Source organism: Tuber melanosporum, assembly GCF_000151645.1.
Source record: "Tuber melanosporum whole genome shotgun sequence assembly, scaffold_105, strain Mel28".
NCBI lineage: Eukaryota > Fungi > Ascomycota > Pezizomycetes > Pezizales > Tuberaceae > Tuber > Tuber melanosporum.
Window position 1 is genome coordinate 1 of NW_003298761.1, and position 64,583 is coordinate 64,583.

At 43.7% G+C, this 64,583-nt stretch overlaps 5 protein-coding genes; 3 read left to right on the top strand and 2 right to left on the bottom strand.

The window, feature by feature from the left end:
• Window positions 1-9,218: 9,218 nt before the first annotated feature.
• GSTUM_00000138001 (uncharacterized protein) lies at window positions 9,219-11,789 on the bottom strand (the record flags this gene model as incomplete). XM_002835364.2 has 9 exons in its annotated part: window positions 11,506-11,789; window positions 11,304-11,452; window positions 11,214-11,240; window positions 11,027-11,152; window positions 10,809-10,968; window positions 10,513-10,757; window positions 9,980-10,462; window positions 9,785-9,928; window positions 9,219-9,727 (listed from the first exon to the last, which is right to left on the bottom strand). The coding sequence occupies exons 1-9, from the start codon at window positions 11,541-11,543 to the stop codon at window positions 9,219-9,221; spliced, it is 1,881 nt and encodes a 626-aa protein (XP_002835410.1). The 5' UTR covers window positions 11,544-11,789.
• Window positions 11,790-15,808: 4,019 nt separating this feature from the next.
• On the top strand, window positions 15,809-17,323 carry GSTUM_00000139001 (uncharacterized protein). XM_002835365.2 has 3 exons: window positions 15,809-16,326; window positions 16,412-16,501; window positions 16,579-17,323. The coding sequence occupies exons 1-3, from the start codon at window positions 16,277-16,279 to the stop codon at window positions 16,961-16,963; spliced, it is 525 nt and encodes a 174-aa protein (XP_002835411.1). The 5' UTR covers window positions 15,809-16,276; the 3' UTR covers window positions 16,964-17,323.
• Window positions 17,324-18,287: 964 nt separating this feature from the next.
• Window positions 18,288-19,996, top strand: GSTUM_00000140001 (60S ribosomal protein L5; the record flags this gene model as incomplete). XM_002835366.2 has 5 exons in its annotated part: window positions 18,288-18,509; window positions 18,580-18,753; window positions 18,922-19,347; window positions 19,389-19,503; window positions 19,556-19,996. 5 exons carry the CDS (start codon window positions 18,288-18,290, stop codon window positions 19,747-19,749), a joined length of 1,131 nt encoding a protein of 376 aa, XP_002835412.1. The 3' UTR covers window positions 19,750-19,996.
• A 199-nt stretch (window positions 19,997-20,195) lies between these two features.
• Window positions 20,196-21,796, bottom strand: GSTUM_00000141001 (uncharacterized protein). XM_002835367.2 has 2 exons: window positions 21,303-21,796; window positions 20,196-21,238 (listed from the first exon to the last, which is right to left on the bottom strand). Exons 1-2 carry the CDS (start codon window positions 21,734-21,736, stop codon window positions 20,986-20,988), a joined length of 687 nt encoding a protein of 228 aa, XP_002835413.1. The 5' UTR covers window positions 21,737-21,796; the 3' UTR covers window positions 20,196-20,985.
• Window positions 21,797-56,960: 35,164 nt separating this feature from the next.
• On the top strand, window positions 56,961-59,128 carry GSTUM_00000143001 (uncharacterized protein; the record flags this gene model as incomplete). The annotated part of the gene is made up of 8 exons (XM_002835368.1): window positions 56,961-57,140; window positions 57,220-57,280; window positions 57,337-57,596; window positions 57,685-57,744; window positions 57,797-58,372; window positions 58,432-58,758; window positions 58,819-58,899; window positions 58,955-59,128. 8 exons carry the CDS (start codon window positions 56,961-56,963, stop codon window positions 59,126-59,128), a joined length of 1,719 nt encoding a protein of 572 aa, XP_002835414.1.
• Between the last annotated feature and the right edge of the window lie 5,455 nt (window positions 59,129-64,583).

The window sequence follows — 64,583 nt, forward strand, 5'->3', positions numbered from 1 at the left end:
CACTCCCGACCATCGAACGCCAGTTGCTGTCTGCACTGGAAGACGATTGGAAAGCCCTGGAAAGGGCCATCGGGAGCAAGGTCGAAGGACCCCTGGAAATAAACATCCGCGGGGTTCCCGACATCTTCAAAGACGAGCTCCAGCTCGCCAAAGACCTTTGCCCGGTTTGGGCCGCCAAGGTCTGGGACTTTATGAGAATAAAGACCCAACGGCACTCCAGGGAACTGGATGCCAAAAAGGAAAAGGTTGCGGATGCAACCACAACCCCGATGGAAGTTGATTCTGGGCCTTCCACCCAGACCATCAGGGAAGTCATCCGCGAGGAACTTCGGCACCAGAAACGGGCCGACAAACCTCGAAACACCGGCAATCAGGTAAGTTCATCCTCCTCGGATAAACTTCACGCCACTAATTCTTCACTAGGGAAAAGGAAAAGCCCCGAAGAAACGATTGTCGGGCTCCGGCCAGCAGGCCCGTACCAAACCAAAAGGTATCGGCGCCAAAGGGATTCAGAAGCGGAAACGCATCGTGAGCAATCCCAAAGCTGGTCCTGCTCCGAAGAAGGGCAAGAAGAATTAGAAAATAAGATTCGTTCTTCAAATTGGTCAGTAGAAAACCCTTCTTCCATTCCGCGAGAAATCCTCGATATCCCCCATGAAAAAGCCTTAGAAATAATTCGATCACGCATCCCGTTTACCACGGTTGTCAATGCTGATTTTCGAGTAAAACTAGGACCTGGGGTATCGTCAATCCCTTCAGAAATTGATAACTTTCTTTCTTTGGGTCATAGGTTTCTTGCGCCTCCTGTTTTCGGTTTTGATTTTCCTGTAACTGCTTTCGATTCTTTAGCTAGAAGAATTAAATGGAAAGTTTTCTTTGCACAAAACCGTAAAGTATCTAATGCCATAAAAGAGGATCCGAGATGGCGAATTCGTAAAGAAGAGAACAACTCGATCCCACCATTCACACCGACATGGGTTGAAGACATGCTGCAAAGAGGAAAGAGTGAGTTGGTTCGCCAACTTACGTCTATACCCACTGCAGTACGATCCTCGCGTAGACATCCTTGCTACAAAAGAGAATTGATTGCGCTTCAAACTTGGAGAAAAAACAATAACCTGCTGGTACTCCAAGCTGACAAAAACCTCGGTACCACTATCGTGAGACAAGAATGGTACTTGGAAAAATTAGATCGTCTGGTACATAGCAATAAGGATTTTGACATGATCGGGGATAGCAGATATGCTGTCTGGTCACGACTCAAACCAGTCCTTACCCAGATTAAAGAGTATAAGAACCCCGAGATGCCTAAGGAAATCTTGGACTACATTATGCATCCGATAGAAAAGTTTGACTTTAAGGTCGAAGAACTACCACGTTTTCACGGGCTCCCAAAGATTCACAAAGAACCCTGGGCCCTTCGACCAATTGTGCCTTGTCACTCCTATCCACTTGCTAATGCGAGTAAAGTCTTATCTCAATGCCTCAAACCGTACATCAAGGAAAGTAGGTGGATCCTTCAATCCACGCAAGATCTTGCCAAAATCCTTAAAGATTACCGAACAGACTCCACTGAAAAGTACTGGCTCTGCACCGGCGACGTTGTCGCCATGTACCCAAACATCCCTCGGGACCGTGCTCACCAGATCATTGGTGAAACAGTGGACGTTGGTTACGACGATAATTATAAAAACATGTATATGGACCTCGCAAGATGGTCAGATAATTATCTTCTGTTCGAATACCAAGACCAAGTTTTCTACCAAAAAGAGGGCCTTGCTATGGGTATCCCTTCGGCACCTGATGTTGCCAACCTATACATGGCCCACTTTGAAAACTCTTTCGCGGACCGCTTTCCGCTATACAAAAGATACATCGATGATGTATTCGTCTTGGTTTGCGCGCCTACTAAAAAGGCAGCATACAAACAATTGGAATGTGTCAAAGCAGACGGCCTCCAATTGACATGGTCGGTACAGGAAAAAACTTGCAATTTCCTCGATCTTTCTATCAGCCTCGAACAAGGATATATTTCGTTCAGGCCGTACCGAAAACCATGCAACTCCTATGAACGTCTCCCGTTTATTTCATTTCACCCACTACACGTTAAACGTGCTGCTTTCGTGGGAGAAATATGTAGGATGGCTCGCCTTTGCTGGAACAGCAATGTCTATCATGAAGAGGTATATCACGTGAGAGATATATACCTTCAGCGAGGTTATCCTAGACGTCTTTTACAAACTTGGATTTCACAAGAATCCAGCAAAAGATGGGCTCAAAGGTACGATGACACACCCGAGGCCCTTGGAGGAAATCCCATCTTCCTGAAATCTGTTTATAATGACGTATGGGAACACATAGAACTTCGTAAGGTATGGACAGCCATGGAAAATGGCCTCGACAGGACTGATACTCCCCTCGAGGACGTCTCCCATATCATGTTATCACTCCGAAAATTTAGGAATCTCGGAGAAATCAACAATAAGTATAACGCTGACATAATTCGCGGTTATAGGATCTCGGAAGAGACCGATAAAAAGGACAAGCCGGCCCCGAAGGTCCCTGTCCCCGCGCCTACGAAGACAACGGCTTTGAAACCCGTTGAACAAAGTGGAATGGTAAGGAGAAATCCCTTCGCCCAATCTGCAAGTAGACTTGATCGATACGATGTTGACGGATGGCATCCCCAGGGATCCCGCCGCCATTAAGGTGGTTAACTACGTCCATAAGACGGTTCAGCCCGCCTAATTATAAGCCCGTTTTTCCTCATTGGAGGCGAATCATTAGGTTGGTTCGGACGGCAGCTTTAGGTATGATGGAGACGACACCAATCGTTACATCATCATGTATCAGTCACTACTACCCATCTCTGGTAAGAGAACAGCTCGGCCACGGAGTGAAATCCTGACCCCAGCCTAACCCTAACCCGAACCCTAACCCTGACCCGAACACTAACCCGAACCCCTAACCCTAACCGGCTAGTGTGGCTAGGCGGTGTGGCGCTGTGGCGTTGTGGCGCAGTCACGTGAGTGGCTGGGCTGTGGCGTTATGGCGGCGTGGCGGTGGCGTGTGGCGGTGGCTCATGGGCACGTGATGGCGTCACGTGGTGGCTGGTACATGGGGCTGAAATCTCTTGGCGCGCCACTTCCGTAATAGGAAGGTCGTACCCACTTTCCGAATTAGGAAATTTTCCGTAATAGGAAATATTTCCGCTTCAGGTAAGTGTCCCGATTTGGAAGTTGTCTAGACTAATCCGGTACACACCTCGGCTATGCACGGATGAGCTCGTGCATATGCGCATGCAGGCATGCATGCACGTTGCCCTAGTAGGGATAATCTTAGTACGCACATATGCGGAACGATGACTACCTATTTTGGCAAGCCTTCTGGTTCCGGCTTACTTGCAGGATGCATGCATGACGGCATGCATATCGATAACGATATGCGACACCTCGCATGGAATACGAGGTCGCCGACGCATAAAAATTCCCTCACACCCACTTACGTGCGGCGAGGAAAGATTTTTTCGCATCACACCTACCAGCGATTTAACGACTTCACTGCGTTTCTCGCGACGAGCGCTCAGGGTCAAACCCACGCCCTCGCCTTCCACACCTGATGGACTTTCATCCACCATCACCTACGGGGAAAGGTATAAGTATCACCCTTCTCCCCCCGTCCTGACGAGTTGATCATAGGTCAACGAAACAAACGATCAATCTACTTTGATTATTGTCGACACTTTGTTTCTCACGATTACAACAACTCTCACGTCCTCTTCCCATCAGCACAGCTGTCCGCCCGGCTAGAGAATCGCCTCGCTCGCTTCGCTCGCTCGGCTCACCCTAACCCTAACCCGAACCCGAACCCCTAACCGGCTAGGTAGCTAGGCTGTGTGGCGCTGTGGCGTTGTGGCGCAGTCACGTGAGTGGCTGAGCTGTGGCGTTGTGGCGGCATGGCGGTGGCGTGTGGCGGTGGCTTATGGGCACGTGATGGCGTCACGTGGTGGCTGGTACATGGGGCTGAAATCTCTTGGCGCGCCACTTCCGTAATAGGAAGGTCGTACCCACTTGCCGAATTAGGAAGTTTTCCATAATAGGAAATATTTCCGTTTCAGGTAAGTGTCCCGTTTTGGAAGTTGTCTAGACTAATCCGGTACACACCTCGGCTATGCACGGATGAGCTCGTGCATATGCACATGCAGGCATGCATGTGCGTTGCCCCAGTAGGGATGATCCTAGTACGCGCATATGCGGAACGATGAATACCTATTCTGGCAAGCCTTCCGGTTCCGGCTTACTTGCAGGATGCATGCATGACGGCACGCACACCGATAAATCGGTGTGTCACACCTCGCTTGGAAATACGAGGTCGCCGACGCACAACTATTTGCCTCACACCCTCCCACGAGCGGCGAGCGCAAATTTTCGCATCACACCACTAGCGATTTTACGACTTAAATGCGTTTCTCGCGACGGGCGCTCAGGGTCAAACCCACGCCCCCGTCTTCCACACCCGATGGACTTTCATCCGCCATCATCTACGGGGAAAGGTATAAGTATCACCCTTCTCCCCCCGTCCTGACGAGTTGATCATAGGTCAACGAAACAAACGATCAATCTCTTTTGATTATTGTCGACACTTTGTTTCCCACGATACCACAACTCTCACGTCCCCTTCCCATCAGCTCAGCTGTCCGCCCGGCTAGAGAATCGCCTCGCTCGCTTCGCTCGCTCGGCTCACCCGTCCTGACCAGTGGATCATAGGTCAACGAAACAAACAATCAATCTCTTTTGATTATTGTCGACACTTTGTTTCTCACGATACCACAACTCTCACGTCCCCTTCCCATCAGCACCGCTGTCCGCCCAGCGAGTGAATCGCCTCGCTCGCTTCGCTCGCTCGGCTCACCCTGAAAAAAATTTAAAATTCTTCTCAGGAAAGAAATTTAAAACTATTCTCAGGAAAAAGGTTTCTTACCTGTATCCTGATCACCGCTTGCATTGTTGACTTCCTGCAATCTCAGCTCTGGTAATTCGCAATATTCTATAGTAATCAGTACTGTAATTCCTTGAACTATGATTGCTATTCACATACCACTTATATGTGACAATCGAATCACTATAAAAATATATCTCTTAGTCTATTGATCTTTGAAAATATACTGAATCAACTTACCATTTTTCCCTTTCTTGCCACAAATATCTAGCTCTTGCTCCTCTGAAGAACTATAATCCTGAACCTGTTTCAATCCTTCTGTAATAAATGTTTCTTCTTAGTAGACAACCAATAAGTTTATCCTATCTAGAAGTACCTTGAACTGTTCTTGGAACATCTATTCCTGTTAGAAAACTACTGCAGCCAAATCACTAGAATATTAACACTTACTTAATTTCCTTCCTATGTTATTCTCCACTGCTACTCTTTCAATCTCTATATCATGTAGTATCTGCTCCAATCCTGAAAGCTTAGGCCAGTCAGAAGACCTTTTCTCAACCTGAATGTCTTCCTGTTTATCTGAGGTTTCCATAATACATAATTAGTCCAATACCCTTTCATATTTCTAGTTAAACTTAATTCATACCTTGTTTAAAACTGAATGAACTTTCTTCAGTTTCCTCTCTTTTCTGGTGGTCTTCTTGTATGGACTGAAAAGCTTCCTCTTCAGTTATTTCCATATTATGCAACATATGCTCAAATCCAATCAGCTGTGGCCACCTTCTTGATTTCTGCTGCAACCATTCTGCTAACTCATTCTTCTCCAAATTGTCCAAGCTATCTTCTTTAGTCATATCTACTGTATCTTCTGTTAAGGCAACCTGAGATGTTGTCAGCTAATGTTGTATTGCAATTAAGAATAGAATTCTACTTACAGAAGGATGCCTGACTTTGGTAAAGGTTGGTGATAGATTCTTCTGTAGGTTGTTAGTACTCTCTGGTACTACTAACTGTAAGTAATTTGACAGTCAGCTTACAGGATAATAGGACCCAATCAAGAGGATAATATCACACTTACCTGATAATCAGCTGCTTGGTGGAGCAACTCATCATGTATAGTATTGAGATTATCAGATTTGGTCAGGGGTTGGGGTTTTGATTTTGTTTGCAAATATCTTCTTTTATCAGAAGCTTGTTTGACAGATTTTTTTTCCTCCACTGACTTTGTTGGTCTTCCTCTCTGATGGTGAGACATGACTGTATTTCAAAAAAGAAAGTAGTAGTAGATATTTTGTGCGAAAAATGAAAACAACAGGAGATAAAATAGACAGGAGGAGTAGTGTTGTGTTTAGGTAGAGGAGGAATATCTTAGAAGGAATGGGAAAGGCAGAGTTACTTAGATAACAGAAATTTTTCTAGCTTGTGAAAAAATATAAAATTCTTCTAGTGTGAGAAAAAATTTTAAATGTTTCAAGGATGTGAAAAAATTTTAAATTTTTCTAGTATGAGAAAAAATTTAAAATTCTTCTAGCGTGAGAAAATTTTAAATTTTTCTCGTATGAGAAAAAGTTTTTAAATTTTTCTAGTCTGTGAAAAAGTTTTAAATTTTTCTAGTCTGTGAAAAAGTTTTAAATTTTTCTAGTATGAGAAAAAAAAATTAAAATTTTTCTAGTATGTGAAAAAATTTAAAATGTTTCCTCACGCTCAGATATTCATATCTGAGAATATTTCTCCATACATTTTTAAACTTTTCACCATAAAAAGTATAAGAAATACACAACAACCAATGCCACAGTGTGAATGCTGTGACTCAACTTTGAATCCACAACAACTTTTTCATTTTTTATTCAATTAAGACAGCTTTTTTTTTATTAATCTTGTAACTTTATAAAGATCTTGGAAATGTAAAAAACATTTAAAATAGTGTTGGGTAAATTTTCTGTATATGTTTTTGTTGTGGTTTTTCCTCTGAGTTTCGTGTTACAATAGAGAATTTCTGACCCTGAGTTTGGCTATAGAGTCATATATGTGAAACAATAACATAGCTGTGACTCATAACCATGTGTCACCTGAAAACCTTTTCCTCGCCAAGCCGCATTCGTGACATTGCTGGACGGGGGCAGGGGCACCACATGGAGCGATATGCTAGACAGCTTAGCATTAAGGTAGGAGTTGGGTACTCATGAACGCAGAGTTGTTATAGGAAGCTTTGACAGTATATGAAATCTACTTAAGTATAGGGAAGTTCTCATCTGCTCTGGCAATTAACTATCTCTCGAAATCAGGACTTAACTGAGTAAAGCTGTTGCTTAACAATATTAAGTTTTACCGTTTTGTTTCTTCAAACTCTGCTGCTGAGACTTTGAAATTTTATTATATTTGTTCCCAGAAGAATTCATCTCAGCGCAGTTGCAACCTCAGGGTCCATCTTCCTAGAGGGAGCCCCCGTTATGTCTACCGTAGCCACCCGTAATAATTGAATCTTTCCCTAAAACCTCCAAAATTCCCTTTCTGGTCATGACGGCCAAGCGTAGAGAGAACGCTAATTCTTACGGCTTGGACCTCAGATGCTCAATTCCACCAACCTATCAACAATCAACCTCCCTAGCCAAAATTATTGCAACAGAGGAATCCGGCAATGCAGAGTTAAGGATCGCCGAATCCATGGGAATCTCCTACGGTAGCAACCAGGAAGCTTAAAAAAACAGACGTCTTGCAGATTCGTGGGAGAATTTACCATCCTCTGATCTTTCCGTACTCTGTCATGGGCTAGGGTTAGATAAACTACTACGGTTCCTAGCAGCCACCAAGAGAACCCTTCATCACTGCGCACGATATCATAACTCGATTAGCGAATTTGAGCGTATAATACGTAAGCTATCTTGTCTCTTAAGAGAGTTTATACCCCTGGCCTGCAAAAAGTTGCCCTTGAAACAAGCCGGAATTCGGCAAATAGCTGTATGATACCTGCTCCGACATCCCACCCTTACTGTGATCTCCCAGGCTGCACCTGAACTTCTCCTAGCAGAAAACACCGCACCGCCAGAGTACTTGGGTGGAGAAAATAACAACGGCAAAAAAGGGTAAACACAATATTGAAGAAAATTGCGAGGAAATTCAAATCGAGGAAGTGGAGAAGAAGCGGGACAAAGCTCCCGGTAGGATTGAGACCAGATTGCATGAGCAAGATCGAGTATCGGCAAGCCTGGGGAAATACAGAGTTACAAAAGCAGCAGGAAATATATGTCACAACATCACAGAGTAATGTCCATGTCGCGACACCCCCCGCAGACCTCTAAACTCTCGGGGTTCGTCCGGGGACCCCTATGGCCTTACCAGGCTGACTCCCCAACAAGCCAGTATGGCGCCGATCGCCCTGTACATCCACCGCCTCATGCCCTAACTACGGCTTCGCAAGCGTGACGAGGCAAAATAATAGCTCCTCTCCCCCCGCTAACATCAATGTATCCCGCCCTGGAAGCCCCAGATGGGTGCCCATATCAGATAGGAGTGAAATATCTCTCTTGATATCTCGCTCTCTCCTCCCGTCCCCCCCTCTCATACCCATATCCAACCAGCCGCGTATCTGCTGTACCTTTGACTCCTCCATATTCGCTCCCGGTTTGTGCCAATTCTTTTGTATCATAATTATAAAAATGGTGTCGAGAACATTTGAGAGATGTCTGGATGCTTGCAACTCTATAATATTATGAGAGCTCCCAACAAAATATTCGTTCATACAAAACCAGTTTGGTGTAATTATACCCGCAATAATTTTGGACCATTGCAACTTAGGAGCGCTTGAAGGCTACCGAATGGCATTTCACCGAAAGTACCTGCTATTAGTAAGAACTATCCCCAATAACCACCCACAAAACACGTTCATCAATTATGTTAATTGGGATACTTTTGGTGCAAAGTGGGAGGGTGCAAGGATCCCCCACCTCCTAGTGGCACTGTACTAGTACTGTGCGCTCACTCGGATAAAACGCTATCTATAATTAACTAAGCAAAATATATCGCCGGCCATAAACAGCTAAGCAGTTTCCACCGGATAATGCAATAATATTATGATACAAGAAGCCCAGCCTGCACCTTTACCCAATCGAGAATAATAACAAAAATCAAACCCATCCACCCCGCGCCAGACTGGGAGAAATGTAGAAAGTACAAAGGAAATGCAAACCACGTCGGTGGTGTATGCGACAATAGTACCAAACCGATAATATACATGAGACAACCTGATGAGATATCTCCCAACAAGATTATAGACAAATTAATCAAAACATCCTCCCCATCACCGGCAAAGACGTCCGTGCTCCAGACTCTTCCATATTTCGTAGCGCGCGTTTGAGCGTTGCCGAGCGAGCGCTGTATATCGACTCTGTATACGCCGCTGAGCAGGGAGTAGAAGCTCGCGGGTGTTGGTGTTGAGAACTGGCGTATGTATCCCCACTACGGGTAGACCTGTACGAAGGAACCGACGGCGGAGCGGGTGCTGGGGCCATCAAGTATTCGCCCGACGATGATGCCTCATCAATTGTAGATAGGTCCTCGACCGAGGCATGGACCGACGGGGGACCAGCCCATTCAAAAACTCTACTTTGGGGGCGTCGGAAGGAGGATAACATCCGCGGTGGTGATTGCGGAGGAGTTAGTAATCGATGGCCCCGCCCCTGTGGGAAGCGTGGGGAGGACTGGGCGGAACGGGCGGTAGTTGGTGGGGATGTTTGGTAGGTGTGGAGTTTCTCCATTATGGAAACCACTTTTTCGACGATGCTTGCTGCGTCTTGGGGAAATGTTAGTTGGTTGGGCAGAAGAGTTGGGGAGGTGTTGCCAGGCTTACCGGTTTCCCCGTTCTCAAACAGGTATGTTATCCGGCCGTTGCCTTCTCGTTCTATGTTCTCTCCCATCCTGCGCAGCATGCTGACGCTTGGGCCGGTGAACGAACTTGCTGTGATGGAACTTATGAATTGGATGGGGCTTGGGACTGTGCGAAAAACGTCAGGACAAACTAATGATTCCGTGGGGGGTACCCTACTGTATTGACGCAAGACATATTCCCCATCCACGCTCTGCAAAACCAAGTGTACACCATTGGACGGGAAGCAAGGCACTAACAATAACTTAGATCCCTTAAACACTCCGTTGATATTCTTCTTTTCAGATGTGATATCCCCCTTCAGCCGCACCGAGAAGTTCTTGCTCACAACATCCGCAATGTTCATCTCAAATATCGCATCGTCTTCAAGGTTATCCTCCAGTGCCAACGTATTATCCCCTGACAATTCCACCGATTTCTTGAATAATAACAGCGCCTTCTCCGCCTCAACCACAGCCGCACTCTTAGCCTGCGATCGCAGGAAGCTACTCCGGTTCTTCCCCTTGTCCGTAAATACCAGCCGCACTTTAGTCTGAATCGGCTCCGTTGATTGATTGTCGTCACAGATCCTCACTCGTACACTCGACAATGTTATTGATGCACACTGTTTACGGGATGAAAATACCGGACTAAAGCTCTTCCCTGTTGCATGTAAGTAATGGAAACAGGATTCGGAGCCGATGAGTCAATACCCATGTCCAGGATAGTCCTTTCCTTCTGCCTTCCGAACCGCAACGTTACTCGAGCGAACCTCAAAAAGGGGTCATCCTTAAAGGGGATTGTCTCGGGAGAGCTGGATGCCCAAATAGCGGACTTTGGTGCTGATTTATACGTGGCGAAGCCAATTCGGTCAACGTCTCCGTCTGAACGCCTCCATGATCCGTCTGTATTAACCTCTAACTTTACGGATACCCGGCGGAGGTAAGGGGTTTGCTTTCTGGGCCGCCTTAGCTTTTCTTCCCTTCTTCATATGGGTGAGGGGGCTCACGAGCAATTCGAAATGAGATATAGGCGCTCCTTTGATGCGACACCGCGGTCGAAACCTATACCAAAGGGTCTGGCACGTTCTTCCTTAGGGCCTTGAAGAAAACGCTTTGCCGCAACACCATTAAGGGCGGTAACGTATGACGCGAAGTAAACATCCTTCGCTATACATTGTTAGACCCTAGAGGGGGCTTGTTGGACCGAGATTGGGTCGATAGATACCTTCATCGGAGAATTTAATCCGAACATAGTGAGCATCAGCTCCTGTCTCGGGATTGCAGCAAACATTGTAGATCTTCCAAGAGTATTCCCTTTTAATATCCCGTACACACCTAGTGGATATTGTGCCTGAATTAAAAAGGTCAGCACTTGTCCCCCAAAATAAAAACTCTCCGCTGAGCAAACTGACTTCGGAAATTTGCACAACGTTTCTTCCCTGCCATCGTTGTAAGCAAGCGAGCAACCTTCCGCATCATTTCCCACGACTTGACCAACTCACCCCACAAGCCCTCTAAGCTTCCAATTGGCTTTACAAAAATCGCACCCGGAGTGAACAATTCTTCTGGCGCAATCTTAACTTTTGTTGTCCTTCCCCGACATTCGCCTTGCTCGCTCCTCGGCAGACTCCATGCTATGTAATCCAGATCACTGCATCCGCTCCAGTTAACCGAAGAACGAAATCTGTAAAAAGAACACCATACATTTCGTCCATTGAATCCCACCCCACTGGTAGCACCATACCCCCAACCCTATCCGTAAAAAGCGTCAAGCCGAGAATTGAAATTTTAACAAAGGTAAAAAGGGAAAGAAAGAAAAAAAGATTGAATGAATTCCAGATCCAAGTCCTCTCAGAGGAAATCCCGCCCTAATGCCGATGTTGAACGAGAAATGAAAACGAAAAAGGGAAAGTAATGAACGTGAACAGCAGTCCGGAACAGTTAAAAGCAAAAGTGAGATGGAAAAAAAACGGCAGCCAAGGGTAGATATATAAGAAAAAAAGAAAGGAGGGTCCTGACGGGAAGGAACACAGGTATCACGGACTCAGGATATCGAAGATGGTAGCTACCTGTAACTGCGCCTTGGAGAGGGAGAGGATCAAAAAAGAAAAAAGAAAAAAAAGGGTGGATCTATACAGAGGTCAGATATACCTGCTTAAGGAAGGCCAGCCCGTTAAATTCTCATCTTTCGACGATGAATGGTTCCGAGCTTATTGCCCGACAGATTGTCCTGGCCGCCACTTATACAAATACTTGTGCTAGTATAACACCCGAAATAAGTATCGCGAGTAGATTGGCGAATCAGACGCCGTTTCGAAACCCTACTTTTATCGTCACACCTTATCCTTCCAAACCGCCACTGATACTATTCCCCAGCCAGTGTCCGTATTTCTGGTACCGCGGACGGGAGACAAGGCATGCACGAGCACTTGTCCGAACTGTCTGGACACATCTTTGTTTCTATGTAAAGGCCTTGAAACCGCCAGGACCGAAGATGGATCCGGGGGATTGTTCCCTTTTCCCCTTCTTCCCCATTCTGTCCTTCCGAGAGAGGACTAACTACCGTCACTCGCTAGGTGTGACAACCATTCTTAGTTGTGCGCCGCGGAAAATACCCCCCTTGGGCGCTTCAACTCACGGCGTCAACTGGCTCCAAAGCAGAGAGTCAAGGATCACTATCGATAAGGACGTTTCATCCAGAGACCTGTGGCATCGCTGTGTGGGCTGTGGCGACGGGTTCCCTCTCTCCCTTTTCCTGTCATCGGCGCCAGGGGAATAGAATAGGCTACCAATACCAGAGTAGAGCTCAACAAATAAGCCTAGTCGTGCCCCCATTTAGGATGAAACCAATGAACAAGAGATGGCAGCAAACTGTAGAACTACTTGTACAGTACTGTGCCAGTACGAGTACAGTACCGTACAGTACACACCACCTCCAGTCATGCGCGATCGAAATCAGAAGCACATTGATGACTGAGGCATCCTAGTTCCTTACTCGAGTACGGTAGCTCACGTAAACCTGAAACCAACCATCGCACGGATCCGGCATGAGAATTTGTTCATCAAGCCAAGCCGCATGGAGTCGGCTATGGAAGCAGGAATTTGTTGAAAGCTTGATTCGTGTGCTGTGCCGGTACTGTACTAGATAAAAGAAGCTTTCCCCAGATTTTGCGATGCGGCCGCTGCAAGCTATGCGAGACAGCCAAATCAATGCCTTTGCTAAGGCCACGCCAGAACCAGAGGATGATCCGACACCATTGGCATTGAAGCCGGCCATGAGTGTTTGATACTGCAGCGCGTGCCGGAAAGTGCAAGGAAACGAAGGCCGGGGCGACCAGGAGGAGGAGACTTCGAAACGAGTGGATATGCATCGGACGCATCGTATTTGTCAGTACCGATCCATCTCACCATACAAGTATAATAGATGCCTGCGGATTCCTAAACAGCCCGATGAAAGCGATATCCGCCCAGCGATTTCCTATCACTCCTCCGAGGCAGCAGCGCCGGAAACAAATATGTCAGCGCAGCGCACTATTTCTACTACCCTGAGGTTTCAAGCCCACATACGGATGTCCACCTTGGAGGGTTAGGGTTACAACTTACCCTTTCGGGCGAGGGCATCAGGGAAGAAACAGTGACTATCGCATGATGCAATAATACAAGTAATAATATGATATTCTGCTCGAGCAGATTTTTCACGTCGGGGCCGCAGGATTTGGAATAAGGGGTTCTTGCCGAGACGAGGATCACAGCTATTACTCCGCACAAAGGCGAGCAATATGGACCACCAACATCGACATAATAAATCACAGTTCGAACATGAACAACTGCCAATACACGGCACGAGCACAGCACAGTACCATCGAAGCCAAATCACCAAACAAACCAACAGCCCCCAATATCTTCCATAGAGCTCTTAGTAATATATTATTAACAAGGAGTAACAGCGCGCATCAGTCCACAGTGGACACCAACAATCAACGTTAAGTCCCGGTACCGTACAAGTACGGCACTCGGGTAATAACTGGAATTCCTTCTCCTGTCACACGGGTCCTGAGCAGCTCCTTTCCTCCTCCCGTTTTGGTTGGTTACACTTAGGACTGATACCTTTACTGTACGATACCCCCATTCATACCTCAACCCCTTGTGTGATGGAGGGAGGAGAAAGGTCGAATAAATTCTGATTCCTAAAAGGAAAAAGGGTATGATACCCCATAATCTTAAACCTCACTGACAGTATTCATGCCAATATATCGTATATCGGCAGTATCTTGGCAGATTGCCGGGACCTTCAACCCAGCTCAAGATCCGCTTAACGCATAAAGTTCAATTTCTCTGAACACGTCATTGTTATGCGTTAGTAATCCCAACCAACGGTGAGAAGAGGGCCCAAGGCAACTGCTCCTGCGAGCATCAAAACGTGGTAGCACTTGTACGACGATTTCCACGAGTTAACCCCCAGTACTAGTAAAGTACGAGCACAGTTGGGCGCCGGCCAGTCCTGCGGACGGGTATTCCGAGGTCTACTAGCAGAAGGGTAACCGTAGCCTCTACTTTCCACTATGACAGTACTCGTAGCTTCTACTTGCTCCTTTACACAGGTGCTCACTCGACCCGTCTGCCGTCTTTTGTCCCTAAGTCAGCCGTCAGCTGACTAGCTGCTAACTGGAGAGGCTCATGAGCAACCGATAACCATGGTACAAGTACTCGAGTACTCGTACGGGGAGGCCTACCGGTGCTCGAGTTATCCGTGACCCCGCCGTAACCCATGATAGAGTAACTGTACCTCCACTACTGACCCCTGTAGCCATTACAGACAATCATATGATCACCGTAAGCTTCGGTTTTCGTACATATAGCTGACCATCCCCTCCGTCCCCAATGCCATCGCATCTTTCACATCACAAGTTCATTGTTCCTCACTCGTGATCCGCATCGAAAGTTTTACTGCTCTTGGCAACGGGTCAGATCTTTATCTGGCCGCAATTGATCGGCCAGCGGAGGTAAACCACTCGGTCGGGCAAGTCGTCGAAATCATAATACGCTTCCCACCCCCTCGCCAAAACCAGTGTTGTCCCCGCACGCAGTCCCCTCTTCCCCCCCGCATTCAGTGTGCTTTAAAGTTTGGTGGAGAAACAGAGCCTGTGTCACTTTGCAAGGCGCCTCACCAGGGCCTTATTTACGAGATGACAATGGGGCGATGGTACTGTGCCAGCACAGTACGATACGAGCACGGTATCGTACAAGTGTACTGTCTGTAGCACTTCTACCGGTATCATGGCTCTTTTCTCCGACCCTTCCAGGGGAACCAAACCAAACCGGGTTGAGAACATTGTGGTCTACTTGTACGAGTACATGTACGAGTACCCGTACATTACTCGAAGTATTGCGCACCAAATTACTCGTGTAGATCTGCGTCCGAGCGCGAACCTCACACGGCACGGCCACCCCCTTGGACCGTACCAGAGTACAAAATGCCGGCAACCCAACTTGTCGGACCAGTCCTTTTATTATTGCCTTACACTCCCATTGAACAAATATCTCTCCCACAGAAAGTGTAGATGCCAGGGGCTCACGATAACAATCTCTTACCGGTACTTGCACTGTGCCTTATACTTGTACCTTGGGACCAGCGCCAGTAGTTAGACCTGTGGTCACCTCGGTCGACTTTTTAATTTCCGGCAACGAATGATACTATATACGAGCGACAACAGATTATCTTATCGTGCGGATCTCGCTCGACTGGCTCATCTCTGATTCATGGGTGCAACTTGTACTCGAGTAACTCTCCCCTATTACTGGCCATGGCTGAATCATAGTTTGGTGCTCTGCCCTCCACATCGGCCGAATCGTACTTGTAGTTACTCTGAGAGCATTGAAGAGTCTAGCACCCATAGTACTTTTTACCAGGAACCCCTTTTCCCAGGGGTCCCTTCCTCTTGTCCTTCTTCCCCTCCTTTTTTCTCCTGGCCCCCCCCTCCGAGAAAATTTCTACCCCATTTCCAACGTCGAAGAGAAGAGGGGAAGAAGGTAAAAAAAAAAAAACCGTGAGAGAAAGGCCTGAGACCAATCTCCTCCTGACTGAACAGAAAGACTGACCTCGGAGTCAGTCGCGAACGTGACAACTTGGTAGGTGACTCCCTATTCCATGCTTTCAACTATTTCTTCCATCCATCCTCCACTCGTTTGCGGAGGATAATTTTCCTCTCTTCCCATTTCACACCTTTCTTGCCTTTCCCCCTACCCTACGTATCATAGTTCTGAGCCTTTTTTACCGCAAGCAGCCGCGGGTACGAGTACAGTACCGTTGACAGCAACCAAAGCGGGGCGCAGGACAACATTCTGACGTTTTCAGCTCGCTTCCTCTTATCCGTCTTTTGGGGTAACGTCTTTGTATAAGACCTGCACTGTCTTCCCAACCCACGATTCAACTGTCTCCATTCCAGAACAACTCCAAAACGTCCACTAATTCAATATGTCGGATAACGAAGACTCCAAACAGTTTGCCAAGGAAAGGCCGATATCGTACGTATACTGTTCCATTGGGCGGGGAGGGAGAGAAAGCGAGAGAAGAAAAGCGAGGATTGGATTCTAACAGATAATGTTATAGGACCATCGCGCGGTCCTTCTCCGCGCAACTGAACGACGCGTTCCTGATTGATGATACATTGGACCAGTTGTCCTCTACCGTCGAGCAAAAGTATTTCTCCCCATCCAATCCACCATTCAACACCCCTGCATATCACAAACATTCTAATCTCGCTCCCCACAAAAAAGAAAGCTCTCGGTAACCTTCCACTCGAAAGAACTGGAAGAGTTGGAAGCGCGGATTCGCCGCGCTGAAGCTCTCCTGGAGGAGAAGAAGAAACGCTTCTCCGAGCAGCTCCCCGGCGAGCAACCCTCCGATCTATCAGCCCCCAGCACTCGCCCCGCTAGGCAGTCAATGCCCGACCACGACCAACCGGAAAGCTCGCAGGCTGCGGCTGCTCCACCAAACAGACCTGCTCCTGCCCCGCCAGTTGCCAATGGTGGCAGCGCTAAGGGTGAGTTCGTGGTGATTGAGAAATCGGCCAGCATGCCTGGCGAGTCGGGGAATGGCCCCCCTGCTGCGGTGTTTGGTGAGCAATATTCTGCGAGACCGCCACCGCCTGTTCCGACTTGACTATTCTTTATCATTGCTATTCCATGTCGTGAGGAGCTTCCGTTGGGCTGTATAGGGTGGGGTGGTAGGGCTTGTCATGGTTTCGGGTGTTATTGCTTGTTTTTTTTATATTTTACTCACTATTATTTTCTAATATCTCTCTCCTTTCACCTCATCCTGTTCAAATGCTCTGCGAATCTATGGCGGTTGCCTCGTTCCCGGGAACGGATGGGGGAACTCTTTTTTCGAACAAATCTCTAGGGAGCGTACCAATAACGTGACGCATGTGATGTGTTGTTCTAGATTCTATACCTTTTCCATAACTAGCTTTAGCGTTGCTTTTCTTTTTTCTTCTTTTCTTCTTTTCCTTCGAGGATGGTTATTCATTTCCCGATCCTCTACCTGATACTGGCACAGCACCTATAGGCTTGGCGTAATGAACAATATCACGAAATTTAAATATTGAGGATAACTTCTAAAGGAGGCTTCAGATTACATCTATTATCTATATGTAGGACAAGTGAAATTTCCCACCGATCAACCCCAGAGAAAGGAAGTGTCGGAACTATGCATAAAATGTCCACTCTCTCTTCTCCCTCTGTTGTAAAAGAAAAAACTCACGCAGCTTCCATCAAAGGGAAAAGCATGGAGGACGGGGAGAATATAAATGCAAAACACAAAACACGGAAAATAAGTGTGGAGAGAAAGAACATGCACACGTATACTTCTACACTTCGCTCGAACACATGACATGTTCTCGTTCGGACCCAGGTCAGCGCGCTTCCCACAGCATCATGAGATGCCGTAGACCATTACATGTTCTTTGAGGTTTCTTTCGCCCGCACCCCGGGAGTCCACTGTTTTCCAAGACAAAAAAACGGTCTAAGGATACCTTATTCTTTCATCTTCCCCCCCAACATCAAAAACATTTTTCAAGAAAAACCTTTTGCGAGAGGGAGAAGGGAAAGAGGGGCAGCGATAGTCGGTGCGGTGGGTCTTAGCGAGTGGGCGCTGACCTGGGTCCGAGCGAACATGTAGAGGCCAGAACGGTGTTTGACAATTCATGATAAGCAGGAGGGAGGGAGGGAGGGAGATGGAGATTGTGTGGTGTTATGGTTTGCTGATGAGAAGAAAAGGGGAACCCAATAGTGTGGACTGGGAAAAGATATGAAGGGTCAAGATGAGGGGACGATAGTAGGGAATACCAGTAAGCGAGTTGATATCATAAGAGAGGGGAAGTGAAGGAAGTTTGTGAAACAATGACCGAGGAGGGGTGGAGGGGAAGGAGGGAACAGATACTACCGGCGTGAGGAGGGGAAAGAAAAGGGCATGGAAACGATGCAGAATGTTGATCTGTCATCCGCCATTTTTTCAGAACCCAAGCCCTGGATTGAGCGCTGACATCGAGCGTTTAGATTCAACAGTCACTCCTCCATGGCTTGGCATTCCCACACACCCACTCGATAATTCTCATCACCAATATCCCCTCCCAGCCGGAGGAAACTTTTCACTCAACGACAATTTCGACAACCAGCCATCGACAGCTACCGGTACCTCAGCAAAAATGGTGAGTTATATCAGCTTCAGCCCTCGAACTCCTCCATCCCTCAAGATCGCCAAACTGACGATTTCCCTAGCCTTTCACCAAAACCGTCAAGTCTAGCGCCTACTACTCTCGCTACCAGACCAAGTACCGTCGTAGACGTGAGGGAAAGACCGATTACTATGCTCGCAAGAGATTGATCACCCAGGCGAAGAACAAGTACAATGCGCCCAAGTACCGTCTCGTTGTCCGCTTCACCAACCGTGATGTACGTCCCCGACCTTTTTTCGTGTGAAAAGCCCTGAACCTCGATCATTCGTTTTACTTCCGGTGTTGTTGGAGTAGACAGAAACGTCTTCCCTCCACGCACCGAGCGCGTTGATAACGTGATGAAAAATGAATGGAGGTGGGCTAATTGCTTCGCTTTGCGCTACAGATCATCACCCAGATCATCTACTCTGAGATTGCCGGAGACAAAGTCTTCTGCTCCGCCTACGCTCATGAGCTCCCCCGCTACGGAATCAAGCACGGTCTTACCAACTGGGCTGCTGCATACGCTACTGGTCTTCTCTTGGCTCGCCGCACCCTTACTAAGCTTGGTCTTGACGAGCATTTTGAGGGTGTCGCCACGCCCGACGGTGCATTCCAGTTGACCGAGGACGCCGATGTCGAGGGAGAGTCCAGACGTCCATTCAAGGCTTACTTAGATGTTGGTTTGAAGAAGACTACCACTGGTGCCAGGGTTTTCGGTGCCATGAAGGGTGCTTCCGACGGCGGTCTTTACATTCCCCACTCTGAGAGCAGATTCCCTGGCTATGATATCGAAACCAAGGAATTGGATGCCGATACTCTAAGGAGGCAAGTTCTAAGCCAGCATGAAGGGCACAACACACAACTGACAAGCTATTCAGATACATTTTTGGCGGCCACGTCGCTGATTACATGGAGACTCTCGCTGATGACGATGAGGAACGTTACAAATCCCAGTTCCAGCAATACCTTGATGACGGTGTTGAGGGTATTTTCTTCTTATTCTACCATTCTCTGTGGACATTCTAACAACCCAATAGCCGATGGTCTCGAGGAGCTGTATGCCGAAGCTCACGCCATGATCCGTGAGAACCCCAACCTTGAGAACCCCGAGAAGGACACCAGGGGCAAGGACTACTGGAAGGCCGAGAGTGAGAAGTACCGTCTTAAGAAGATCTCGCGCGAGGAGAAGAGGGCCAATGTCCAGAAGAGGATTGCGGAATTACGAAAGTAATTCTTTGGGATTCTGTCTTTCCTCTTCTGTCGTTTTGTTACAGGCGCTCGTTGTACTCATCTCAAGTTTCTGGAATGGGGTTGAGGCAAAGGTTATCAATGTCACGACTAAATTAAACAAAAAAAAAGGGTTCCGGTATCATTTCTTCTGGGAGTTTCTTGTATTTTCTCTTGGGCGTGGATGTGAATTATTTGTATCTGGCTACTGGGGTGTCGGTGATATTGATTGAAATTGCCATTTAAAACGACCCGGTGAGATGAGAGGTCTGAGAATGTGACGCCATGTGCTAAGGCCACCGGAGATATAGCTTGGTGGCCCGTGTGGAAGGAAGAGCCGTTATACTCGTGGTATGGTCTAATATTAAAGTGGGATTCAAGCGATTAAGTACACGGTACAAAAATCGGGTGTTTTACTGTCACGGAATTATACCGCACTTCTTTCGACAGTCTTACAATAACTCGCTTCCAGCAGTGATTACACACAACATTGATACTAACAAATGACTTGGCCTAACCCACGATTCGCACAGGGGTCCGGCACGAACCGCCCTGCTGCCAAATAGCCCTCAGCAGGATATAGATAGAAGGTTCTGCGTAGCAGAAACCTCTATCCAGGAAAACGAATAACCCGTCCAAATCCCCTGACTATGTCCCGCGGGGCGGAGGTCATTCCCAAGGACTCTTCAGTCGAAGGCAATAACGCTAGGCGTGAACTAGTACGATACAGCACAGCACAGTACAGTACAGGCAACGAATAAATTACAATAGTAATGTTATCAACCGAAAGGGGGAAAAAAAAAAAAATGCCTAGAAATAGCAAATGATACACCGGGACAGCTCCTCATATCATACCCAGCCCGTAACGGGATACGGCACCTTTTAACTTTCTTTGCCCCCCCCCGTGATTTTGCGGCCAGCTCCTTTCATTTTTATTTTTGTGTAATTTGATTGGACCAGTGAACAATCGATATTGTTCTAACGAGTGAGGGGTTGTGATTGCTTCAAAAGGATGGTGGTACTGTATGCGTTGCGTGCTCGTGCTGTACAACTCATGACGCTGCTGCAGGGAGTGCAAGAGTGGCGGGAGGAGTGCTGGTGTGTGTTATCGAAGGATGAGGTGTGGGAGTTTCAGAGCGACTGCGGTTAATCGGGGGGTTGGCTTTGGTCTACGGTAGTAAATTATGAAGAGAGACGGTATCATATAAGAAAGAGCTAATGAACAAACAAACAACCGGGCTCAATGTTTCGTGGCCTTGATCACCTTCTCCACCTCCTTATCAAACCTTTTAAACACTCCAAACCCTTCAAGAGAGGACGACACCATCCACAGCCACCAAACCTTGGAGAAAGTTTCAACTTGGTGCTTACGCAGTCGGGTCCTTTGTAAATGCACACACTCGGCTAAGTGAAGCACGATAATGCTGAAAAAGCCAAACAGATGCGTCTTCATCAGGAAATCCGCCAAAGGATGGTAATTGTGCAAAAGATTGCTATAGAAATTAGCCAAATCCACAACCATTCACTCCCTTAGAAGTAAAGTGGAGAATGACAAACATGCGAACGAACGACCCCTCCGCCAAATTCCTTTCCGCCGAAAATGTCCATAAACCCATCAACACGCCCACCACCACTGCGATGCCAAAGGCTCCGGGCGGGGTGTAAGTTTTGACCACATACGGACTCATTCCCAGTCCGGTTAGGCATTCGTTCGCCATATAGACCAACCGCTCCCTCGATTCCGACATGTTCTGCATGGCCGAGGGGCGGATGGGGAGGTACGTTGTCGTCTCAGTCCCCGTAGGCGAGGAGCGGGTGGTGAGGGTGATGCGCGAGAGCGAGACGTCGACAAGCTGGGCCGTGTCTGCGATTGCTGGTGGGAGTTTTGAGTAGTGTTGGAGGTAGTGGCTTAGGGATTTCTTGTGGTCTTTGTTCATGTGTGTTATTAAGCGGACTTTGAGAGCTGTATTGTCGGTGGGGTTTTCGGCCATGGTTGTGGGTGTTGTTGTATTGATTGATTGAGATGGGGATTGTGGGGGTGGAGGTAAAGGTGGAAAAGGAGGCGGGGGGAGGACGGAGGAAGAAGTTGCCTGTTCCAACAAGTCTTCAACGTGGGCGAGACAAAAACGGGAGATATTTTCTGTGTTACCCCACTTTGACGAATTCGTTTTTTTAACCCGACAAATACATTCATCATCCGGTGGTTTTTATCGTGCCCCGTTGCAAATTGATTCAGAAGGGTGAATTCTGGGGTACAGGTAACCGTAATTGGATAAGACACTACTTGTCACAGGCAATAAGTACCCGAACATGCTCCGTGACCGTTACAACAACAGCATTTGATTTTATTACTTGTCCTCCAAGCTGTGATACGGGCTACTGACTAATTAGATTCTGATCCTTACATTTCTTTATTGCATCATTGCTCACTGTACAATGGATTTCTACTTAAAGGCCGACTGTGACGTGATGTCTCACAAGGAGTTGTTTGGAGCAGGGGAGCATCTCTGGAGGGATATTAAGTAGCTGGAAGAGTATGTGGCATTGTTGGAGGGGAAATTAAGGAGGAGTAAGGAGGAGAGGGTAGTTGAGAAGACTCATTTGAGTCTAAGGTCGCCATAACCAGATGAAGAGGGTGCCCCACTGGGGGCCTTACTACCATGTAAATGGGGTTTTGCCTAGGCTGTTGAGGAAAAGAGGAGGAAGGTGGAGGGTGATAGTCCAGAGCCTGAGAAAGTGAGAGGCATTGTCACAAATCAGATTGTGATAAGGCAGATTGGAGTGAAGGAATAAGGTTTTCACATGACTTGTACTTGCGAGTCATAGATGTTTATTGTTATATGATGACTCACAGTTGTAAGTTAAATGATGTTATGACTTTTTCATGTGACTCATAAGTATAGGTTATAAGTTTCATGCATGTGATATACAGTCCCTCGTCAGAAGTGTTTGTGAAATGCTTACTAAGCAACCTCACTGAAAAATGTGAACCTAAAAAATTTGTTGCAATAACCAGTCACCACTACTGTAACTATATAAGTAATTAGACTGTAAATTTATGCTATATCATTAGACTTTCCTTTTATATTGTCTAGTATTTTTATAATTTTTTTCTGCTTCTTTTCCAATTTCCAGTAGTCACACTTCATGTTTCATATAAACTTCAACAAACCTGAAATTTCTTCCTCCTAGAATATGACATATTGTTCTAAATTCCTTGCTGTGCCAGAGTGATTCTACAGATTTTGGCTGCCTAGAATGGTGAGGTACAATTTTATATGAATTAAAATGTTTTATCCAATATATACTTTTTATATAAAAAATATTCATCTTCATTATTATCTTTTACAGCATATTCTTTTATGAGTTAGCTAGAATTTCAGAGTAGACCAATATTCTAAATAATAATATGATAAACTAAATATTATACTAGAAGTTGTGAAAGTATTACCTTATCATTGGTATTACAATGTATTTTTTTTAATATCAGGCATTGAATACAAGGATTGAGACCACTTTGACAATAACTAATACAACCATAAATATTTTCTAATAATACAACTTTGACACATTGTATTTCAACTTATAGCAGGTTAACTATATGGAATATTTGGGAAATGTTTATGTAAGAATGTTAATTTTTCACTATATTTGATATAAAACTAGATATCAGACAAAATGTTTGATCAACTACTGTAAAATTTTAACAAAAACAGAAAAAAATTAAAAAATACTAGACCTTACAGAGGAAAGTCTAATAATGTATTCTTCTATCCTCTCCTGCCTCTGCCCCACTGGTCTCTTATTTGCCTGATGGAGAAGTTATCTGAGCTCACCTAGTAGTCCTGTCTTGCTTATAGGGGCTCACATAGCTTTAGCATAGTTGGCCTTCTCTCTTTGTTTCTGGTAAGTATTAGAAGTGGTGGATGTCTTTCTTTCTACTTGCACAATCCTCATTGGGGAACATCCTGGCTAGTAACCTCTGGGTCTGCCATCTTGTGAGTTTTGACCATATTCTCCTAGTTGCTCAGTTCAAGTTGTAGTAGCCCTTATCCCGTCACCCTTCTACCTCCCTACTACCGGTTAGATCCCCTCCACTAAGTGATGCTATCTTTCAGAGAACAATTGACTATGGAAGAGATACGGTATAATATGGCAATGGTTCGGTAATGGTTGCCTTTACGCTAAGGCCTTGGCTGTTTCTTCCTTTTTCTCTTCGGTTATGTCGGCTGGTACTCTACCACTGTTGGCTGGTATCCTACTACTATACTCTATTTTGCTATCTTGGGTAGCCTTATCGGCCCTCCCTGAGAGACGGCATGGGGCTCTCATTTCACTAATACATCCTGCTTATAGCAGGTACTATTTTCTTACTATTCCTCCTCCTCATGATTGAGGGCTATATATTTGAGATATATGTTTATATCACATATTTGATTTGCCTATTCCTTATTTCGGCTTCATGGTCATGGTTGGTCTAATGGTCATACCAGGAATCTGGCTGTCTTAGGCATTGGATTCGCTATGGCCTTTAGTTTGGCGTTTCCTTGGTTTAGAGTTATCTTTCATTTGGTGGGAGCTGTGCTGCCAGGATAGGAGATTTCCTTACTTTGAAGAATGAGATTCTAGGTATTTTGTCTCTATGGCTTGTAAATAGTTGTATGGGAGACTGGTGGGAGAGCTTTTTACATTGAGAGCTGGTTGGGTATTGGTGGCTCTAGGCAAGACCTCTCCACATTTGAGTCATGGGCTCTGAGGATCGAGCACCTGACTGCTGGTCTTTGCCTTTCTAGTTTCACAGTTTTTCTTCTGACTACTGGAAAACAAGGCGGGCTGGAAGCAAGAGTCTCTAAGGTAGGAACTAGCTGGATACTAGGTGCTTACTCTATGTAGAACTAGAGAAATAAACAGATAAAAGTAAAAAAAAGTGAAACAAAAAGTATCTCTAGTATGCCATTCTCTGTGCTTTCTATTTTCTCCCCCATACATTTTACTTCTGTCCTCAACTCCATTAGCTTTTGGTGAAAAACGCCTCCTATATTATGCTCCTCCTCTCCTATGTCATAAGAACCACAACCTCTTGTCCCGTGTACAGATCCCACGACAATCTCCCATTCTGGAACCTTGGCCTTGTATCAGGGTGCCTCCTCCCACTATCCCTCACATCCATCTTTGACTGCTCCAATTCCCCTGTTTTATGAACATCTGGCAAGTCTTATCCCCATAATGAGAAAGTTGCTAGAATGCCTCCAAGATCAACTTTCCACTCTTAGGTGGCAAGACTTGTTGGACCTCTCAATGGAAGAGTGCTACCTACCACTGCTCATCTCCATACTAGTTCAATGTATCATCGCTCTCTCCTACACTGTTACCAAGCTCAATATAAGAGTTCATGACCTCTCCTCTGAGATAGCCAATACTATCCCTTTCCAAAGTGGCCGAATTGATGCCAATAGAGTTCCGGCAAGTGCTGTAGCCTCTCTCCAAGCAGCCATCATGGATATAACTATTCAATTTTATAGCGGTATGATCTTAATAACTTTGTACGGGAATAGCACATAGTATGAAGTTTATACTATGAGCACACTAAGTGAGGAGAAGGTAGATATGCGAAGGCAGATTGGTAGTAGTTCTTCTCCTTAATTCTCCTATGCGAGGTAGGCAGTAACCCACTATATATACAGGTGCGCATAACCCTGTATAACTAAAAGAAAAATAGAGAAAACATGGGAAGAACATAAGTGTGACCGTGTTTGACCCTGAAAAACTTGCCAAAGAAATCTATTTAAACATATGTGAATACGTAATGGTGTGAAAGATATGCAGAAACATTATGAATCTGATGACCAAGAAGAGTGCATAAAATATGCATAAGTAACTGAAATAATCTGAACACCCAAAAGAAAACATATGCATAATCCTGGATTGCTATCATGAAAAATTAATGAAATATACGCGATAAATGTCCTAGCTGTAGTAATGTCCGCAGTGTATAGGTTTAACCAGAATATATACCAAGTATGAGAATAAATGTTATTATCAAGTAAAATATACATATGAAACGAATCAAAAATTTCAACAGTCTGTTGCTTAAGTAAATCACTGTCATGGCTGCTTCACCCCAGAATTCCTTGGGTGCACTCACGGCATGGAGAAGGGCCCGCATAGTACTGATGATCGTCCTGTTTGCGCGTTCACTCATGCTGTTTAACTGAGGTGTGTATGGAGTTGTTAGGATTGAGCCTCTATCCCTTCTTGTATTAGGAGATGGCAAAATGTGTTGGAGGTGTACTCCCCCCTTCCATCCATATGCAATTTCCTGATAGTTTTTCCATCTTGTTTTTCCGTACAAGCCTTGTAGCCCTGAAAGCATGCCAATGCCTGTGACTTCTGCTTGATCAGGTATCCTCCTTTGAACCGTGTGTAGTCGTCGGTAAACATCAAAAGGTAGACTGCTCCCTCCAACGATACTGGTGTAACCGATCTCGTAATGTCAGTGTGAACCAGCTCCAATGGTTGGGACACTCTCGAGGTTGAGGGCACAGATGGGAAAGGCTTTCAGACCATCTTGCCATACACGCAACCTATACAGACACATCATGGAACAACAGGTATCTGTGGGATCCCATTTTCCTCCAGTGACAGTCTTCTTAATGCATTATTTCCTAGATGTGCCAGCTGGAAATACCAGGGTGCTACCTGCTTGTCTACCAGCATTGCCCCTTCATTCGACTCTATTTCTATCACCAGAGCTTTTCCACAAGCTCCAACAGTCTCTGTGCATAGGATGTAGAGCCCGTTGACTTCTTTCAAGTCAACTTCCTGTCTGTCATCACGCTCCAGGGAGGCCCCCTCCTCCTTGTTAAAGTCAATGTAGAAGTCAGACTTCCGGAGCTGCGATACTGACAACAAGCTATTCTTTCTGCACTCTGGTATATGGAGTACTCCTTTGATGGACAAACGCTGCTGTTTCTTGTGTTTTCTGTCCCACACCGAGAGCAAGATGTCGCCCTCCCCCAAACTATCAATCTCAGTATTCTTGGCTACCCGAATGCGATACGTGCCAGAAGAAATTGGTGTGTATTATGTAAACTGTCTTTTCACGCTAGTAATGTGAGTACTGCAACTGCTATCCAGCAACCATTGACAACTCGTAGAGATGAACTGTAAGGAAGTAAACGTAGTAAATATGGGTTGATTAATTGTCCCGCCGCTGTCGTGCAGTGCCTGTGCTAGGGTATTGTCATTGTCCCTTGCGAGTCCTTTTGTCCGATTGGCTTTCAACCTCCTGCAATCGATCTTGCGGTGACTCTTCTTCTGGCAGTAATAGCAGGTTAAGATCTTGTCCGCCTCCCTCAGCTTGATACTACCACTACCACTACTACTCCTTACTTCTCCTCCATACTCCCCAGCCTTTCTCCCATGGCAAGAACGTTATCACTACTGGCCTCTCGATCCCTATTTATGCTCAACTCCCGAGTCTTAATTGCGGTGATAAGTTTATCTGGCTTGCCTGGTTTTATTCTGGTTGCTTGCAAGTTGCGCCACTCATACCAGGATGCAGACAAGCTGTTCAAAAGGTAAAAGGTCTTCTCCGGAGGTTTGATAACCTCCCCTGCTTCTTGTAGACATTCGATGATGTGGTTGATCTCGTGAATGTATTGTGCAGTCATCCCATGAGCATCGAGTGTACAGTCGAAAAGAGATCGCCAAAAGTAGTACAACTCTAAACCCATAGCTTTCCTGTACCCTTTAGCCAATTTATCCCTTAGGCCCTTTGGATCCTTGTCATAATCATCCAAGATATACTGAGCGCATATGTGTGGCTCCATTGCATACCTGATCCTCGCCATAATCTGGAAGCATTTCCTGAGCCACTTATTATAAGCCAGAATGTCTGCTGATTCTGTACTGTCCTTGTCTGGTGCCTTTTCGCATCTGGAGATGATCCACTATAAGTCGAGATCCTTGAGCTGATCTGACATCCTCTGCCTCCAATGGCCAAAATTTGAGTCACCTAAAAGCGGAATGGTAACGCATCCCACTTGTGATGAGTCTAGAATCTGTGACATTCTGTAGATTTAGACAGCCTCCAATTGGTACGGCCAGAAGAGAAAATGAGAAAAAAAAGCAGTTTGTGGCTGAACAAGAAGAAAAGACTAAATGAAGCAGTAGAAAAAGGTTCAGCAAAAACCCACAGTGTTGATAACTGTGTGCTGAACGAGCTATTTTCATAGATCGTTAAGTGTTGAAGATGTAAAGGCTCGTTACCTATAAGCACTGATGTGTGTGCGTGGGAGAGAGAGGATGGGAACTTGATATATTTCCTAGCTGCAAACGTTGCTACATAAGTGAATACATGAATGCCAAGCTGTGATGCCCACTGTGCTCTCCAACCCTAATGCCTGTGAGGTAACTCCAGTACCTCTTACTATCACTAATAACCAACCTCAAAATCTGTATCCAACTGATACAACAGCTAGTAGTAATGAGCAAGATTTGCAATAAGCTCTTGTTTTAAATAGTAGAGGTAAGTTAATCTATGAAAATGAAGTAATTTGATAGAAGAAAGTGGCTAACATTAGTGAGATATTATAGAGTAGGAAGATGTACAAGCAACAATTAACCAGTCAGAGTTGATAGATTCCAATACTATTGAGAATAGTCCAAAAGCCAAAAGTCCCTGTCATCAGACACTATGGAGATAAAGAAAACACCTCCAAGTGCAGGAGAATCAAAGATGTAGGTCCAATGACGATAATATAAGTATGTTTTTAGCTTGTTGCTAGTCTCTTTAGCTTTAGATTAATATAATAACTAATTATTTATAACAATCATGACAGAGTCAAGTGATGCAGGGATATCTGACTGGGAGGAAAATTAATTAAGCTCAATGATTGAGGAAGGTTATAAGAATTGGCCAAGATTGAATAAAGTTGGCCATGATACTATAAAAAGCCATATTCCTTCACAAGATAAGTCTTATATATAACAATATAGTAGATATAATAATTAAAAGGAATAAATAACTGATTATACAATAGCAATCCGCAATTTATATTGGTATTTGAAGTTTATAAAGTGTAACTACAAGGCTTAGATCTTAAGTATCACAAGCAGGTGTTAGAATTGATGAAATTACAGAAACTATGCTTAACCAAGAAAACTTGGAGAATTCTACAGATGCAAAGTGCTGTTCTAGTTGCTACTACTTCAGAGAAATGATAGTTTGTAGTACTACATATTCTGCCAGAGCATAAGTGGATAAAATCACGCGAGATTTCTTTACAGAGAAAGCGCCAGCAAGGGAGTTTTATATCAAGCTTGAATGAGGGAGAAACTAGACTGGCCATTCGGGAATACATTGCTGGTACCAGTGATACTATCTCATCACACCTCTATGCAGCAGCTATCAATACCTTTTGGACTATAGGTAAATTACCAGCTAGTACTAACCTGAGTGAAGAGTTAGATGAGTCGAACTCCCAGTAGTAGCTAGTCATTCAATTGCAGAAGAGCTGAGAACTAGAGTACACTCAGTACTAAAAGGTTGTACTACAGCAGAATGGCTACATAGGTTAGGATAAAAGTATGAGGAAGTAAAAAAGGCTATATACTAAGATAGACATGAGCGAGAGGATGTTATTGCCTATTGCCAAAATGAGTTTATCCCTGTACTTGACACTCTCAAGCTATTCATGGTTAAATAGGGGTTATATATGAATGGAAAGCCAGTAATGATCTTCTTCAAAGATCTGCCCAAAGGTCAAAGGCCAATTGTCCTAGTTATACATAATGAGTTAACCTTTGACTCTAACGACAGTAGAGGCTATGCATGGATGAAGGAAGATGAGATCCCTCTTCGTAAGAAGACATGAGGGAAGGGGATAATAGTATAAGACTTTGTCACTGCTGGTAGATGTCTTTAAGTACCAAGCTGGCTACTAGTTGATGATCTTCCATCTTTTGGTCTCTTTCCTGATGTAAACCTTCATTATAGTCCTTAATCTGTGACAATGAAGATAGAGTATAGAGGTGATTTATGGTGGAAGCTAGATGACTAGATCAACCAGGTAGTGGAAGTTACTATACCAATTTTTGAATGGGCATTTCCAGGGTGCCAAGTAGTCTCCCCCTTTAATAACGCTACAAGTCATTCTGCTTTTGCAGCACATGCTTTTCGAGCAAAAAGTATGAGTCTTCTCCCTGGTGGAAAACAAAGTAAGTTATGCTATGGAGTCAATCCTATTACTTTGGAGTCTCAGGATATGGTAGATCAGAATAAGGTTCCAAAGTGATTAAAAAAAGTATTAGAAGAGTGTGGCCTTTGTCATAGAGGCTTACTTCTTCAGTGCTTAAAGCCTGAAACAACTAAGCAACTAAAGAGCTGCTTAAAATGAGACAATTTCTACCCAAGGACAATAATTGCAGCTCAAGAAGATTTTCGTAATCAGAAATGCAGACTAGAGGAGAGGTCATACCAAGAGACTATCTAGTATTATTTTATCCTAAGTTTTATAATGAAATCAACTTTATTGAATATATGTGGGGGGCAGCAAAGCGCTATACACTTAATCACAGAGGATATAGTATTAAAGCATTGCATACACTGATCCTAAAAGCCTTAGAGTCTGTCTCTGATGAACAGATTTGAAAATACGTAAACAAGACTAAGAGGATTATTAATACCTATTGCAATGAAATTGAATTGAATATGGCTCCAAGGACTTTATAGCTACAATAAGGTATAAATACCAGAGTCATAGATATGTTAGTAATACACGCTCCATCACTCCTATTTTCCTCCCACATAGTTTGGCAACACCACGTCAACTATCGTGGGCCATCCCACTCCCCTCTGCCCCCTCAATAGTTTCTGCCTAGGGGCACAGTTAACTCTACCATCCTCTCCCGCTTTGGCCTCGCTTGTCTCTTGTCTGCTTGATGGGGGAGTTATCTGGGCTCGCCCAGTAGTCCTGTCTTGCTAATAGGGGCTCGCTTAGCTTTGGCATGGTCGGCTTCCTCTCTTCGCTTCCGGACGGCACTGGCAATGGTGGACATCCTTCTCCCCACTTGCATGATCCCCGTTGGGGAACGCCTCGGCTAGTAACTTTGGGGTCTGTCTCGTGGTGAGAGTTGACCATGCCCTCCTAGTCGCTCGGTTCAAGTTTGGTTACCTTCCTCACCTCGCCCTTCCATCTCCCTGCCGCCGGTGGGATTCCTTCCACTAAGTGACGTTATCTCTCGGAGAACAAGGAACTACATGAGAGACGCTGTAATACGTCGGTTTGGTCTACGGTCGGGTTTGCACTGAGGCCTTTGGCCCTACCTCCACTTTCCACTTCAGTCGCGTCGGCTCGCACCCTACTGCCTTCCCTCCTTGGCTGGTACCCTACTACCTCCTTCCTTTGGCTGGCATCCTACTGCTGGGCGGCACCCCCTCTGCTGAGCATCCTTTCCTTGGGCCTGGCACTGTGGCCTCTGTTCTCGATTGGTGGACCATAGTATTGCACTACATCTGTGGCCTAGCCGGTTGGGGGCGCTCAGCCTTAGGGCTCGTCGCCGGCTGCCCACTTCGGGGGCGGTTCTTTAAATAACGGCAAATCTGGTGGTACGGTGGGCAGTGGTTATTTTTTTTTTGTGGCCCTATGGGTCTTGTAGTTTACGGGATGGAGTTTTTCCTTATGCTTTCCTGCCTAGCTTGTTTGGTTTCCTTCCTGTTGGCTACGTGTAGTTAGTGGGTGGGGTTTTCTTTCAGGTGAGGAATCTTCTTGAGCTTTGGATTAACTTCTAGGCGAGACCCTTTCGCGTTCAAGTCCTGAGGCCTGCGGGCTGGGCACCTGGGCTGGTCGCCCTTGGAGCGTGTATGGTTGGGCCCATACCAGAGGGTCTTGGGGGTACGGGTTTTCTATTGGTCCGGGGTGGAGGGGTTTTCTTAACGCCATAGCTAGCGCTGCATGCGATGTTCTTGTACCTTAAACAAGTAACTAAATGATTTAAAAAAAAAAAAAAATATGTTAGTAATACACACTCCGTCGCTCCTATTTTCCTTCCACATAGTTTGGCAACATCACGTCAACTATCGTGGGCACCCCTACTCTCCTCTTCCCCCTCGATGGTTCCTGCCTAGGGGCACGGTTAACTCCTCCATCCCCTCCCGCTTTGGCCTCACATGTCTCTTATATGCTTGATGGAGGAGTTATCTGGGCTCGCCCAGTAGTCCTGTCCTGCTAATAGGGGCTCACTTAGCTTTGACATGGTCGGCTTCCTCTCTATGTTTCCGGACAGCGCTAGCAGTGGTAGACATCCTTCTCCCCACTTGCACGATCCCCATTGGGGAACACCTCAGCTAGTAACTTCAGGGTCTGTCTCGCGGTGAGATTTGACCATACCTGTAACGTGTTCGCAAGGTGCTAATCACGTTATCGGTTAAGATACGATAGTTGTCAGGTGGCCTGCTCTTCCAGAGAGGAGGCGAGAGCTGGGAACTAAAGGAGGCTTCGAGGGCGTACTGGGAAACAAAGAAGTAACTGTTCAACCAAGTATATTGAAATACTGTCTGTCGAAGTCTGCCTCTTCTATCGTAGAAACAGGCAGTCTTTAAATACACAAATCTGTTCATGTCTGGCATGAACGAAACTAATCAAAGGTATCAATCGATACACTTTGGTAAAACTCTTTAAGTATCAAAGCGATACTTAAAACAAAACATAAAACAAAACCAAGTATCAAACGATACTTAAAACAAACCAAGTATCAAACGATACTTAAAACAAAACATAAAACAAAACCAAGTATCAAATGATACTTAAAACAAACCAAGTATCAAACGATACTTAAAACAAAACTTAAAACAAAACCAAGTATCAAACGATACTTAAAACAAACCAAGTATTAAACGATACTTAAAACAAAACATAAAACAAAACCAAGTATCAAACAATACTTAAAACAAACCAAGTATCAAACGATACTTAAAACAAAACATATAACCGAGTACCCGTACCGGTTACAATACCCTCCTAGTCGCTCGGTTCTAGTTTGGTTGCCTTTCTCACCTCGCCCTTCTGTCTCCCTACCGCCGGTGGGATCCCTTCCACTAAGTGACGCTATCTCTCGGAGAACAAGGGACTACATGAGAGATGCGATAATATGGCAGGTTTGGTTTTGGTTGGGTCAGTACTGGGGCTTTGGGCCCTTCCTCCCTTTTTCTCTTCGGTTGTGTCAGCTGGTACCCTACTACTGTCAGCTGGTACCCTACTACTACTCCCTTTTTTGCTGCTTTAGGAAGCCCCTTTGGCCCTCCCGAACGGACGGCTTGGGGCTCTTGTTCTGCCACTACCTCCTGCTTACAGCGGGCGCTCTTTCCTTTCGGTTTCTCCTGCTTGCGACCGTGGGCTATATGCCCAACACATATGTTTATGTCACATATACGGCACACCTATTCATTTTTTCGACTTCACGGGCGAGGCCTGGCCATTGGTTGGTCCCAAGCGAGGGGCACGAGTTGGGTTGGTATCTGGTTGTTGTAGGCGAGGGACTGGCTTCGGCCTTTAGTTTAAGGTTACTCTGGTTTGGGATTTTCTCTGTTTGGTGGGGGGTGTACTGTCGGGATGGGGGTTTTCCTTGCTTTGAAGGATGGGTTTCTGGGCTTTCTGTCTTTACCATTTGGAGATAGCCGTGTGGGAGACTTGCGGGGGAGTTTTTTAAACCGAGGACTGGTTGGGTGTTAGTAGCTCTAGGCGAGACCCCTCCGCGTTCAAGTCATGGGCTCTTAGTGGCAGGTACCTGGCTGCTGGCGTGTTCCTTTTTGGGGTCATGGTTTTTCTTCTGGCTGGTTGAGAACAAGGCGGGGTGGAGGTGTGGGTCTGCATGGCGAGAGCTAATATGACTCCCGGCCTTACTTTCATTAAAACAGATAAATAAATAAGAATTTTTTTTTTTTTAAAAAAATAAAAAAAAAGATATGTTAGTAATAGAGATCAATAAAATTAACTAGTGATTTCATATCTTTATATCTGTCTTATATATTTATTATCTCATAGTATATCATATTTGAATTTATCTAATATGGATGATATATTATTATTTTAATTTATATAATAGATATTTTATTATTCTATATAATGCAATATAATTCTTATTATTCAAGGTTTTCATCACATTATAGTATATATTATACATGTATAGCATTTTCACTCATTAAACTCTGTTTTCTGCTCTAATACAAAAGACCTGATTACCTATTTTATGACTGGTAGGGTTATGTCTTGGAATTGAGAGCTACTTAATCACATAACATTTTGCTTTCAGCCTGAATCCAGTTTTAGTCCCCACTAACCATACCTAACCGACAGTACCTCTGCTCATTAGACTCTGATCGACCACTACTCCTACTGTAGTTGTCTCTTAACACTGGTATAGGCATAAGTTTGGCTAATTATAATACTTTTCCGTGGAGTCTCATTATAATCATTTGATACCTTGAATTAGTTTCGTTCATGCTAGACGTGAACAGATTTATATATTTAAAGACTACCTGATTAGATGATGGTAGAGGCAGACTTTGACAGATAGTATTTCAATATACTTTGTTGAACAGCTACTCTTCTGCTATCCCAGTACACTAATAAAGCCTTTCTTAATTCGCAGCTATGGTCTCCTTTCTGGTAGAGTAAGCCACTTATTAACTATTGTACCTTTTACTGATAACATAATTAGCATCTTGTAAACATGTTACATTTGCCGACTACTCACTTTGGGAGTAGTTTTACATTTGGCACTTTGGTGATAGTAGGCTGTATGTTACTTTCTTTTCTGCTTTTTGTTGTTTACAGGTACAGTTCTTCCTTATGCTTTACTGCCTAGATTGTTTGGTTTTCTTTCTGTTAGTTGAGTGGAGTTAGTAGGAAAGGTTTTCTTTCAGATGAGGAATCTTCTTGGGCATATGGTTGGCTTTATAGTGAGACCGCTCTGTCTTCAGTTTGGGAACAATAAAGACAAGGCGCCTGAGTTGATCGTCCTTGAAGTTTGTATGGCTGAGCCAATACTGCAGAGTCCTGGGAGTAAGGGTTTTCTCTTGGTCAGGGGAGGAAATGGTTGTGTTTATGCCATAGCTAGTGCTGTATGTGCTGTTCTTGTATCTTAAACAATGAATAATATAATTTTTTTTTTTTAAAAAAAATAGATATCTGTAATATGGTGTGGTTCATTGTTCCTATTTTTCTTCCACATATTTTGACAACGCAATTGTCAAATATCATGGGTTATTGCTAGGCAGAAATAACCCGTATAACTTCAAAGATGTTTAGGCCAACCTAGATTTACTTTTGCAGAGGAAGATTGTTTACGAAAGCTCACAATACTGTTGTTTTATTTATGAATACTAAAAGTGAAGTAAAGTAGGTAATGTTAAATAGAATTGCAAGAAAAACATTATATTATTAAGGTCTCTTCTCCATTGCTTGCTGATGTCTAAAAGCTTGAGAGGTATTTTGATATTTATATTCTGCATCTGAGTGTTCATGGACTGCATTGATCTGTTATACAAACTATGTACCTCTCGGGATATAATTCGCAATGTCGGGTATTTTTCAATAGTACGAATATCTGGAGAGCCTGAAAACTACTACACCCTTTTTGGTAAAAACTATTTAGCAACTATACTGTTTCCAATAGTAATTATCTGATCTTTTGAGTATTTAGACTTATAGACTAGTTCTCAAGTCGTATTGAGTCAGCCCCAATTATTTCTCTTATCGATAAAATTATTTATTACATCTGTGGATTGTATTTGCAGAGGTAGTTGTAAGTTCAATCTTCCTAGGTCATCGACTTTAAACCTCCATAACTCCAGATTCTACTAACTGATATTATGTGGATGACTTCAGATTAATACATAGGTCATCATACTACTGGATTAGTAGATAATCCCTTTGTCGGCAACTTTAATAAGTTGTATGTGTAACCTTCATAGGTCACTGAGTTAGAAGCTTAATATCTCCTGATCCTACTAACAGATTGCTATCTCTTGACTTTTTTTGCATAGTAGAGAAGCTCTTCCATACGATAGAATCTTAACCATACTCTCGGAGGTCCTTGATTGTCATGCAGGGAGTATTCCAATTGCAAATAGTATTTGTAGAAAATAACTTAATACCAGAAATAACTTTGATGACAGTAGAAGTTGAATACATGATCTCTTGAGAGAAATTATATAATATTCAAATTGAGCCAAAGATGTAGGATTCTTAGTAGACCTTAAAATCTGTAGAATTATAGTCATAGGATATAACTGAGAAAGATATATATAATGATATACAGGTGCTATAAGGAGGCCAGAGTAGGGTGCTGGAAACCTGAGATCCCAATTCTGACTGGGGTTACTCTACCTCAGGTTGTTCCTAGGTATTGGATCCCATTACTGATAATATGAGCTTCCTCCGATCATGTCTGCACCTCTTTTTTCTACTTTTTATTATTATTATTATTAGTATTATCACGTATTGTTTGTTAAGGTACAAGAACTCACATGTAGCAGTAGCTATGGCGTAAACAAAAACATTAATCCAAAATCAAACAAAAAAAAAGGAAACCAAACTAGTACTTCCAAACTTCATGAACAACCAATATCGTAAGATCTATCATGCTAAATATAAATACAAACATTCAAACTCAATCAAGAGCAACCTAACTACTAAGTAAACGAAATAAAAGACCTTCTCATTTCTGAAAGTAACTAAATTATGAGACAGTAGATGTGGTGGCTGTGCTACCAGTGGGCTGATTTGGAGGGATAAGATCACTGAAGGTGGGCATTTTGGGAGGGAAATCAGCTGAGATAGGAGAGATGCAGTTAGCCATGCAGCCAAAGAGGGTCGATGTCCACCAGAGGAATTATTCCTCATATAGGCTCTCGATCCCTAGGAGGTAGAGGTTCCTAGTATGCTTACGGGAAGGGCACATGAAAATGGCGTGGTGGAAAATCTTAGTTTTCGTCTTACAGTATAGAGAAACATCAGAGAGGTCAGGATCCTATTAGGATTGGTGACCAGCCAGGTAGCTTTTTATTAGACATCATTTGATAGATACGTTCTGCCATGAACTTTCTATGACCTATAAATGGATGAGATGAAAACATGGTGGAATACATGTAACTGAAAGGGAGTGGGTATTGCTTTGCCCAGGTATTCAAAGGTAGCTGCCTTCAGCCTATCTTGATCGCAAGGAATGGGAGGTTACTTGGGGTCAGTCGGGGTCGAGGTGAGGTGAGAAGGACGTTGGATGCTAGGAGAACATGGAGGAGATGGCCTACAAGTTTAACTACCATGTGGGCTATAACATGCAGTAGAAGATGTCTTCTTACTGCAGGAGGGGGTTTCTAGTTCAGGGTCTGGTAGGCTGGAGTGTGGCCTCCTATGAGCAGGCGATGATCCTCTGGTAAGGAGAAAGGTGATGTGGTAGGGAAGGAGGAGTTGATCCTTGAAGAGGCTGGGTTCCTTTTAGGTAGGAGATAAACAAGCCTAAAGACTATTAGGCACTGTCGGTACTTAACAAGTCATTGCATATGTGGGAGAGCTGACTTATAAGAGAGGATGCCAGTAGGGGTTTATATGAAGCAGTTGGTTATCGACCTTCAGACCAGTCTCCAGAAGATGGCTAAGCAATCTGTCATAGAGGCTAAGGTAGAGAAGAGATTGGCTCTATAGAGCAGGTTGGGTACCAACAGGGAGGAGGCTAGATGACGACAGAGGAAGGGAGCTAGCCATTTACCATGACCTGAATGCCTTTTCAGTATTGAGAATAGACTTTCGGCCAAGGCCAGGCGCTTCGCGAACTCAGCATTGGTAGCTCTACAGAGGGAGCAAGATGCAGGCTCGAACCAGTAATCAAGCCTTTTGATTACACTGAAGGAGCAGAAGCAGAGTTAGTCTATAACTATAGAGAGGGAGGAGGGGGTGCTTTTCTGTCAAGGCATAGAGCAGTGCAAGGATTATATCTTAGGAATGGAGAATGAGATGTCCAGTCTTCATCCTCTTTGACTCAGCATCTTCACCAGATGCCAGAGGTGCTGGACATTTGTTCTGTATGAGTTGGAGGCCATGGTCACTGTAAGGTTGTTTAAATACAGGAGGATCAGGCCTAGCGGGATTGGGAAGTAAAGAGAGGAGAGGTAGATGACTAACAGGAGTGGCGAGATGAGAGAACTATGGGGGGTGCCAACCTAGACTGGCTTGAATATCCTATAAGAGCTCAGAGAGATGAGATGAAATTGATGTAAGTACCTGTGTGTGTGTGTGGGAGAGTGATGCTGGAAACTTGATGTATTTCCTAGCTATGAACGTTGCTACCTAAGTGAATACATGAATGCTAAGCCATGACACCCACTGTACTCTCCAACCCTAATTCCCATGAGGTAACTACAGTACTCCTTACTAACAATTGTCTGCCTGTATTCTGATGGCTTGTCGTCAAGATTTCATGCTTGGGTACTGGTTGATATACCTTGGTGCCAAGGCATCCGAATATTTTATGAATGGTCAAGTACATTCCTGATCATCACTTCAAACCCTGGAGTTGAATTCGAAGTAATCTACATATTGTATTAACTAATTATAGCCACATTGATGTGATCTTACTTGGAAAAAGAAGGGCAGGTCTTCTGATTGCGTAATAGTTTAGAACAATACTATAGCTAACAAATTAGCAGCTCCATGTTGCCCTGGAGTTAATCCCCATCTAAATCTGGATGGTCCTCCTTTATATTTCCTCCATTTTCTTTGTCATTTCTATCATCACTGCCATCATCCAGGTCGCCACCCAATATTATTAGAGTTGAGTGTTCTCCTTTGCTTGGCTTCCCCTTACTCTATTAAGGAATCTCCATAGGTTTGTTCATATCTGCTGAATCTTCCTTCTCTGATGGGGCTAACTCCACTGTAGCATGCCTACCACTTAGGTGTATGCAATTTAGTGCTTTAAGTTTGTCAAGCACTAAAGCCAAAGTATCTGACAGCTGGATTTGATACCTCTGAATGTTATGGGTAAAGTCACAGTAGCGTTCTGCCTTCCTTTACCTGTTGAGTGGCCAGATTTGATATCAAGGTCCATAATGCTTGATTCTCTTCAGTCTGTTATTCTCTGAACTCCTGGAATACTTGTTCTAGGATAAGGTCTCATTCAAGAGCTTCTCGCTACAGCTGAGTAGTTATGTACTCCAGATGATCTTGCTAAGTATTCTTTGTTAACAAAAATAACTGACTGCTCAATGTAGACTGCAATCATTATCCATTACCTCCTCCCATTTTCAATCTCATTAAAAGAAATTTCATCAACTCAACCAAAGCCCTATCACATTATCTGATTCTTTTTCCTTTAAATACTATTCTTCCTATTCTTCGCAGTCATCTAAAAAATCCTATTCTAACCTATTACAACTCTGTATTTACCAAGGAAAGAATTCTTGAGCTACACAAGCCTCAGATAGGATATCAGCAGATTTCTCACTACCTCAACATCCCCCTCATAGTTGTCAAAAACAAAATCTCAAAGAAAGATTTAGAAGGCAAGGAGCGGAAGAGTAGAGAATGATATCCTAAGACTACCAAGTTACAGAATGGTGCTATAGTAGAGGAAGCTCTTGAAAATCGCAATACTACCTATTTTGAAATTTCCCAAAAGGTGGCTCTCAATGTTTCTTCTATAACGGTCAGGAAAAGACATGCATAAAGGCAATATAAAAAGTAGTTAGCACATGAGAGAGTTCAGTTGAATGAGGATCTAGCTCAGGAGAAATTGGAATAGGTATTAGCTCACAGGCACTGGACAAGAGAGATATAGAAAAGGAAGGCAATCTAGGGAGATAAAGTTACTTTACAGGGGTAAGGAGGAAAGAGGAGAAAATGAGTACTTAGATACCTAAAAGAGAAGTAGAATAAGGATTGTATGGAACCTACTGCTAGGACAGGAGAGAGGAATATTGGCTAAATAATGACTGGTTTATTTTATGGTCAAACTGATGGTCTCTTTTTTCCTGTTTTTCCTGATTCTTCTTCTACTGGAGGTGGAGTAACTGGAAAGTCAATTATTGAGGTTTATGATCAATATGACTTTATGGAAATATGGGAAAATATTAAGGAGTATCTTGAGTGGGAAGAGGTTTTCTTTATCATTGATAATGCTAAGACTCATTTACCTTTTAGGAGATGGCTCAGAGGGTGGGGCATTACTCTTATCGAAATTCTAGCCTATTTACCAGATGTCAATCTAAATGAACATGTTTAAGTTATGGTGAAAGATAAGCTTCAGAAGCATTATGCTGACCTATATCTCATGAAGGGCTCGGACAATAAGATTAAAAAAGCTATTGAAGAGGCTATTACTACTTATTGGAAACTTCTTAACTCAAAGATTGTGGCTTCTCTAGCAGGTTCAATGGTAGATAGGATTGAAGCAATTATTCAGGCAGATGGATGGTACACTAAATATTGATTTCTACCATGTATTAACATTTTTTTATTGTATTTTTATTATTGTAATATGGAAATTGGTGAGGAGGTGGTTATTGTACGATCAATTTATTTGTCCGTTTATTGTAATCGGTTATTTTTGTTAACGAACAATATCTTGTAATGTCAACTTAGTAGCAATCTCTCAGTTGATCCTTCCTTGGATTTCTCAGATGTTTACTCCCACCACAGTAGACTGACATAACATAATGGCTATATCACTGTCATGTATATCTTGTCCTTCCAGTAATTGTTGTTGGACTTCTATCAGTCTATGTATGTTAGCCTGCAAGTCAGCTAACAGGATGCTTGTAACGTGTTCGCAAGGTGCTAATCACGTTATCAGTAAAGAATACGATAGTTGGCAGGTGGCCTGCTCTTCCAGAGAGGAGACGAGAGCTGAGAACTAAAGGAGGCTTCGAGGGTGTACTGAGAAACAAAAAAGTAACCGTTCAACCAAGTATATTGAAATACTGTCTGTCGAAGTCTGCCTTTTCTATCGTAGAAACAGGTGGTCTTTAAATACACAAATCTGTTCATATCTAGCATGAACGAAACTAATCAAAGGTATCAATCGATACACTTTGGTAAAACTCCTTAAGTATCAAAGCGATACTTAAAATAAAACATAAAACAAAACCAAGTATCAAAGTGATACTTAAAACAAACCAAGTATCAAAGCGATACTTAAAACAAACCAAGTATCAAAGCGATACTTAAAATAAAACATAAAACAAAACCAAGTATTAAAGCGATACTTAAAACAAAACTAAGTATCAAAGCGATACTTAAAACAAAACATAAAACAAAACCAATAACCGAGTACCCGTACCGGTTACATTCCCCAAAACAAAACAACTGTTTAAACAAACAAAACCTAATAATCATCAAAAGCGGAGTCTGAGAAACTAAAGGCTTCAGTTTCCGCCAAAAGTTCTTCATCATAGGTGTCGCACCAGGGGCAAGAAGAAACCCTAAGAAACATTTAGACTCAAAGAAAGGTAAATCACAGTAGTTACGAATACCAGATTCGCGCTGTACATTAACCCAAGCGTGATGGCAATCAGGACAGTAATCTATCCAGAGGATTTTGAAATAGTTATCAAGTTGGATAACATCGCGGTTCAACAACAGTCCAACAATCTGTTGTCGCAGCCTCACATTGACTTCCATATAGTTTGACATTGTTATGGTATTCGGATGGTGATTGGTGACTAGAGAAGGTTGTCCAGAGCCTGCTCCATAGCTTGGTTTTCCTCATCGCTGCTTTCGAATTCCGACTCAAAGTATGGTGCCCAAAATCCATCTCTAGCTTCGAGTTCTGCATGCCATCGCTCAGTTTCTGGCATTGTAGGTGTCCAGCACATGGTGATATAATTGATTGTTGGGGGGAGGGATTCGTTTGGTATGTTGTCTTTCCACCATTCATTTACCATTTCCATGGCGTGCTCTAGTCCTTCTAGTGCTTCCCAGCTGTTCTCGCTCGTCGGATATCCTTTCCATTTGACTAGAAACTGATCATTTCCATGTCAAAGGTGGTGGTCTTGGATTTCTTCAACTTCCCATTCATCTTTCTTTTCAATGATGATAGGTGCGGGTCGAGAGTGGGTTCTTCCAGGGAACTTGGAGTCATCATTTGGGTGGAATCGTTTGACAGCAGAGGCATGGAAGACCGCGGTATTGCGGCGGTACATGCGTCCATCCATCTGGACAGTGTAGTTTTCTGTATGCTCGTCAAAAGATAAGACTTTGAAGGGTCTTCGCCACCTGGGTTGCAATTTCTTGCTGTGTCCGACATTGGTAATGAACATATTTCCATATACCAGGAGCATATCACCCGGTGGGATAGGGACATGCTTCTGTCGTCGCTTCTGAGCGGTGGTGGTACTTCGGAATCTGGCAGCTTTAACAGCTTGGAAGGCATCATTCCGGATTGCTTGATGGTGGTTAAGGTGTTCATCGGAGGCGGGGACTGAGGAGTTCTTGAATAGTGTTGTAGGTAGGAGGGGGTATTGGCGGCCAAAGACTGCCTTATATGGTGAGATTCCCAGGGTATCTGAAAATCAGGCATTGATATATGCGGCGAGTTCAACTAGGGCTGGTTCCCAGTTGGTTTGTCGTTCATTGATCATGTTCCTAATTCCGGTCTTAACCTCACGAATTTTTCGTTCTGCCTGGCCATTAGTCTCATGGTGTCCAGGGGCAGCCATAATGTGGTTTATTTCGAGGGAGGTCAAGGTTTGCTTCCAGAATCTAGCAGTAAAGCGGGGATCAGCGTCACTGACAATAGATAAGGGGTACCCATGGGGGGTAAACAGGTATCGTTAGAGGTTATTCCAGGTGTCTTTGGAGGAATCGGTAACTTTCATTGGAATGAGCCAGGTATATCCAGAAAATCGGTCCACAGCTACCAAGATGGTGTCAAATCCAGTGGATTTGTTGAATGGTGCTGCGAAATCGATGGCATATGATTCGAATATTTCACATGGTAGTTGGAGGGTCTGTGCCTTTCCTTCAGGTAGTTGTGTTCACTCCTTGTTTGCCTGGCAGAGTTCACATTGTTTGATGAAATCGCGGAAATCTTTGCGTATCTCACGCCAGTAAACATATTCTGAAGCATATTGAAGGTTGCAGTCCGCACTGTGGTGTCCTTTGTTGTGAATCTCGGATATGACATATTCTCTAATCGTCATTGTGTTGAACATATAGCCTTTTGGTATATATAGACAATGTTCACTGTAATGGGTGCTGGTAAAGACCATTCTGTTGGATATGTTGTAGGGGGTGAGGTCTCCATGCCTGGAGCTATCCATGGCTTTGAAGTAAATCGGGTCATGGCTGTATCCTGCTATCATTTGGCTTTGGAAAGCTGAGGTTAATTCTTCTGTGGTTGATCTAACATCTCGTTCATCCTCGATTAGTGATCCTCTTGTTGGTTCAATAGGGGCTTCCTCTTCTTCAAAGGTTTCATAGAGTTGACGACAATGCTTGGGAATAGTAGGGGGTATAGCCGAGACAATGGTTTCATTGTTGTATACTTGTAAGGGTCCACCATATAGTGGTCGTAAATCGACTATGGGAGGAGAGGATGGCGGGGCTGACTGTGGGGAGTGTAAATAGGATATTGCATCCATGTAGGCTGCTGCTTGTTCGAGTTCTTCAAGACCTTGGTATCGTGTTGGAGCAGGGTTAAGGATATGAGGAGATTGGGTTGATTCATTTCCATCGATCATCTCTTCTGCTCCTTCTTCAGTGTCGAAGCTGGTGTTTTTGGAATCATCAGCAGGCATATAGTACGGTCGCTGGTACCTGTTGCCAAACTTAATCTCAGTCTGGTGAAAAGGACTGGTGTTGTGATAAAAGTGAGACCAGTGGAGTCTGCTTTGCTCAAGCTCGTGAGGAGGGGTGCTGCGGAGCGTGCAATTGTCTTTCCATTCTTCGTCAATGTCCTTTTCACGTTCCGTTCCGGCAGCACTGTACATGGTGTAAGAGAAAGGATTGGAGGGAGTGGCAGAGCTGGCGGTAGCCATCAATGGTTCTTGTTCATAGGAGGTGTCGTCAGGGCTGTCTTCGCTTTGTCTTGTGTGATCATGAACAAGAGGAGGATCTGTGAGGTCTTGATTCTCATATAGGGGGGAGAGAGCATCCGCTAAATAGTTGGTTTCTTCCCGGGGTATAGATGATCTTTGCATCGTATTTGCTGATTTCACCTATCTATCTTGTTCTTCTTCTTCCAGGTATTCTTTCTGTTTTAAGATTAGTGAGAGGTTGGTGGTCGGTAACAATATTGAAGGTATTGCCCATCAGGATGTGGTTGAAAGCGGCGAGAGCATCAATCACAGCAAGGGCTTCCTTGTCTGTTCTTCCATAGTTCATCTGTGAGTTAGTGAACTTTCTGCTGTGTAATGCCGCCGGTCTTGCCATTTCATGGGAGACCCCTTGCCCAATCCATGCTCCAACTCCAACATCCGATGCATCAGTAATCAGCCATATTGGTTCTGGTTTACTATAATCGATAGGTTGAATACCGTTGGCGTTTTTAATCAACTCCTTGATGTTGGTAAAGGCTTGGTCATGAGTGTGGGTCTAGACAAATTCTGCATTGCCGGTAAGGTCTGTGAGCGGCGCTGTCACAGTAGCATGGTGTGGTAGAAATTGGGAAATATAGTTGACTAGTCCTAGGAATCGCATGAGTTCTTTTTGATTCTGGGGTGTCGTCCATTCCGTCAAACAGGATATTTTTCCACTGGCTGCGTGTATTCCTTCATCATCTATAACATGTCCTAGGATATCGAGTTTATCGGCAAACAGGATTGATTTGTTTCTGCTAGCGTAGAATTTAGCTTCCCTAGGTTTGGTACAAACCAAACCTATATGGTAGGCGTGTTCTATTTCGGTGTTTGAGAAGATAAGAATATCATCAATGTAGACCCAAACAAAATGATGGAGGTATTCGCTCAGGAGGTTTTCCATAATTCGCATAAAGGTGGCGGGTGCATTCATATCACCTTGTAACATAACTAGGCTAATGAAACTTCCGAAGGGTGTTTTGAAACTGTTGGAGCGTTCGCTTTCTGGATCTAACCTTGTTTGGAAGTAGGCATCGCTTAGGTCAATCTTACTTCGGAATCTAGCCCGTCCAACTGCATTTAGGATCTGGGTTTGGTGTGGAATAGCGGAGCTGTCCCTAACTGTATTTTCGTTCTGTAGCTTGAGGTCAACCAAGGGGCGGATTCTATTTCTATCTGATTTAGGTTGAACAAACATAGGAGCGGCACCTGGGGCTTCTGCCCAGTAGATAACTCCTCTTCTTTGTTGTTGGTTGATCCAATCACAAAGTGGGCCTTTGTATGCATCAGGAATAGAGTAGGTGGGTTGGTTCTTGAGATTAGCGGGGTCTCGGAGGTGAATGTGGTGGTGCACCTCTCTCATAGGCAGTAGTTCTTCGTGTATTTGATCAGGGAAGACATCAGAGTATTCATCCAATAGTCGTTGGGTAGTTGCTTCACAGACTGCGGCTCGGTACTCTCCACTTGTTGGCTTGCAAGAGATTCTGACCTTCTGATCCGGGAAATCGATGGTTAATTCCCCATACCTGATTATAGCTTTGTGGCAGTTCAGAAATGGCATACCTATTAGGGCATAGTATTTGGCTAAATTTCCAACCAACATTTCCTGGGGGGGTAGGACTGCAGAACCAAGTCGAATAGTCGCACTACAGGTTTTATGGCTTGTGGATCGTGATCCCTTTACTGCCATATTGACTGGAATGGGTTGGTTAAGGTCTCGAGTTGGGAGTCCATGGACAGAGACAAAGGCAATACTGATCATATCTCTTCCGATTGCACCAGTGTTGAATAGAACTCTCACCTTTTTGCCATTGACCAGGATAGTACCTACCAGAGCGGTGTGTACTTTGAAGGTAGCCGGAGGTCAAACACTGTTGCATTCCACATCGATATACCCAATATGTATCTCCTTATAATCACTGGATTGGGTATCATCTCTATCGCTTTCAACATTGTTGGCTGATGCTTCTTGCTTAATTGCCTTTCCTTTCCTTTTCTTGGTAGGGCAGTTCCTTGCCATATGTCCTGTTTTTCCACATTCAAAACATTCTCCTTTCTGCCGTCTTGATTCTTGGGAGGATTGTGTTTTTTTCTTGAAAACTCGTGGAGTATCGTCTTCAGAGTAGCTGGGGGCTTCATGCCGTGGCTGGTTGTTCCTACTGAGGATGTCTGTGTTTTGTAGGCCTTGGTCTCATGGAGAATGGCGTCCTTTCATTCTGCTCTTGCAATCATTATTGCTATGTCATCGCGGTTTTCCTCGAGTGGTTCTACTTCTGGCTGGAGGGTAGGGTGCATAGTGTCATAGAATCGTCGCTTCAAGATGTATTTGGAGATACTTCCTCTCTCCATTCGGTCTTTATACATCATCAGGTCCGTAGCCACATCGGTGATTCGCTTGACGTGCATTCCGTTAACTTGCTGGAGCTGGTTGAATTTGTTGTATAGGAGGTCATTGGTTATAGAGGATTGAAATCGTCATTTCAGATAATCGAGGACTGTAGTTCCTCTTAATCTTACATTTCCACCGAAATCCTGATAGCATTGGTGGTATGCGTCGGTTGCCTTTCCTTCGCAGAATGATCCAATGATAAGTCGGGTTGTAGGGTCTTCTACATCATTTCCTTGTAAGAGTAGGAAGTGTGAGAGTTCTGTCGCCCATCGGTCAAAGACTTCAGGTTTGAGGTCTTTTCCTTCTCCTGTGAACTTCGCTGGGAGGTGGAGTTTAAACTTAGGGAGTTCAAATGCTGCGGGTATCTCCTCTTTTTCAGGCCTGGCCCGAGATTTTCCTCCTCCAGAAGGCCCTCCTCCTGTGCTAGCCATATCTGATTCGCTACTGGACTCGGGGTCAATTGGAGGTTCAATGGGAGGCTTCTTTGCTGGAGTAGAAGGGAATTCTCCAGGAGGTTGTGTATCTTCCGCGTTTGCAGGATTGCCTGGCTCTTTAGCAGAGTGCAGGGGTGGTTTCTTTCTTGTAAGGTCTTGCCGTGGGATTTGCTTCGCACTCCTGGTCGTCAAAGACTCTATCTTGTGTTTGAGATGAAGCCGAATGTGCTGTGATTCTGCCGCTTCTCTCCACTAGCGTTCTGAGGTGGATATCGATAGGTTGATCAGGCCTAAATCCGGGGACAGGTTCTTAACCACTTGCTGAGGTTAAAAAAATGTAACGTGTTCGCAAGGTGCTAATCATGTTATTGGTAAAGAATACGATAGTTGGCAGATGGCCTGCTCTTCCGGAGAGGAGGCAAGAGCTGAAAACTAAAGGAGGCTTCGAGGGTGTACTGAGAAACAAAAAAGTAACCGTTCAACCAAGTATATTGAAATACTGTCTGTCGAAGTCTGCCTTTTCTATCGTAGAAACAGGTGGTCTTTAAATACACAAATCTGTTCATGTCTAGCATGAACGAAACTAATTAAAGGTATCAATCGATACACTTTGGTAAAACTTCTTAAGTATCAAAGCGATACTTAAAACAAAACATAAAACAAAACCAAGTATCAAAGCGATACTTAAAACAAACCAAGTATCAAAGCGATACTTAAAACAAACCAAGTATCAAAGCAATACTTAAAATAAAACATAAAACAAAACCAAGTATCAAAGTGATACTTAAAACAAAACCAAGTATCAAAGCGATACTTAAAATAAAACATAAAACAAAACCAATAACCGAGTACCCGTACCGGTTACAATGCTAAAGACAATGTTAGCAGTATCAATGCTGGTTGAAATGTCCTACCATATTTAATCTATGACTATTCCTACCCTTGTAGCGAGTCTTGCAAGGTCTGTCACATGGGTATTAGGACCTCGTATAGTGGATCTCGAAACTAGAGAGTAGGCTGTTGAGGACGGAGGGACACTGGGAGCTTTACCAGCTGGTCCTCAAAAAGGTTTCCAGAGAGCCAAAGAGAGAGAATACGAATGACTGAAAGTTGTGAAGTGATTATCTCTTGAGATATCCATTGGTTCCCCCAGGATTATCTGCTTAGGAGGTTGTACCATCTTTTTTACTCATTTGTAAGCTTCTTTTTTTCTCATAACCAGACTATAAAGCCTGCATTTTTGGATGTTTCTGTTTGTATAGAATATGCAGCAGGACACTTAGTATCCTGGCCATGTTGTGCAGTAGAAGATAGTTTAATGAATGTTCAGATATATTATGAGTCCCTAAGCTAGAGGTATAGTAGTAGAGAATCTACTAGTAAAGGAACTTTCGTCACTAGTATCTAAACTAAGAAAAGCTTTTCAAACGAATTCTGGTCCATATGAGGTTATGTATAGTTTCTGGAATTGTTCCTTAGTTGGAACTTAGCCTCAGTAAGTATATGACGGATTTGAGTATCTTGTATCAGAAATGGTATCTTTAAAAGCTCGAATTGACTAAATAATTCTTGACTAAGTTATTAGATAGTAAGTATATCGTGGTTGGTAGTTTGGATATTGAATTTGTTCCAGATAGTTCCTAGAAGGTATCTAGGTCACCTGTATTTTCAATAGCTCCGCTGAAGGGGTAAAACCAACGAATGGACTTAGAGAATGATAGAGAGTGATGACTGATTAGACTAGAGAGTCTTGGTAATAAGGAGATTTAATAATATATGGTTAGGTGGAGATAACTAGTAGAGACTCAGAATTGTCTAAGCTAAATAGGATTTGTTTCCGTAGCTGGTAATTGTTTAGGAATGCTTAAAATATACTCATTTGTTTATGACTACTAGTAGCAACATGAAGTAGTTAATGTAGAATACAAGAGTAAGAACAATATTATATTATTAAGGTCTCTTCTCCTTTACTTGATGATATCTAAAAACATAGGAGATATTTCAATATTTATATTCTGCATCTGACTATTTGCGGACTACATATATCTATTATACAAACAATATACCTCTCTTATTATAACTGGTAACATCAGGTATTTTTCAAAGGTGCGAACACCTAGAGATTCTGAAAACCTCCACACTCTCTTCAGCAATTACTATTTTACTAATTAGGAACTATACTATTCCTAATAGTAATTATCCAATCTTCAGAGTCTTTCAACTTAAGACCTAGTTCTCAAGTTGAACTGAGTTGTCCCCAATAGTTCCCATTATCAATAAAATGATCAGTTTCATCTGTGGGTTTGTATCTACAGAGTTGGACATAAGTTTAACCTTTTTAGATCACTGACTTTAAACCTCCATAACTCTGGATCCAACTAACAGATATTTTCTAGATAACTTCCTATTAATCCATAGGTAGTTATTCTCCTGATTAGCAGATAACCTCTTGGTCAGCAACTGTGACAAGTCATGTATGCAACCTTCTTATGTTATTGACTTTAAAGCTCACTATCTCCTGATTCCAAGGACAGATTTCTATCCAGTGACTTTTCTCGTATAGCAGAGAAGCACTTCTATAGGGGAGTATGTTAACCCTTCTGCCATAGGTTCTTGGTTGTAGTGCGGGGATCCTTGCAGTTACAAGTAGTATTGGTTGACAATAACTCAATACTAGAAATAACTATTACAACAACTGGAGTTGAAGATGTGACCTCTCGCGAGGAATTATATAATACTCCAATTGAGCTAAAGATGTGACATTACAGTCGCAAGACGCAAATAAGATAGATATGTATAATGATGTGTGGATCCCATCAAGGGGCCTGAGGGTGGTATTGGAGTACAGAGATTCTGATTCTGAGTGCAGTTACCCTGCTTGGGGTGGTTTCTAGGTATTGGATCTTGGTACTCCTAACAGGAGTATGGTTGTTACATCTATTGGAGTCTTGGTAAATATTTAGACAAAGATCAATTACTACTGTAGTTTTTGGAACAGTATTTCATGATTGTAAATAGCGCCAAGATAAAACTCTTTGTGCTAATAAAAGAAGAATTTGAGAATTTAGATGTTGCTAAAAGGATAGATATTCTGGTAAGTGCTGTTTGCTAACTGGAAAAACAAATACTAACATAAGCAATTTCCTGATAATTTGTTCAAGTTAGGATAGTAAAGGCATTTTGACTTGTTCAATGTTTCATCAGATAATAGACACATTTATCTACAGCAGGAAGAAAAGAAACAATAAAAATGCTAATAGAATTTTCATCAATAGGGATTGGTAACTATTCCTTTTTTGTAGACATCAATAGTGTACCATCACTTGCTGAACTGCCAAACTATCCTGTATACCAGCTCTAAAGCCAGTACTAGTACTATGGTTCATTTTTCCATTTTGTGGTTCATGAACTTTGAATCAGCTGGCTGAACTGTGGTGAACTGCCTGTGTGAAACCCCCTGTTGGTCTAGTGAACATTATACTATAAGTTACAGGCATAAAGAACCTGAACAATAGTGCCAAGTTAAGTGGCAATACTGGAGTATATGACAGGGAGTTGAAAGCATATGGAAGAAGGTATTTTCTTGGCTAATGAGACTACAATAAGGGTTGGTTCGAATATTCTTACTGGTTAAAAGAAAATTCTTGAATTTTTTATAATACAAAATAGAATTAAAAATTATATAACAAAATTAGAAATTAGAAATTAAGATTAAGAACTAGAAGCAAATATCTACAAACTACTATCTTGAAAGTCCTCCTTGTGCTGTAATAATGGCCTCAATTATGTGAGGTATTGAATCAATAAATGATAAGAGTATAGTTTCAGAAATCTTTTACCATTCTTCCTCTATTGCGGCCTTCATACCTTCCATTGCATTTAGGTGGGGCTGCTTATTGAGAATATCCTTTAGTAGTTGCCAGCCATTCTTTATCGAGTTGAGATCCAAGGAGCAAGAAGGCTAGTAGAGCTTCTACATGCTTGTTAGGAATACCGAGATCCAATACCTAGGAACCACCCTAGGTAGGGTAACCTCTCCCGAAATCGAAATCTCAGGTCTCCAACACCCTCCTCCGGCCCCCTTACGGGGCCCGCGCGTCATCATACATATCGATCTAAGTTGCGTCCTGTGAGTATTATACCACAAAATCGAAGGTGTTAAAATAATACCGTATACGTCGCCGCCGTCCGTCCGACCGGATCCTGTTCGCAGGATACATAAGAGGGGACCTTCGGCTAGGTCTGGGAAGTATAACGGAGTGAATCCGTCAACTACCCAGAAAGTTACAAGGCTTCAAGAACGAGATTTCTTCGGCATAGGCCATAAGTAACGGGACGTTTTCGGGCAAAATGATGATGATGAATAGTAAAGGATCTTAATGAAAGACCAATACATTCACATCTACCCTACGATAACCAGAAGAGTCTGGAACTCCTGAGAATACTACCATCGAACCCAATTCAGTTCGAGGAGTGTTACAACTAGGTTCTGGTACATACTGCAACCGAAGGGGTGACTCCCAAACCGGTAACAGTAACCAGAATCCTATTACCCATGGCAACCAAGGGTTACCGACCGAGGGATTATCTACCAATCCTATGGAAAGGCTTCCTGCAGGCAAGTAGGAAGTCCTCCGGAAAAGACCTATCAGTTGGGTATGGAGTTATGAAGAGTTGAAGTTAGATGACCTTGAAAGTCGGTAATAACAACTATCTTCGCAGATGCAACCCGCAGACGAAACTGATCATTTCGTCGACAAGGGAGACGATTGGAGCCAACACAGTTCGACTTGAGAATTGGGCCATTTGTCTAAAAAGACTCGCACCATCGGATAATTACTATTGGAAACAGCATGACTTCCAAATAGTCATATTATAATTATCAAAGAGGGTGTGATGATTTTCAGGGTCTCCAGGTGTTCGCACCTTGGAAGAAAACCCGACGTTGCGAGTTATATTGGAAAAAGGTACATGGTTGTATGTTAGTCAGATGTAGTCTGCGAACACTCAGACGCGGAATATAAATATCGAAGTGCCTCCCAAGCTTTAGACATTATCAAGCAATTGAGAAGAGACCTTAACCATATAATATTGTTCTTACGATTTTACTTTACTTTACCCTACTTTACTTCGCTCTTAGTAGTCATAAACGAAACAAGTGAAGTCCGAGCCTTTCTAGACAATCTCTGTCTATAAAAACGAATCTCGATCGGCCTAGACAACTCTGAAGTCTATCAGGTTGTCTCCGCCTAACAATGCTCCAGTATTCTTGAACCATACAAGTAAATCTGGTACAGTATGCTGGGACTCTATCTTCCTTAAGCCAAAGAAGTAATCCCCCACCAGCCTGTCCATTCTCCTGCTCCCAAAATGGCTGAGAAGCTGGAATCAAGACATTGGTAACATATCTCTTTGCAGTTATAGTCCCCCAATTGTTCCAATCCCAAAGGACAAGCAGGATTTTATTGCCCTCAGAAATCCCACCCCAGGTCATAATAGAGTTCTTCTGGACGAATTTTGAGATGAGGCAGTGGTCATGAAACTCCTCCTCAGGGTATCAGGTGATCTAGGTATGGTTTAGAGTACCTAAGAGCCAGTCATATTACCTGTCAGTCCAGATTACCAGGCACCAGTCATTTAGCGTCTAGTCATGATGGGCTATAGCAATGTCCAATCATAGCTGGTGCTAGCTGGTGTCAAGGAGGGGTTACTGGCAGGCAACTGAGATGGCCATATCCTTCCTTGGTGAATGCCTTGCGAAGAGTTCTATCACAGGCCTCAATATTGCAGAGGGCTGCCACCTCTCTGAGAGGCATTCACCAATGTTCTGCACTCTTTGTATTACAGGCTACCAGGTGACCTCTGGTTAGAGTATCAAGTAGGACTGGCTGTCCCTTGTTTTTTTGGGGGAATAGCTGGAGCTTGACAAATATTATGCATAGTACTAACTGATAGGTTTTGATCCTCAGCTATTCTCTGATGTCAAGCCTGCAGCAAAGCACAGTGCCTGAACCTGTCAGCGTGTCTTGTATGAGGTGTGTTTGTATGGCATTGCGCTGTAAAAACAGTTAAATATCTGTGAGTAACTGGCTATGATCTTATTTCCTTAACTTACCTTTTTTCACTTTTTTTTTCTCCTTCAATTTTGAACTTGATTTCACAATATTCAAACAATTGACCTGGAAGATGTAGCACGATCCACAGGGAAAACCGCTATATTGGCAATATCTGTTAACCTATTTACCCCTTTTACCTTCCTTTCTTACTATCGTTTTAGGAAATGTTACACTATTTGCAAGGATCTGTCCCCTCTCCCGGACACCCCTACCACCCCCCCCCATATTACCCCCCTGTGTTCGGGTTCTTTATGCTTGTAACTTGTACAGGAATGATATTTGGGTGTCCAGCTTCAACCCGGCAGCGCAAGTACGACAACACTTCCTCACCAAGCGGCGATGGACTGCGGGACACTCTTGACATGTGTGCTGGGCATTTTTTCTGCAGTCGCAGATTTAACACTAATTCCTAATTCTTAACTGCGCTTTGGCTCCAATTGGCGAGAGAGAACTCGCTTAGCTCTGGGTCGTTTAAAAAAATATTGGTGAATGTTGTTTGTGAAATTCACCATTCACCATCGGGATACAAGGATCTTGACATACCGGAATTCAGATATGGTACAGCCTACTTTAAAAAAACAAAGAAGTCGGATAACTTGGGGTTAGAAACATGGAAACCGATTGAATGGCTCAAGTTACTCGACACTCCAACCCGAACTCCAGAATCTCATGTCTCATTTTCCGTGCTTTTACCGCAGGCTGCATTTATACTTGTACGTGTACCGGTACTCGTACATGGCAAGAGGTATAATGGGAGAATGGAGAAGAGGGGGTGGTTGTTTGTCAATGGGTTTCTAGTACGGTAGATTATTCGAAGCTTGTTCTCTTCCAATAATCGATTGCTGCCAGGGTGATTGAATGATTGACACTTGGGATCGAAAAGACGCACTGGGGAGTACTGGCCACGCGGAATTGTGTTTTCTCCTCGCCATACTTACCATACACCTTGGACGGTCGGTTTCGCTGTCAGCGAGGAACTGCGGCGTTATCTCCGGTGGTGGGGTGTTGCGCCGGGTGTTACTCGAGCGCCGTGGCAATACCGGGAGTGGAGGTTACGGGCCATTCCCAGTTTCCCATGCTGCATGTGGTGCTTCCGGGTGTTTGATTATGACGGTCTTGGACCACTGTGCCAGGGGGTTTCCTTCGTACTCATGATCTGGATTGTGTTCCGGTAAGGAAAGGTCCCGTATTTTTGTTCGGTTGTAACTTTACAGTGAACAGGATTAGAAATATTATATCATAGTACTTGCGCTGCCGTTATCAGGCTCACACCAGAGCGATCAAGATGGAGCTGGGGAACCAAATCTAATCCGTGGAGCTGTTGAGAGAATCTGTATCGATGGGAGGCCCGGATTCAATCGGGTGCGGGTGGCCGGACACCCAGTAGTCAGGGGCTTGCCTAACTTTTGCTACCTTAGGACTCTTGAAATTCACTATGGTACGAGTATCATCATGATTACTCTCAGCGGAAATCTGCCCGTCACCCCCTGTTTCCGGGTATTTATGGCAGGGTTACGGGTACCCGGGTACTGGGAACGGAAGTGATTGGTGTGGAAATAACTCCAGCATGACAATGTGCTCTCTCTTAGATCCAACTTCACCCACCATCTAACCGTAAAAGGTTGAATAATTGACACTCGTGGATAGGGGGGCCGAAAAAACTGCGGAAACTGACCTCCTCAGCCCCCCCCCCCCTCAAGAGGGTGCTGGACCTCGCCAGCGAAAGAAACCCAAATACCTTAGCGCGAGCACCAACTTTTCGAGTTCTTGCAGAAATCCTTTGTAATATCATACCCCTCTCCATCATCTGGTTCCTCAAGACAGCAACTCCAGGTGTTTCTCCATATACCCACGACTCCATTAGCCGTCCCATCAGATGAGCTCCACAAGAGGAATATACTTTAACACAAGTACATGTTGCCAGAGCAATCGAGGTTGGAGTTGAGGATCCACATCGGTGGCCGAGAGAGTTATGGGTGGGCGGACACGGCTTCGCTTGAGATATACCCGGTTCGCACCGCCAGCACTACGGGACCAGTATCACGATTTTGTCGGCGAGTTAGTTGCTTATACGGGTAGGGATACCCCGACATGGGAGCTTACTCGTAATGTCGAAGCGTTTTGGGGAAGGAAAAGACTGCTATTGCAAACCACCAAAAATTGGGTCTTTTGCTTAGATCTGGGCGGTATGCAATAGCACTTCTCTTTAAAAACGCTTTGACACCACGAGCACACTGTCACGGTATGATACTAGCGCAGGAGCGGCGGCCTCGTTCTGTGGTCAGACGATTGGCTATACTGTACAGTATGATACTAGTACTCGAGTACTCGAGTAGTTGGGTTACTGACGCCGGGGTTATCATGGCTTAGGTTGGTTCTGGCTTGGGATAGCCGGGCAGTCGGTCTTAGTCCTAGGACAAGTATTACGAGATTTAACAGAGGAGGTTAGAATGGGTGCTTTGAGAGCGCAGTGGGATGGAAGTTGAAATCCGTCTGAATCCAGTTTACACTAGGGCAAGAACTCGAAAAATTGGGCCATGTGCTACCGGTGGGACGTTGGAGTTGCCCCTCCTAGTAAGGTCTGATGCCTTTTTATTTGAGTGCTTGAGGCATGAGCCGTTTCCATGGTCCCTACGAGTACGATACTCGTACTGTCCCTCCCGTTCCACAGCTTTATCTAAGGCTCTGCACAGTGCTTCTTGTATCCAGGCGGTAAGCTGTCGGGGTGTTCTGGTCTGTTCTACTCAAGTAAAATCTGGAACACTAGCCTATTTTGGTAATCCTGATAAGAAAAACCCTCTTGGTTGGCAAGAGTTGAAGTGCTCAAGGATACCGCAAAATCTATTGCTCCATTACTCCCAATTACCCAAATAGCCTAGTCTTCCAAATTCTAAAAAGCACCGGTCGACTACTCGAGTAATATGTCTAGACACCTTGTAGGATTTAGCGTGGCCCAACGCCAATTTTGAACTCCACCCACTTGGCAACGGTCTGTACTGTAGTCTACACCAAGCTGAGCTTCTGAGTGCGTTGCGTTTTGAGAGTTCTTCCATCCCACTCTGCTCGAGGACAATCTTCGAGTATATCCATCATGCCCGCCACCAGTCCTGATTCTCGGCAGCAAGTGCGAAGTCGTTCAGGTTCAAAGAAGGGGAGAGGTGGGGGTCTAATTGGTCACAATTTATCTAACGTTGAGCCACTGCCATGTTCCTACCACTCTTAATTCCCGATACGCTCCACTATGCCACAGAAAGGGAAGGGTGCGATCGACGGATAACTTACCGCGGTGGTCCTGTGTCGGCTTATCATACCTTTATTCTTGTTCTCAATATTGGAACGCCATGCAGCACACGTTCAATTCACCCAATCGCTTTTATTCATTGCTCTATCCGAGCTGTAAGGTCTGCAAGGTTTTTGGGACGGAAGTTGATAGTCTTGTGATACCGCTATACTTGAGTAGTGCGCTCAACCAAAGCCTGCACTCTGCCCAAAGAAGTTTATGAATAAAGCAAGGCATGCTGAATTATCAGGATTCGAGAGGTGGGAAAGAAAATACTCTTAAAAGAGGATTACTCTTTCAACGAAATCAAGGACTGGTTCTCGTTGCAGTGGGCTGTTCGACAAAGATGCGCAGCATCCTCCATTCCAACTCCAACTCCAACCACGGCAATGACTTGCTCCGTGACCTCAAGTGAAAACTAAAACCATATATTAGTTCATTTACTATTTAAACAATCGCACCAGAGGAAGGGTGCCATATTTGTTACTAGTTTATACCATAGTGTAGGATTTCCTGAGTACGCTGCGCCCATCGGAGATTCCGACCATTCTCTGGGCCGCTGCATCTGCAAGTTAGTATAAGTTTTTTATTTCCTTTTTTGGACCAAGTAAGGATCCTCCTTGCCATGAAGTATATTCGTAAATTAGGTTCTTGGGGAGCTCCCGTCTGTCCAGTATTGTATTCTCTGGGCATAGAAAAAAATGGACCTGGGCATGCGTCCTCACCCCGGTGACCTTGATGACCTTCATCGGCAATCCATCCCACCCCTACCCTTTACCTCCTACCCCCCCTTCTCAGCCTCTGACCGCAAAATTCAGCGAACCATCTTCTTGCCTTACTCTTCCATCAAGCTTCATTCTCAATCTTCACTGAATAGTTCGAAAAATATCGTTTCGAGTACGTTGATCAATCGATACACCATGGGTGTTGGGATCTATGAATCTGGACATGCCAGACATGTTCCTGGAACAGCTACGCTTTACGAAGACCAAGGTGCAGAAGAGGCTCCCAGTAGAACCAGTCATCTCAAACACGGGACTGGAAAAGATTCCCAGCTTCTACTTGTTCCTCAGCCATCAGACTCACCCAATGACCCTTTGGTTGGTTTCATTTAAAATTTCCCTTAAATTCTCTTTGCGACAGGTGGGTTTGGTCTGGTTGAGCTGACGTCTATAACAGAATTGGCCACTGTGGAAGAAAGATCTTACCCTCTTCGTCTTATGTCTTACCGCTGGCGTCGGTCGGTTTTCCCACTTGATCGATTTGAGAGCGAAACGGCTGCTGACTCGATTAAAGCTGCTGCTCTTGGCCCAGCCATTGCGCCGATCAACAAAATGTTGGTCGACGAATTCAAAACTACCTATCAAGTTACTGCAAGGTTTGCTGGTTGGCAGTTTTGGCCTGCTGGAATTGCTGGACTCTTTGGATCTGCAGTTGGGAGAGTTTGGGGTAAACGTCCGGTTTATATAGTTTCTACACTTCTCCTCTTCATTGGTGCGGTCTGGAATGCACTCGCGCAAAATACAGATAGCTTCTTGGGAGCAAGAATCCTACAGGTACTTGAACTTTTTTATTTTTTATTTTTTATTTTTTTTTCGTATGAGGAATCTGGGGGGTAAAGGTTTTTGCTTATCTTCAATTTAGGGATTTGGGCTGGGAGCATTTGAAACGATTGTTCCTTCCACTGTTGGGGACATGTACTTTGTAGGTTTTCAGGAGCTAGTGATGTATCACTTTAGATGACTAACAAGGTTAGGTTCACCAACGTGGAAAACGTATCGCTTTCTACAACCTTACTTTCTTAGGAAGCACCTATTTCATGCCGGTTTTGGGTGGATTCATATCCACAAGACATGGCTGGCGCACTCAATTCCAGATAATCAGTGCCTTCCTCGGGCCGGTTTTAATTCTAGTTATCCTCCTAGTCCCGGAACACGCTTATAATCGGCCTGCGATTTTCGATACCGATCTTCACTCTAGCAGTGATCTAAGTGAACTGGATGAGCAATTAGGGAAGAATGATGGTGCTAGGACCGAGGGAGTTGTAGGGGTGGGTGAAAATCCAGTAACTGGAAATGGTGCGGAAGAAGAGAGAACCACATTGCCGGAGGGAGTTGTATCTGCGACGGAGACACCTGCCACTTTAAACAATGAAGCAGCTATTGTAGCGGACTCAAGTGAAGAGAGGAAGACTTGGGTACAAGAGCTCAAGATTTACAATGGAAGGTTCTCAGATGAGAGCTTTTTCAAGTTGATATTCACGCCCTTTGCCTTGTTTTTGTACCCTGCTACGTTGTGGGCGTTCTCGTTTCAGGGAACCTTCATTACTTGGGTGTGTGCTTTATTTTATCGGCATTAGCCCTTCGAATTGGCTAATACTTGGGAACACAGGGAATCGCCGTATCCGTGGTTCTTGCCCAGATGTTTGCCGGGCCTCCTACCAACTTCGGTCCGGAAGAGCTCGGATACATGTACGCCGCGCCCTTCCTTGGGGCGCTCGGCGCATATATCTTTGGCGCTTTCGTCTCCGACTGGTCAGCCAAGTGGATGGCGCGTAAAAACAAGAACACCTACGAACCGGAGTTTAGAATCTTGCTTGTCGTTCCGGTTGCATTTTTCGGATTGCCTGGGCTATATGCGTATGGCCATGTCGCTGATTTACACCTGCATTGGATTGTTCCGTCTGTCCTCTACGGGTTCTTGACATTTGGGGTTGTTGTGAGTTGCACTGTGACCTTCTCTTATATTCTTGATGCGCATCGAGACATTGCGATAGAGATGATGGTTTCAATGCTGTTGCTAAAGAACTTTTTCGCCTTTGGGTGCACCTATTTCTTGGTTGATTGGGTGTATAGCGATGTAAGACCTTTTCCTGAGCTGTCAAGATCCTCTGCTAATTACGGTACCAAAATAGGGCCCTGCAAGAGTTTTCGACATCCTCGGAGCGATACAGACAGCCGTTTGCGTCTTATCCATCCCCATGTACATTTTCGGAAAGGCCCAGCGCGACTTCATGGGGAGGCATAACCTGCTTAAGAAGTGGGGATTGTATCCAAAGTCGGCAGCGAGTGCACTTCCTGTTGCCTAATCTTAGTTTACACCGCGATGTATGAGAGTTTCGGTGGGCTAGATGCGGGGGCATAAGTTTGTTTTGCAGGTTTTGGTGAAGCATAGATTTCTGTAAATAGAAAGGTCCGAAATTTTCGCCCTTGGATTGGATGCTTGTGAGGAATTGGGATTGCGGTTCTTGTATCTGTGACTGCTGTGCTAAATGTGCGCAGGGGTTGGAGTGGTTGGAGTTTCCTGTGCTGATGCTTGGGCTTCAAGTTATTTCCAACTTAGGGTGACCCTAATGTGGATGGTCTCAGTCATCCTGGGAGCTGTATGATATGTCAGAACGTAGCTAAGCCAGTATCATACTTGGACCGGTGGTTATTCCCATCGGCAACCTATCTGGCACGACAGCCCCCGCCACAAATTAACTGTAGGGCACACTAACCCGGGGAGCCATTGGGTAAAAAAGGCAAATCTTCCTACTAGCGGGATAAGTACTTGTTCCCATGGTAATATTTTGTGAAATACCTAGCTAGTGCAGTGGCTAATATGAAAAGAGCCAATTAACCCCTGTGTACTCAGCAGGAGCATTCCTGCTCAGAAATGAATTATTATTGAACGATCTATCACGTAGCGCAGGAGAATTAAAAAATCCTGCCCTACAGGAACTAAGAAATTGAGGTGGCAGTATCCGACTCCAGACCCATATCCTAAAGGAAGAGGTCCGCGATAGGCGGGGCAACAGGAAGAAAAAGACTAAGATCAAATTTTCTTCCCTTTCCCTATCCCGGGCACTATTTTCAATAGACACTGCTGCTCTCATTCACACCCCATGCAGACCAGCGGATCTGATCTCGATATGCGTTCACTCTATAGAAGGGCCGATAGAAGAGCTGGACCGACTCAACGCTCGCGTTGATTGTCTGGGGTGAATGAGCTCTAATCACGGCTTCTTCCCGCAGCAAGTATGGGTTCTCGTTTTCCCAGAGGAATAATACTTGCTAGCCCCATGTCAAAATACTGACTTAGAGACCTCTATTTAAACTTGAATTTTTAACTAAGCATAAAGCTATGTCCCGGAGCTCTGCGGCTAGTAAGGCCAGGATACCCACTAACGTTTATGGGTGGATGCGTAGGGTCAGTGCTAGGCAGCACAGATTATCACTCGTGTGAGGGTGTTTCCTCGTCCTGCTCGGAGTAACAGAGGTATTAATTATCATTGGGTGCTTTGGTCCCTGGTAGCCATGTTGGATCTTTCGCCCAGGAATCTACCTCCACGCCTGCCGATCCACCACCCCTGGCCTTGAGACCGGTCCGTTTTTATCGCTTGGCCCGGATATAGGTGTATGCGGGCCAGCACCCCCACTGAAGGGAATAACGCCCTTGTTCTCCACCATGTGTCCTCTGGTACGGCGGGTCAAGTAGACATCGAGTGCAAAAAAAAGCTTAAGCAAGTGGTAACAAGAAAGGAACACTAACACTAAGGCCGGGTAACAGTAAGTAGTAACAATGTCATGGAATAAAGACTTAGAAATTTAGAAAAAGGAGCTGTTACGAGACAAGATCCATATAATATGGGAAATTGTTTTGTCAATTAAGTTTAGTAATAAATTTATGTTATTCAATAACTAGTTTTTAGTAAAAACAATACAGAATATAATCAGGCAATTGATTAAGAACCAAGAAAACTAACTATATTCCCAGCCATCTGAGGCAGGAAAAAATGCAAAAACTTGATGGTACTATTGCTAAGCGAGGCTATAGCAATAGTGGGAGAGAAAAGAAAACCAAGATCATGAAATGTTGGAGGAAGTAAGGAGAGGATCTTAAGAGGGCAGACCTCAAGTGAGAAGGCAAGAGCAATATTTTAACATGAGAGGAGGATGGAAAGTAATAGCCTAGCCCATCACCTAAAAGCTCAGGAGGGATCAGACATGAAAAGTAGAAGAAAGGTCTTTGGTGTTAATATCTTTCAAAACAGAAAATAAATTTCAATCATAGTAAGGTATTCACAAGATACTAATCACATTATAGGGAGGGTACGATAGTTGACCAGTGGCATGCTCTACCAGAGAGGAGGCGAGAACTGCAAACTATGGGAAGCTTCAAAGGTGTATTGGGAAAACTAAAGAGTAACCATTCAAGCAAGTACTTTGAAATACTGTCAGTCGAAGTCTGCCTTTTTCTATCAGAGAATTAGGAGGTGTTAAATTGTTAGGTAGACTGGGATCCAATATCTAGGAACCACCCTAAGTAGGTTAACTCCTCTCGAAATTAGAATCTATAGTCTCCAACACTCCTCTCCAGCCTCCTTACCAGGCCCGCATGTCACTATACATATCAATCTCAGTTACATAGTTCAATTGCAATATCACGTGACTATTCACTGAAGGTCATGTGTTCAACTCCTGTTGTAGTTAAAGTAATTTCTGGTATTAAGATATTTTCTACTAATGTCACTTGCAACTGCAAGGCTCCGTGCACGACAACCAGGAACTTCCGAATGAGGGATTATGATTCTATCCTATATAGGTGCCTCTCCTCTATACAAGAAAGGTTACAGGATCAGAATCTATCAGTTGAGTTAGGAGATATTGAGCTTCGAAATCAGTGACCTGAGAAGGTTGCATATACGACTTCACACAATCATCTAGAGTAACTAAGAGTTGCCGATCCTGAGATTATCTATCAATCTGGTGAAATAGCTTTCTGCGAATTAGTAGGAAGTACTCTGGAAGATATCTATTAGTTGAGCAAGGAGGTATGAAGGTTTGAAGTCAGCTGACCTAGACAGGTTGCGATTATAACTACCTGAGTAAATACAACCTGCAGATGAAACTGATCATTTCATTAATAATGGAGACAATTAGGGCCAACTCAGTTCTACTTGAGAACTAGGCCATAAGTCTAAAGACTCTGACCATGGAATAATTACTAGTATTGGGAACAGTATGATTCCCAGTTAGTTATATTGCAATTACTGAAGAGGGTGTGGTGATTTTCAGGGTCTCTAGGTATTTGTACCTTTGAAGAATACCTAATATTGTGAATTACAATCAGAGAGATACATAGTTGAATAATAAATAGATGAAGTCTGCAAACACTCAGATATAAAATATAAATATCAAAGTGGCTTCTCAGCTTTAGATATCATCAAGTAATAGATAAAAGACCTTAACAATAAAACATTGTTTTTACGATTCTATTTTACTTTTCCAATTATACATTGCTCTTAGTTGTCATAAACGAAACAAGTGAATTCGAGCCTTCCTAGACAATATCCGTCTACAGAAACGAACCTTGGTTAGCCTAAACAACTCTGAGGTCTATCAGGTTGTCTCAGCCTAACATAACTACACAAATCTGCTCATATCTATTATTAGCAAAACTAATCAAACGTATCATGCCATACACTTTGGTAAAACAACTTAAGTATCAAAGTGATACTTACAAAAAAATATAAAATAAAACTAAGGATCATTTAATACTTAAAATAAATCAAGAATCAAAACGATACTTAAAACAAAACATAAAATAAAATCCTTAACTGAGTACCCAGACCAGTTACAATTACTGAATGTAAAGCAAAAACAGAGGATTCTGGGTAAAAGCAGGAATTTTTTATTTTTATTTTTTATATTATGTATTATTTGTTAAAATACAAGAACTTGCATGCAGCCTGAGCTCTAGCATAAAAAAAGACCTCAATCTCAAACAAACAAACAAAGAAACAAACAGCTTCTGTCTTCCAATTGACATTTGTCATCACATCTCAAATGGTGCCCACTCAAGTAAGAAAAAAAAGAACAGCATTATTAGCTAACTGAGAAAAATTATAATCATAAACGTTAAAGCCAGCAAAAAGTATATGGTAGTCTAGGTGTCCAGGTTGGCGGAAGAGGGTAGCCTGAGTACAGGTAAAGTAGAGAGAAAGGCAGTCCTAGTAAAGATTACCTAGCTGGCCAACCCCTTGATGAGGGTGAAAGAGGACTTGAGGGGTGAGTAAGGAATAGCATCAAGTACTTTCAGGAGGTGGAGTATTCTCTGAGTGGTCTTAACAGGGCAGGTTAGTAGTACATAGTGGAGATCCTCATTATCCTCTGCACAGTGTAGGTATAGGGTTAGTTCCCATCTGCATTCCAGAAGTAATGACTGGCAAGGGTACTCTTACTAGAATGGATTTGATGTATTCTGTATGTGGCAAATTTGTCCAAACCCATGACTATAAGAGGCCTGGTTAACACCAGATAGTCGTAGTAGTAGGAAGGCCGTACCTGCTGGCCCCAGTCAGTTGTAAGACAGAGTCTGAGCTTAGCCTTAAGGGAGGTATAGGTTTGGGTAAGGTTCAGGTTTAAGGTTAGGAAGCAAGTCTGGAAGAAGGGAGGAGGTCACAGCTAAGGGCTATAGGCAACTTCCAGACCCGGTCCTGATGCTTGGATTTATAGCAGTGTATGAGTTCCATCTTAGGGACAGAAAAGGCAACTCCAACCTTGGCTGCCTTCTGTGAAAGTAATGAAAAAACATGCTGAAGAACCCTTACATTCTTCTAATATGAATGAGTAGAAACAGTAACAGAAAAATCATCAACATAGGAAAAAATAACCCCTTGAGGTATGGAAATATGCAAGTCTAATACGTAAATCAAAAATAATAATAGAGAAACAGTGGACCCCTAAGGGGTGGTAAAAACTAGAAAACAGTAGTATTATAATAAGTAATAATGTTTAAGAAAGAGAACTTGTATATGAAATAAATATGAAAAATAGAAAAAAATTACAGTAAAAAAAAACAACCTTTATATAAAAAAATAACTATTAAAACACTTAATAATAGTAAGTTGAGAGTTATTTTAATAACAAAGAAAGAATCAAGCAGAGATGAGAAAATTATAAGAAAACTGTTGTGTGGACAAGGTTTTTAAAGTATTTATAGCATCTTAAGTGAACCAGTTTAGTAGGCGAAAGTTACCAGGAGACTACGGAAATAAGATGCTAGAGGCTAGGTACCAGACTGGACTGAAGACAAACACTGGATTAATAATAGGTTAGAAGCTATGTGGAATTCAAGTAGAGAAGAGAACTGAGAACAAGACAAAAACTAGACAGGAAAGAGAATAAGACTGAGAAGAGGACAGGAAATAGAGCTGCAAACAGTGCCCTAGATGGGAGGAAAAACTAGACACAAGGAAAACTGAGTACTAGATAATAAACTAATCAGAGAATAAAACTAAGTACAGTTGTGTAATAGATAGAATCAGATATATAGGAACATATAACAGGTGACATAAAGAGAAAATGAAAAGAAGGAGAAATAGCTAATAGAAGAGAAGAGAAGGAAAGGTAAACCAGTAAGTAATATGATATAACCAAAAAATATGGTATTACCCTATAGGGTACAGGTTCACATTCAGGACTTATTATGTTATAAAGTAAAGCCTTTATACTAGCCTCAAGCTGACTTTCAAATAGGAAAATATAAAGAAGAAAAGA

Coding starts and splice junctions, on each gene's coding strand:
- GSTUM_00000139001 (XM_002835365.2), top strand. CDS start 16,277: ATGTCGGATAACGAAGACTCCAAACAGTTTGCCAAGGAAAGGCCGATA. Junction 16,327..16,411: donor GCCAAGGAAAGGCCGATATC/GTACGTATACTG, acceptor ATAATGTTATAG/GACCATCGCGCGGTCCTTCT. Junction 16,502..16,578: donor TCCTCTACCGTCGAGCAAAA/GTATTTCTCCCC, acceptor CCCACAAAAAAG/AAAGCTCTCGGTAACCTTCC.
- GSTUM_00000141001 (XM_002835367.2), bottom strand. CDS start 21,736: ATGGCCGAAAACCCCACCGACAATACAGCTCTCAAAGTCCGCTTAATA. Junction 21,239..21,302: donor GAGGGGTCGTTCGTTCGCAT/GTTTGTCATTCT, acceptor TAATTTCTATAG/CAATCTTTTGCACAATTACC.